At 33.9% G+C, this 72,089-nt stretch overlaps 4 protein-coding genes across 4 annotated transcripts; all 4 read right to left on the bottom strand.

Annotated features, from left to right (window-relative positions):
* Positions 1-21,664: 21,664 nt before the first annotated feature.
* Positions 21,665-33,703, bottom strand: LOC145324616 (uncharacterized). The gene is made up of 11 exons (XM_080167198.1): positions 33,585-33,703; positions 30,776-31,026; positions 30,231-30,460; positions 29,504-29,894; positions 29,306-29,370; positions 27,322-27,536; positions 26,611-26,727; positions 25,893-26,149; positions 25,438-25,619; positions 25,065-25,115; positions 21,665-22,104 (listed from the first exon to the last, which is right to left on the bottom strand). Exons 2-11 carry the CDS (start codon positions 31,000-31,002, stop codon positions 21,665-21,667), a joined length of 2,175 nt encoding a protein of 724 aa, XP_080023324.1. The 5' UTR covers positions 31,003-31,026; positions 33,585-33,703.
* Positions 33,704-37,054: 3,351 nt separating this feature from the next.
* On the bottom strand, positions 37,055-40,670 carry LOC145323971 (uncharacterized). Its single transcript, XM_080166597.1, has 4 exons — positions 40,589-40,670; positions 39,911-40,033; positions 38,373-38,571; positions 37,055-37,203 (listed from the first exon to the last, which is right to left on the bottom strand). The coding sequence occupies exons 1-4, from the start codon at positions 40,663-40,665 to the stop codon at positions 37,138-37,140; spliced, it is 465 nt and encodes a 154-aa protein (XP_080022723.1). The 5' UTR covers positions 40,666-40,670; the 3' UTR covers positions 37,055-37,137.
* A 17,243-nt stretch (positions 40,671-57,913) lies between these two features.
* LOC145323970 (uncharacterized) lies at positions 57,914-64,292 on the bottom strand. Its single transcript, XM_080166596.1, has 7 exons — positions 64,040-64,292; positions 63,636-63,844; positions 63,368-63,484; positions 62,097-62,353; positions 61,706-61,887; positions 61,324-61,374; positions 57,914-59,021 (listed from the first exon to the last, which is right to left on the bottom strand). Exons 1-7 carry the CDS (start codon positions 64,236-64,238, stop codon positions 58,603-58,605), a joined length of 1,434 nt encoding a protein of 477 aa, XP_080022722.1. The 5' UTR covers positions 64,239-64,292; the 3' UTR covers positions 57,914-58,602.
* A 229-nt stretch (positions 64,293-64,521) lies between these two features.
* On the bottom strand, positions 64,522-66,713 carry LOC145324373 (uncharacterized). Its single transcript, XM_080166977.1, has 6 exons — positions 66,553-66,713; positions 65,699-65,951; positions 65,483-65,545; positions 65,235-65,321; positions 64,903-64,968; positions 64,522-64,809 (listed from the first exon to the last, which is right to left on the bottom strand). The coding sequence occupies exons 1-6, from the start codon at positions 66,708-66,710 to the stop codon at positions 64,555-64,557; spliced, it is 882 nt and encodes a 293-aa protein (XP_080023103.1). The 5' UTR covers positions 66,711-66,713; the 3' UTR covers positions 64,522-64,554.
* Between the last annotated feature and the right edge of the window lie 5,376 nt (positions 66,714-72,089).

Below are 72,089 nucleotides of genomic sequence, written 5' to 3'. Positions count from 1 at the left end.
AGCTTTTTTTACATGTTTACATGACTTTTAAAAGTGTCATAAATATCTGCTGCCGTTTTCCCGCAGACCGCCGACTGCGGCGGTTGGCAGCTGCCAAGTACAGCTGTTGCTGCTGAGATAATAGGGGGGGCGTTGAACGCCCCCCCCCCCCCCCAACCGATTAAGGTGCAGTAAGGGGCCCGACCGTAAGGAATTAATTAAGTAAATAAGTCTGTTAGACCAAGGGTAGAAACTCAGCAGATAGACAGACAGACAGACAGGTAAGTTTGGCTGCTATATGAATCATTAAAACCCACCATAAAAAAGAAATTTACATTAGTTTCATTATTTCGATACTTAACGCCCCCCCTCCCCAACTCAAAGGGGTTTATTATTTCTTAAAACCAATAAGTGACTTCTCAGCATAATATAATTGAATATACTTTTTATTACATCAATTTATCCTAAATAGAATGAAAGTTATAATCATTTTATTGTCTACAAGCAATATGCTTTGAGTAAAAATCAACCTAATTGTCAGTAAAAACATCATATTTATGCAAATTTACACAGTAAATAGATTATAGAATTGTATTTTATTGTAATGAATAACTTAAGGGGGTTGTATGAATTATGAAAAACCTAAAAAAAACTAATTTGGTTAAATTAGTCCAAGTAATGATTGATTTAGTACAGCACGTATGAATATGTTGTCAATTTCCTATCAGATTCCCTGTGAACTCCAATAGAGCTAATTCATTTCAAAGCAATGGTTTATACAATTCGTGTTCGTCTGTCATACCTTATATCTTGTCACACTGACATGATAAGAAACAAGATCTTTCTTCATTTTAAAACATTTTAAAACTACTGTTTTAGTTTTATAAAATATCAACTGTTATTTCTTATTATTTTGTTAACTAACTTTAAAATACATTAGTTTATCAAAATTTAATAAAAAAAAGCCTAACATTAGTTTTATAAAAATGTCTTACACAAAATAGCCCACAAAATAAAAGCATATTGTATTCCTTATCCCTTTACATCCCTGGTAAACAACCAAATTAAGCTAAAATGTTTTTTTTTGTTATACATCAATAGTCTTGGCAAGGCCCATTGTAAGATTTAGCTTCTTCCACTTTAAACATAGCCCCCCCCCTCCATCCATTTCAAATTTAAATGTAATAATTATGAAACTCAGAGCTGGCTCTTTTGCGATTTGGGAACACTAAACTTCGCCTTTTTTTCATATATATATTGATCAATATCTAATCATCTATCTATCTATCTATCTATCTATCTATCTATCTATCTATCTATCTATCTATCTATCTATCTATCTATCTATCTATCTATCTATCTATCTATCTATCTATCTATCTATCTATGTATCTATCTATCTATCTATCTATCTATCTATCTATCTATCTATCTATCTATCTATCTATCTATCTATCTATCTATCTATCTATCTATCTATCTATCTATCTATCTATCTATCTATCTATCTATCTATCTATCTATCTATCTATCTATTTATCTATCTATCTATCTATCTATCTTAAGGTTGTTTAAAAAAAAACAATTGCTTCACTCTTTTCAATATAAACCCTACAGTTTCGGTCAAAAACTAACAAAAAAGACCCAATTCATGTCCAAGCAATGACAATGAGAAAACACTATTGAATTTTGATTTCTACTTACCTCTCCTGAGCACTACAGCTCGATTCCTAGTCCCTGTGGAGATTTTTTCCCCACATGGAGAGTGCATATTTTATTAAAAATTAAGACAGTTATATCTTTTTTTTAAGAAGAATAAACTGTCTAAAGTACTTGAAATCTTGTAGATAGACCCCAAAATGTTCTGAGTTTATGATGGGACCTTTCCATAGACGCCTTTACCAGATTTCTAACTCAATCCTAGCAAATTTGGCATCGAAAAGATAGACCCATAAAACATTGAGACATGACTGCTTTGTCTTAAAAAAAAGAACAAATCGTCTAAAGTACATAAAATATTATACATAGACCCCATAATGTTTAAATTTTTGATGGGGCATGTCAAGATCTTTCTATAGACACCTTAACCAGGTTTCTAACACAATCTTAGCCATTTTGGCATCAAAATGTTAAAATCTGTAAAACATCAAGAACTAGAGAGACCCGTCATTTCTCAATGTTTGATGGGTCCGTATTTTTTATGCCAAATTAGCTAGGATTGCCTCAGAAACCTGGTTAAGGTGTCTTTAGAAAGATCTTGACATGTCCCATCAAAAACTCTTAACATTTTGGGGCTTTACTACAAGATTTATAGTATTTAATACAATTTGTTAATTTTCAATCTCCATGTAAGGAAAAATTCTCCACAAGGGCGAGGACTCGATCTGTATTGCTCAGGAGAGGTGAGTAATAATCAAAATCAATAGTGTTTTCTAATTGTCATTACTTGGACATGATTTGGTTCATTTTGACCAAAACTGTAGGGTTTATATTGAAAAGAGTGAAGCGATTGGTTTTTTTAAAACACCCTTTATCTATCTATCTATCTATCAAGTTTCACTTCCACCTTTCCCTTTTTCAAAATATTTCTAAGAGGATAACGCCCATATTTTGACAGTTTACAATTGAATTAATGTTTGTTTGTTAATGGAACTATTTTTTTATGAAAGTTGTTATCCTTGTTAATTTATGAGTTACTAGTGCCCCCCCCCCCTAATGACCTATCTACAAAAAAACTTAAAAACCTTCCAAGGACCTATGAGAAGCTACACTGAAAAGGAGAACCATATCAGTTCAGTGGTTATTTAGTTCTTTGTGATACACACAGACAGCTAGACAGATAGATATCCTATTAATTTTTTTTAAAATATACGGATATAAATGCATTCACATTCACAACATAAACAAGTTCATAATGATAAGACTGACTAAATGGTGTTATCAACATTCTAGAAAACTAAAAGTGAACTTTGATACTAAACACAATATTACTCACTAAGCATTACACATTAACCCTTAACGGTCAGGTGGGGGGGGGGGGCGTTGAACGCCCCCCCCATCCGGTTTTTTCTTTCTCATTTTCTGTGTGTGAATGATAAAGAGCCCAAACTGCGTGACTTTTATGGGTATGACACATAACTGAGAGTTGGAATTTTTTGAATATCTCCATCCGGGCACAGGATGCCAGCAAACCTGGCAGGGTGATCCAGGTAAAGAGCAAAAAAGCATTTTATCTTATTAAAATACTAAAATATCCTCTAGTAGTACATTCTCATATGAAATACAGGTGTTAAAGACAATTTCAGGTTCCAGTTATGATCCTGCAGGTCCTGATCCTCCAGTTCTAAAGATTTGCCGCCGTTTTCCCGCCGACCGCCGACTGCGGCGGCTGGCAGCTGCTAAGTACAGCTGCGGCCGCTGAAATTTATGTTTTGATATTTCTAATATAAAATTTACATAAAGATAAACATTTTCTGTAAAAACATTGTTCTTCTAACTTTAAAAATAAGAAAATTACAGCTGTTTGAAATTTTTCAGTAAAAAACGACCTAAAAACAAAGGTTGTTAAATAAAGGGGTGAAGGAAGCGAAAATTGACTTTGACTCACTTAAGGTCGGAAATTCATTATCAAACAGGGGACTTGCACAAAAAATTTTAGCCCTCTAGCTCTAAATGGAACTAAGATAATAGGGGGGGGGGCGTTGAACGCCCCCTCCCCCCCCCAACTGATTAAGGTGCGATAAGAAACAAGGATGACAACATCCATAAAAGCTAAGCTCTACAACGGTAGGACAAACGGACATCAACACTTAGCAGAATATTAATGCATGAGACTAAACAAAATTGTAAGTAAATTTGTTGCAAAACAACTTAAATATATGGTTTTTTTGAAATACTTATATTTTTAGGACTTGATTATAGAGATGCGTCGCTTACAAAACTGTACCTTGTTGTAACAGAAATCAGTATTCCAAAAATCAGATGAATCAGTTAATTCTAAGATAAAAAAATTTGATGTCAAAAAAGTAAAAAAAAAGTACGGACTTTCTGGTAATAATTATAGAGTTGCTGGGCTTTCTAAGTCTTATCTAACTACTACAGGAATCACCATGCAAAGTTTGAAATCGATAGGACAATTCTAACATGCCTAAACTAATGAAAAGGGCTTTCCATTACATACAGATGTACGGACCGACCCTAATTATAGAAAAGCTTCGCTTTTAACAATAAGAGTTACTTATGTATCCTTATAATAAAGTAATAGGATGTCTCATTGTCTGTCTGCTTGTACCAAAAGATTTCGCCAACCGCTAAAACGATATGGTTCTCCTATACAGGGTAGGTTCTCATAAATGTTAGAAATATTTTTGGGGAGGGTACCACCAATCTCCTTAGAAAACCGTCTCTAGGAAAAAGATAACCCACTTCCAAAATTATTTATTTTTCAAAGCGAAAATTGAAAATGGGGGAATCCGACTCCCCTCCCCCTCCATTTTTTACTTTTTTTTTATATCTAAATTATCATTGAATTAGAATTCCCTTCTCTTCAAGTGCCCCTAAAGGCCTCTAGAAATAACCATTGAAAAAATAAAATTTGTAGGGGTAATTGTTGAAATTAATTTAGAGGTGTCTTAACTTTTTTTTATTTTTATTTAAAATAGCTAGTCGGTGTTTTTAGTAAGTAGTAGATGTAGAATTTTCCATTGAATTTAGATATGCAATCGTTTTTTTTGTAGACCTCTTATCTTAAAAGTAGTTAAATTTTTTTAAAAAATCAAGTCGGTTTTAAGGTAAGTACTAAAACGCAACAAAAAAAAAAAGAAAAGAAAATTGCCATTTGAACAAAAATAGTAAGATCTTTAATTTGACAACTTACTGTTGAGTAAGGGGGGGGGGGTTAATGCAACCATCTCGTAATCAATGATTAAATGGCAATTAGAATTCGAAATTTTTCATGAGTAATCCTTGGTAAGTCTCTTTCCCTAAATTGAACAAAAAGTTGGAAAAGTAACGGCTGGCGGCTCAGCCGTTAGGCTGTTTTTTTTTGCCTATTTTCAGGGCAAATTCATCATTAATTACGTAGGAATCAACTTTTTAAAACATATTTTTGGTTTAATTCATGTTTAATGATAAGGTTTTTGAGCGACAAAAAGTATTATGTGGAGATAGGTTTCGTGACTAATTTGCTCTTAAGATTGCCAAAAAAATGGCAAACGGCTGAGCCGCAAGCCGTTACTTTTCCAACTTTTTGTTCAATTTAGGGAAAGTAGACCTACCAAGTATACTCATACAAAATTTCAGATCGAAATTAGAATTCTAAGTGCCATTTATTCATTGATTACGAGATGGTTGCACTAACCCCCCCCCCCCCTCCTTATTGAATTATTTCTTTGTTATTTATAATAAGCCTCTCTCTTTTTGAGAAGTACCCAAACCCACAACCCCAATACACATTTATAACATTTTTATAGTAACAAAGCTACTCTATAATACCAAATATCCCTCCGTTTTTATGCCTGCACAAAAAAGTTCATTTACATTTTAGTAAGCTTTTGTTGGAAATTTTCTTAATCATACACCTAAAGAATTTAAATTTACAAAATCGTTTTTAAAATTACTATTAAACCCCTGTTATATAAATATTTAAAGCCCAAAATATGTAAAAATATGACTCGAAATGTAAACTTTGAATAAATTTGTTCTCTTTACATTTAGTATGTATGTTTGTGTGCGTACGCTCGCACCCTATCAAATTAACATTTCAATAATTGGATGTTTTGCCTAAAAGATAAAATTTTAAAAATAACTAAAACAAGCATTACAAAGCTTTACTTCTTTTAATCTTTCAACTAAGTAAATGAGTCTTGCAAAAAAATTAAAGAGTCAATATTTTGACACCTTTTTATTGAATAAAAGACAAAAAATAAACAATTAGAAATTTTAAAAAATCCTTAATTCCTCGCTTTCTATGTCAATTTTTAATATTTCTAAAAAGCGAAGCTTTTCTAAAATTAGGGTTGGTCTGTACGTCTGTTCGTATGTTACAGATAGCTTTTTTAAATAAATGGAAATTCAAACACGTGGATTTTAATTTTCTTTTTCTATATTATGTTATAAAATATTTCATTCTTACAATTTTTGGAACACTGATTTCTAGAACAACAAAGCACAACGTTATTAACAAAGCATCTCTATAATTAAATCGTAAAAATAGTATGTTAAATAGTTTAACCAACGAATAAGAAAACGTAATTTTAAAACTTAGGGGACTAGTGTAAAAAACAGCCTATTTCTACTCCCTCTCTGGATATTAGGACAATTCAAATATGCGCAAATTAACGAAAAGACCTAACCGTAACGGAGGAACTATACATAACTATAGAAAAGACCCTTTAAAAATATCAAACTGATTTAACTATGTGTGTTAAATTGAAGAATTCTCGAAATCGAATGAAATTATTTTTGATAATGAAAACAATATCATAAGTTATCACAGGAAGTTAAAATTTGTTGAAGCCAGGAATCTTAAGGGATTGGGTATAGTCCCGTTTGTGGCAACGCCACTTAAGGGGCGTTACTTTGTATTTTCACAGTAGCTTTTAATCATATTTCTAGCCCCTGCAGGGCTAATTGCCTATTCCTGCGTGGCAATCTCGTCTACCCTAATATAGCCTAACCTAAAATTAACTATCAAAAGCCATTGTGAAAATACATAGGTAATCTCTCATAGTTACATAGCATACTAAAGAAAATTCGCCCCTGGGAAGCAATGCAACTCCCCCCCCCCCCCCACCTCTAAATAAGGCTTTTTTACTTTACTTTATATTTTTTAAACTAAAGTTAAAATAGTTGGGCTCAACTCACACCTCTCCCCCCCCCCCCCACAATATTATGTGTGTAGCATTCATATCTTGAAAATATATATCACAATAGCAAAATTTAATAATGCTTGCTTAAATTTTCTGAATTAACAAGCTTTTATACAAGTTTTTCAAGAAAAGCTGCATATTTTTGCATTTGAAGTCAGAAAACTCGATAGAATTAGATTCAGAGACACAAATTCATACAACACTCCCCCCCCCTCTAAAGGGTTAAACAAGACTTTCAACAAAATCAAACATGCTAAAAATGCTAGTTCTCAATAACTAAGACATAAACACTAAAACATATGTGCAGAGAATCTTGGAATTGACTTATTATTTTAGAGATATTTTTTTGCAAAGTTAACTTAACTACTTTTTCTATCAACATAAAAATTAACAGGAAAAGTTATTTATTTACTAAGTATATTTGCAATTACTTTTATTTAATGAAATCTTCCAATTTTTAACATTTACAAAACAGCCTGCTTTATTGCATCAAGATCCATGACAGATCTATATAGGAAATAAATGTCTATATATGAGCTTAAGTTTTCCAAGCGATAAATGTTTAAAACTCATAGTGCTCCAATAATCCGTAATAAACTCTCATTGACCAGAACGATAAGACCCATTATTTTCCTGTATAAAGAAAAAATTCATTTTTTTATTTTATGTTGCTATTTGAATTATATTGAAGTACCAAATTTCTATCCATAAAACAGAAAATTTAAATTAATAATATAGTAAATAAAAGAAACTTAGTTTTAAAATAATTTGATACTAGCAGTACGTGCATAATGTGGTCAGATATTGAACTAAAATTTAACAATTAACTAAACATTTTAACTTTTTTGGACGATAATTTGAAATAAAAAAAATATTAAGACCCTAAGATAGTTAAAAGAAAGAAATTGTCAGGGAGAAGATAATTGAAGAATAGGGTTAATAGTCAGAATTCAGATAACCAAAAGAAAGTAAATGAATCATTGAATAAACCTAGCCAATAGCGAGATAATTATATCGAGCCCTACTCTAGTAGCATCATATTATAGACATCTTTTTGTTATTATTATTAGAATTATTGTTTTAATATTTGTAGAAAACTGGCTGTAATATGGTGCAATGTAGAGGGACAAAGTAGCCGTAAAATCAGCCATAAGACGTCATAAAAAAGGAGTGATTATCCTTCTCCTTTTTAGATGATTTCTATCCTACTTCTTCTCTTGTCTCCCACATTTTTAAAAGCGAAGCTTTTCTATAATTAGGGTCGGTCCGTACGTCCGTCCGAGATAGATCACTTTTATTCGTAAATTTAGGCATGTTAGAATTGTCCTTGCGATTTCAAACTTTGCATGATAATTTCTATAGTAGTTAGGTACGATTTAGAAAGCGTAGCAACTCTATAACCATTACCAGAATGTCCGTATGTTCATTTGAAACATGTTGATTTTTCTACTTATTTTACAACAAATTTTTATGTGATCTAATTATCCGTTTGATCTGATTTTTGGTATATTGATTCCTGAAACAACAAAGAACAATATTATAAGCAAAGCAACTCTATAATCAAGTCCTATAAATGTAAGTATGTCCATAAACATTATCTTGTATAATTATCAAATAAGATATAATAAGAACAGTAAGCAATCCAAATCATGACAGATCTAAAATATGTGATGGCCTAAATTTTGTACGTTTTTTTTTATTGTAATATTAGTTGAAATTTTTAAAATCAACTAGTCTATTTAAACATATGATTGAAAAAAAAAACTAGCTTAAAGACTAGTAGACACACACACATACATACACACACACATACAAACACACACACATGGCATGGTGAATATCAAACAACCCTGGTTTTTTTTTTAATTTTGAAATATGGGAGTTTTTTTTATTTGTTTATTTATTGTTTTATTTATATTTGTGTACCGCAGGGTTAGGGCATTAAGGCACTACAGCTGTATGGGCTAGGCATACATAAAAAATCTGCCCCTCATTCCTAATATTGAATTTATTTTAAAATTAGGAGGGGGTTGGGGGGGAGGGGGGGGGGTACAGCACTCGACTGACACTTTGGTAGGAAAAAAATCAGTTGCGGGTACATGTTAAATGTTGAAAAATGATGCTATGCAATGTCTATACATATTTAAATTGAAAATATTTGTCCTTTGAACCCCCCTGTTTAAATAATTCTTTAACTATGGAAAATTACTAGATAAACATATGTGTAACAAATAGAAAATATTTTTTTTTAAAGCGAAGCTTTTCTATAGTTAGGGTCATTACGTCCGTATGTCCATAACAGTTTGACTTTTTAAGTATGGGTATGACACATAACTGAGAGTTGGAATTATGTTGAATACCTCCATCCTGGCGGGCACAGGATGCCAGCAAACCTGGCAGGGCCATCCAGGTAAAGAGTAAAAATATTTTTTTTTGACTTAAACAAAGCATTTTATCTTACACAAAGCATTTTTATATCCTCTAATAGTACATCCCTATATGAAATACATGTATTCAAGTCAAATTCAGGTTCCAGGTCCTGATCCTGGGGGTTTGTTAGTACCTGTCACGAAAATATTTATAAACATTCCTAAGACTTATGAGAAGCTACACTGAAAAGTAGTATCATATTATTTCAGTGGTTAGTGAGATCTTCCAATACACACAGACATGAGCCACACTTTACACACACGCATGAATCTTAAATGTCGTCCTCTTAGGAATTTCAAAAGAAATATTCTAATTCTTTAAATTTGAAGTATTGTAGTGCATGCAATAAAGACAGACAAAGTGAGATATTTTTGATATTTAATAGTTTTTTGCTTATTCCTTCCCCATCAAAAACGAAGCCCCTAGATGCTAGGGGCACAGTCCCTAGTATGTACATAAAGACTTGTTTACATTTAAAAAATGATTATGGATATGATTCCATAGTATTATTAACAATATTATTAGGAATCATCTTTTAAAGATTAATTTGACTTACAGAATCTTTTAGAGATGCAACTTTATTGTAAACTATCTACTGAATATAGAGGCTAGAGTTTTGAAGGGGTAGGGATGGGCAGAAAAATAGCCTAACTAATCCATACCATAAATCATTTCATATTTTTAAAAATAGAATCTCCCAAACCAAGAAATGGACGTATCTCTTAAAAAGAGAACCCAATCAGTAAACAATAGTTTTGAAAACCTTAAGCTACAGACAAAAAAATTCTTACCACTTTAGATAATTTGCTTCACACTTGTTCTAGTCAATAGGGGAGGGAGAAAGAGGTTCAAAAAATAGCTTAAAACCATCTAATGACATTCCTTTACAAGTTTTAACAATTCAGACCTCTCTGAGATCTTTACCTTGAGACAAAAAAACGTCTTTATATTATAGGACTAGCAACTATGCCCCCTTTTTTCTAGTGTTGATTTCTCTTGAGAGGTTGGTGGTACCCACCCCAAAATAGCTATAAACATTCCCAGGACCTCTGAAAAGCTACATTGTAAAGGAGAAACATACACACAGACAGACATCCTATTACACCTTATTGATATTGGTGGCAGGAATTATAAATTTGATATCTATGGTCAATTTCAACATGTCTAATCAAAGCTATCCTAACCTCTAAACTCGCTTAATATTTGTAGTAAACCTATATTCCCTAAAAAATATTCGGCTAGAATACCCCAACTCTCCCCCCCCCCCATTCATTTGGAATTCATTTAGTTCTGAAAAAGAATTAATTATTACTTAAGACCTTTTTATGACAGACAAACCATCCTAATTTCTTTATGTATCTATCTTTATATAATTTGAACAAGAAGTATTTTGCTTTTTTTGTTTCATTAAAAAAACATTTATTACAAATATGCTGTACTTAAAAATTTCATACTTTAGATATTAAAGTTGTAAAATTTTCTAATTTTTTAAAATTTCTTCTATTTTTAATTCCAATAATAATTATTTCTCGTATCGTATTATAAATGGCTTTCCGCGGATATAGAATGTACAATTATAAGATTAAAACTAGTTTTTTTAGCCCCGTGGTGCCGAAGGCACCGGCTAAAATTATAATTAGATTATAATCTTAATTGTCCAAAAATAAAAAAATAAAAATACAAGATCAAAATTTTGAATATAACATTATATTGGGATTTAAAAATAAATATAATATACATAGTTTATTCAGTTACTAAGATTTTATAAAGAAGAAAGATCATAATAATAAAGTCAAAAGTTTTTTTTTTATGACAAGATTATATTACCAAAAAATCATAAAAATTATAATTTTACTCACACATGATTTACTAACTGTATCAATGCCTAACCTAAACTAACTTCCAAAAACTTTACCTTTCTGCCTAAAAATAAGTACATGTTTATGAATAACACAAATACAATATTACAACAATCAAAACATCTATAAAATATCTTAATCTAATATCTAACCTATCGACAATGTTATTAAACAAATTACTATTTCTGTATATCAAAATAATTAGTTGAAAATGTTTAGCACTTTTTGTATTGAACTTAACCCATAACAGTCGGGCCCCATGCCGCATCTTTATTGGTCGAGGGGGGGGGGGGGCTATTATTATAAAATTGACTTGAACACCTGTATTTAATATGAGGATGTACTACTAAGGGATATTTTATTATTTTTTCTAAGGTAAAGTGCTTTGTTAAATTTAAGTCACCAAAATATTTTTGATTTTTACCTGGATGACCCTGCCAGGATGGAGATATTAAAAAAAATATGGGTATGTGTCATACCCATATTTAAAAAGTTATGAGTTATAGCCCTCTATCATTCACACACTGTTAAGGTTTAATAAACACAGTCAAAGAAAACCCAAAGTTTTAAGTTTTGGCCCATCGAAAAAGATAACATTGTTACATAACTTTGATACAATTTAAATTTAAATCCACTATCCCACCAACTTCCTGGTAAATTTTATCAATTTTCTAAATATATAATAATAATAATTAAAATATAAAATTTTGACACGCGAAAAGTTTTTCATTATTTTTTTATTTGCTTTGCCATTATTTTATGGATACAACAACACTTATAGAGAGTGGTAGATTGGCTTTAAGAAAAGCAAAATTAATATTTTCTAATAGGACAAGGAACAGACGGACAAAATAATGTAAAATGTAAAATAAGGTACAATATTCTAAGCTAAGTATATATAATCATGTTATAAAAATGTAAGTATTTCCCCAAAAAGAAATATGTAGGTATGCAATATTGCAACTATACTTACATTTTTAGGACTTGATTATAAAGATGCTTTGCTTATAAATTTATACCTTAAAGTAATAGGAATATTTATTCCAAAAAATCATATCATAAATAATATACATAAACAATTTTTGTTAAAAAGGTTAAAAATCAAGATGTTTTAAATGAACGTACAGATCATCATGCATAGTTTGAAATCAATATGACAATTCTAACACGTCTAAATTAATGAATGAGCTATCCGTTACACGAAAAAAGCTAACCATTACGGACGGACGAACCGTCCCCTAATTAAAGAAAAGCTTCGCTTTTAAAAATATCTAAAAAGGAAATTGTAAAACATGGATGCAGCCGCTATTTGCATTATTGCAGATTTTTTTAAGTCTCAGATTTTCATAAAACTACAAATTGGTTAGCTCTTTACGTTAATTTAGACATGTTAGAATTGTCTAATCGATTTCAAACTTTACTCACAATTTTGTTTAGACTTAAAAATTTATGCTCTGCTTATTAAGTTCTGACACTCTACAAGTGTTAATGTTCGTTTGTCCTACCATTTCAGAGCTTCGCTTTTATGGATGTGTTATTTGCTGCAGTTGTTAATGCCTTTCATAGTACTATCTTAAATAATGAATAAATGTAGATATAGTAGATAAATGATAAAATAGGGATACAATTCTTCATTCTTTTCATCATATTATATCTTCCTTATATAACCTTATAATAAAGTAACATGATCTCTGTCTTTTTGTCAGTATGCCGAAGGATCTCGCTAACCACTGAACCGATATGATTCTCCTTTACAGGGTAGATTCTAATATTGCAAAACTGTATTGCAAAATCACCTTTTATTTGCTATATCACATTTTCTGCAGGGAAAGGACAATAATAGTAGAGCAAGAGGGGACAATGGGCTGTTTATTACACTATTTCCCAAAGTTTTATGAGATTGTTTTCTTATTCGTTGGCTAAACATTGGTAATTTTATGCTATATAACTTAAATGTACATAGATTTTTTGGGCCATTATTTATACCTTTAGATGCCTGCATTGATAGTAATATAAATTTAGTATTTATGAATCAAAAAGATCTATGAATATGTCGCTTCTAGTGTTTGTCGCACTTTAAAAATTATACTGTTTGTCGCGAAATTAAAAATTCTACTGTTTGTTGTAGTCTAGTGTTTGACGCATCTATTGTTTGTCTGTATAGCGTTTGACGCATCTACTGTTTGTCTGTCTAGCGTTTGTCGCATCTACTGTTTGACGTATCTAGGGTTTGACGTAGTACCGTGGGTATATTGACAGGTGAAAATTTGTCGTAAATTTAGCTTGCTAATATGAACCTCATTTATTGGTCAGTTCATTCATCCAATAGAAAGAAGAGGAGGGGGGAGGGGTTATTTCAGCCGGCTGCGAGCATCACTTTCATCAGAGTACATGAAAATCTGGTGCAACATCCAAGAAATAATATATCGATTGTAGTAATTTATAGTTGAGAGTTCAAAAGTTCCAACCACTATTTTTAAGCTACAGATGGGTTAATTTTGTGTCATTTTTGATATACATCAATTTATCCGCTCTTTTTCATAATATACATATAGTGCCTGTGCCCCTAGCATCTAGGGACTTTTAATTATTATTCAAAGATTTAAAAAAAAAGCCTAAAACCATCCCAAGACTTTATTTAAAATAGCCTAAAAACAACTCTTGATAAAGCTTCCTAAAATTGGAGAAATAAATGATTCAGTAGTCATCGAAATCTTAACCTTAAGACAAAATAATGTCATAGGATTTAGTCATGTAAAAGTCTTCCTTTGGATAATCATAATCATAATCATTTATTTTAAATATTATTTCATTTCATGAAATAAAAAAAATCTAAATAAAGAATGAAATGAAAACTTAGTAACAAGGATGATAACATTCATAAAAGCAAAGCTCAACAAACAACAAAACAAACATTACTTAATATGCATAAATGATATTTGGAAGTCTAAACTAAAATTCTTTATATCATATCTTGTAACCAATATGTACGTACTTACATTTTAAGTCTTGATGATCCTTATAGAGATGCTTTGCTTATAATAATATACATAGTTCTGCTAGGAATCAAAGATCAAGTAAAAAGGATATTTTTATTATAAACATACTAACAATCCGGTTAATGCTTTCTAAATTGTACCTAGCTGTCAAAGGAATCATCATTCAAAGTTTTTAATTCCACTAGGATAATTACATGCTTATAACAAAAAATCATAGCTATCAGTAACGGACGTATCGAACCTAAATGTAGATTAACTTCGCTTTTAAAAAGTAAACACAATAATAAAACTCAGGAATCTAAAGGGATAAGACAATGACCGATAAATTGATATAAATCCCCCACTCATGATATACAAAAATATCTCTTATGTAGATTACAATTGGCGGTTGCAACGTTTGGACACTCAACTTAATGAACCAACCAATCAAAATTCAATAAAATTCCCCAAGGTTGTTAAGCCAATGAATAAGAAAACGTCACTGTAAGACTTTGGGGACTAGTGTAATAAATAGCCCAATGTCACCTCCCTCAATGGATAAAACTAGTTCTTTTATTATGTAGGTTTTTTTATCAGCGAAGCTAAATTACAAGTTAAATAAGTATGTACGTCCGTCTGTCTAAGCAATCTGAATGAATCTAAGCAAACTATTAAAACTGTTTTCTGTCCAGGAAGGGAGGGAACATTGGGCTGTTAATTACACTAGTCCCCAAAGTTTTATAATAACATTTTCTCGTATTCATTCGAATCCGGTGGATAGGAACCGGTTCTCATCCATACGAAAAAACTATGTCTAGCATCGTATTATATCCAGCTTTCTACGAATATAGAAATGTACAATCATAAGATTAAAACCAGTTTTTTTAGCCGGTCTCGGGGCTAAAAAAACTAGTTTTAATCTCATATTTGTACTTTCTATATCCGCGATAAGCCGTTTATAATACGATGCGAGAAATAACTTTTCTTATTTGGCTTTACAACTTTCGGAACTTTTATTGAATTTTGATATGTAAAATCATCTGATCGATCTAATTTTTTTAATACTGTTTCCTATTACAATAAGGTACAATATTATGAGCGAAGCATCTCTATAATAAAGTATTAAAAATGTCAGTATGTCCTTAAACAGAATTCTGTTCTTAAGAAGTTTTGCAACAAATTTACGTATATAATTTTGTCAAACCTTATATTTTCATATTTTGTATATTCAGTTCTGACACTTAACAAAAGTTAATGTTCGTCTGTCATATCGTTTCAGAGCTTCGCTTTTATGGATGTTGTCATCCTTGTTTCTTTTAATATCTAAAATAATATATTGGGTTATCTAATTTGACTCTCCCCACCTCAAGTGCCCCTAGAGGCCTCTGGGTAGCGTATCCACTAGTTAGTAATAAAGAAACGTCTTGTGTTTATTCATATAACAATTTGGTACGATTTAGGAAGCGTAGCAACTCAATAATTGTTACCAGAAAGACCGTGCTTCTTTATGTAGCGGACATACCTATATTAAAAATGGCTGCGTTCCTTCTAATTATAATGTGCTTGTAAATATATGATTATAACTTTGTATATCTATTTAGGTTAACCATGATTTTAATTTTGTATATCTATTGTGTTATTGATTCCTCCCCCTAAAATATATAATGGTAAGGAATCCATTAATATCGTACTGAACCCACCCTAATTATGTAAATATTGCCTTTATTACAGGGTGCGCGACATAAAACCGAACTTTTTCTAATTTCTAAACAAATAAATTAAAGTTTATATTAAATTTTAAAAACTGGGAAGCAAACTAGGTATAAGACTTTTAGATTATTCAACAAAATCGCCGCAAGCCTCAATCACCGCCTCTACCCGCCCCTTGAACCGCCCAAGAGCTCTGGCCACCATGTCCCTGTCCAAGCTGGCGAAGTTCTCCTTAAAAGTGGCAATGAGGAAGGTCTTTCTTGGTATGGGTGCGACTATTAGTTCATGCTTCAATATCAACCAAGGCTCAATAGTATTACATTGGATTAAGATTAGGGCTGCTTTCAAGTACTCTTCGAATTGGAGGCTCACATTTGAGCCACACTTGAGCTAGAACGACGTCTATATCTTATTGGAAATGACATGAAGATTCAGCTAGGGTTATCAGCGCAACCCATAGTCTAAAATGAGTTCCAAGGTTCCATATGGGCCCCTGTAGTCGAGAATCGAGAAATTTTCACAATGTTTGATGTTTTTGACCTCTCAAATCTGCCACGTTTCACTTTGCCGAGGTACTACGGCAAAGCCAGCTGGTATATGAGCTCTAGTCTTTTCTAGTGTCTTCATTATGTATCTAATTGTAACTCTATCAAGTTTCATAAGTCTATCACACCTACAGATGGGCTGAGGTAAAAAATTATGTGACCCAAGTTGAGAATCTAGGGTAAACTACGGGCGCATTTCGTATCTGCCCTGTAAAAAAAGAAAAAGAGGTCATTGCCTAAGCTTTTTAAAGTAGGGTCAAACATCAAGATCAGTCAAGTAGTTTTTGCGCTATGGCCGTTTTAAAACGTCCAGTTTTATGTGCCGCACCCTGTATGTTGTAATCCCTTCCCCCAAATAAATAATGGGAAGGAACCTATTATCATCGCATTTAACCTATCCTAATTCTGTAGAAAACTGTTAAAACTGTGTATCAATAAACTTGTGAAATAACCGCTGTGTTACTTGGAATAGAAGCGAAGCTTCTCTACACTTGTAACTGAGTTACGGCCGTCCGTCATATCTGATGGTTGCGCCTATTATGGTAGACTTTGAAAATGTTTACAGAATATTTGCAACAAATTTGTTTAAACTTACAAACAATGTTTGCTTCTGACACTGTACAAAAGTTATTTTTCGTTTGCCCTGCCTTCAGATTTAAGAGCTTTGCCTTTATTAATGTTGTCATTCTTATTTTAAAAAAAAACTTTCTATCTTTTTATCTATCTATCTACTTATCTATATATCTATGAAAACACCTATATTATGATAAAAAGAATTATCCCTTTCTGTAGGTTAAAATTAATGGTGGAAAAAAATGGACACTGCTATTTTGTACCAACCTTTTAAAACTTAACCAATTAGGTACCCAAAGTTTTATGCAAATAAAAATAAAAATTATAAGATATAAACCCTGAGTATCTTAATACTATGTGATAAATAACTATTCTAAAACCTTATCTGCAAACTTGCAAAAAGTTTAATTTTAAAGACAAAATAAGTTATAGAGTGGCTATCATTGAAAATTACAGAATTTCTGTAATAATAAGTTGCCTTATTATATAATATTATATACATAATTTTTATAATCATTTTTGTACAATTTTTCAATGAAAATTGCTATTCTTATAACAGTTATTATAAAATTGTAGGTTAAAGTCTTAAGTCGAAGGATGACTTTTTTTTCATTGACACAGTAAAGCTTTATTTGACAAGGAGGGAACTGTTTATTGCACTAGTCCCCAAAGTTTTATATTAAAAACGTTTTCTTATTCGTTGGCTTAACATCTTTGGGGACTTAAGTGAATTTTGATTGGTTATTTAATTAAAACTAATTTAAATGTACAGAAGGGATATTTTTAAATCATTGGGAATGAACATCAATTTATCGGCCATTGTTTTATCCCTTTTGATCCCTGAACTTTTATCTCTTATTATTAGCAGAGAGTTATTGAATAGTTATTTCTCGCATCGTATTATAAACAGCTTTCCGCGGACATAAAATGTACAATTATAAGATTAAAACCAGTTTGTTTTACCCCAAGAGATGCCGAAGGCATGGGTTAAAAGAAGTGGTGTTAATCTTATGATACATTTTTATATTCGTGGAAAACTGAATATAATACGATGCTAGATATAGCTTTTTCGTATGGATAAGAACCGGTTCTAATTCACAATTTGATCACAATTGTCTTCCAATGTAAAAATTGTGCTGAATAAAATAAAATATTGAAAAGGATTTTTATTTTATAGTTTTAAGTAGCGAAGCTACTCCACTGTGGGCTAGAATTGAATCAAGACAAAAGTAAGTGCCGAGCCCTGAGACCTATGTATGGTGAAAATAGACATAAAACCATGATGATTCCAGGTAAAACCAAAATATTTCAGCGGGGGCTTTTTGAGAAAATTAGATTTGAAAATTTCAAGTTCAATTTTCACCCCCTAGGAGTTGCCGCACAATCAATACAAGAAAAGCAAATATTATTTATTTTAAATTTTTAACACCTTTGCTTTTATAAAGTTCTCCATAAAACCACTCCTGAAGGGAGTTAATAAATGGCCATTGTTATCACTTGCTTTGCAAAGGTCACGAAAATTCAGCCTAAAATAAATCATTATAGAGAGGTTTTAAGAAGGACTTCATAAAAGCAAAGTTGTTCAAAATTTAAAATAAATAATATTTGCTTTTCTTGTCTTGATTATGCGGCAACTCCTAGGGGGTGAAAATTGAACTTGAAATTTTCAAATCTAATTTTCTCAAAAAGCCCCCGCTGAAATATTTTGGTTTTACCTAGAATCATCATGGTTTTAAGTCTATTTTCTCCATGCATAGGTCTCAGGGCTCGGCACTTACTTTTGTCTTGATTCAATTATAGCCCACAGTGACTCTATAATTCGCTTTGTTCGTCTCTTTTAGATGGAAATTGTTGCTTTGTTGGTATTAAAGGTTTACGACAAATCTCTTGAGCGTTTTGTCGTATTTTTACAATAGCTTTTGATAGATTATTTTAGGTTAAGTTATGTTAGGTGATTGCCCCGCAGGGTTAGGCAATTGGTTCCGAAGGGCTAGAAATAGAAGAATAGCTGCTGTGAAAATACAATGAAACGCCCTCTAAGAGGCGTTGTCACAAAAGGGACTTTACCCCAAGCTTTTCCACTAATACGGTTATTTGGGATTGTAGGCGTACATCAATTTATCGTCCATTGTCTTATCCCTTAAGATCCACTTGTATGTTTTACACCTAATGTTTGATTGTATAGATTTTTTAAAGGGAAGCTTTTATACTACGTTGGTCTGTCCGTATTTATTTATATTTTAAAACCTTAGCTGGATCTTAAAATTTGTAGCCGTTGCCGTGGCCAGAGGTACAGCCACTAACCTAATACCGATCTTTAAATCAAATTGGCTACGCGTGGCCACGACTATATGCGATCTTTGAATCACAGCCACTTTTTGAATTTTCAGTAAAAATATGAAAAAAATAATTATGTAATACGTAAAAACTTCAAACGTTTAAAATCCATGTTTTACTGGCAGCACTGGCAGTGGCGACGGCTGCGGCTACGGCCACGGCAACGATCCAGCTCTTGTATGTGATGGATTCTATAAGCAATATTGGCAGTTTCTCGAATATTGCAAATGGACCACAAACTAACTTTAAAAAACGTGTCTTATGATGGTTGATTGAACGAGGAACATATTGAAAATTCCGTATGGTTAGGAACTCTAGCAGGGGCTAGAAGAATCATCATATTATGCATTTTTCAAGAATAGCATCTTGTAAACCAAAATGGAAATGTAAGTATGTCCAAGTACATATGAAACCTTCTAAAATAACTTGACAGAATTGTTCTATCAATTTAAACCTTTTTTTTTATATGTTCATTTGTTCTAAAAGACTTTTTTTTTGGAAAAACCTTAAGAATTAATTGTCTCGTATTCATTCGAATCCGGTTTTCTTATTCATTGGCTTAACGACTTTGGGGACTTTTTTTTTATGAATTTTGATTAATTAAGTTGAGTAATCAACCAGTAATTGTAATCTACCGAAATATTTTGTGTATCATCATTGGAGATGTACATCACTTTAGCCATTGTCTTATCCATTTAGACCCCAACAATCCGTTGGCTGTGAAGTAAGAGATAGTAAGATAAGAGGAAGGCAATGCCTTGGCCTATAAATTGCCATTCGTAGTTTGAACGTTCGTACAAAAATAGTGTAATTGAAAGATTGGTTTTAATGATAGCAAATCTACACTATACTTGTAAACAGCGTTGCGGAGCCGTCTGTGATGATGGCGGCCCAGCTCCGGCTCCGACCTAAAATCAAGAAAAACTAGACATTTTTTCTCACGTCTATTTTTGACTTTGAAGGTTTTTAAAGTTCAAATTTTGATAAAATTTGCACATAACAAAACAAAGTTACCAAATTATGATTTATAAAAAATCTCTTTATTTATCTAGTCCCGTTTTTTAACGAAAATTACGGCTCCAGCAAAATATGGCGGCTCCAGCTTGTAAATGTCCACCCGCCGTCCTTAAGACACGAAATGGGGGAAATATGATTTTCTCGGGTCCTAACTAAGATAGAAGGCTCAAATTTCTTGTCAACATTCCCATCATTATGAAGCAAAATTAACTGTAAAACATTTATGGCGATTTTAAAGACCTACTCTTTGAAACTACTTGTCCGTATTCTCATCCATGATTATGGATGTTGTCATCCTTGTTATATTCAATATATTCTATAAGCCATAAACAAAACTAAATCTAAAATTAAATTAAGAAAAATGTTTAATTTGAAGGACAAAATAAGTTATAGAGTAGCTATAATTGTATATTAAAGAAAAAAAGAAATAACAGCTTTTTTATAATATATTAAAATTGCATTAATATCAAATACAAATTATATAATCAAATAAAAATCATTAAAAATTAAAATAATCATTATAAAAACATCAATTAAATAAGCATTACTATAAATACAATATAAGGGGAATGGGGTCTCCAAATTAATTTTCAATTTTAAAAATAGCAATTAATTAAACTAATAAAGAATAAAATATATGGGAATTTAAAATGAAAATAAAAAATTAATTGAAAATCAGTTTTTTAGAAGGGGGGGGGGGGATTTGGGTGGGTTGGTTTTGGTTAAAGAACTTCTAAATATATATTTAATGCAAAACTTTTAGAAAATAATATAAAACAAAATAAATTTTGTTTCATATTATCCTAAATCTGATCTTAAATGGAAAAGGTATTTTTGTGAAAGTATTTATTATTTGATAATTATCAATTCATTTGAAAGCATTCATTTGTTCTAAAGATAAAATAAGTATTATTCCAGTATGGCTTTAAAACCGATTAATATCCGCTGGATTAGAACTGTTTCTCAGCCATACTGAAAAATCTTATAGCATTGTATTACAGACAACTTTACATGAATATTGAAATGAAAATCATAAAATTATTACCAGTTTTGTTAGCCCTGAGGAGGGCCCGAACTTATAAAACTGGTTTTAATTTTATAAATTATTATTTTAATATCCGCGGAAAACTGTCTATAATACAATGCGATAAATAACTATTTCTCAAATTAGATATATTTTGAAAGAAAATATTTAAGTGCCAACAAGAAGCCTCTAGGGGCGAAGCTGCTAATAACCAATATAGGAATAATTTTTGCAAAGTTTAAAATCAGAAGAGCTATTCTAACATACCTAAGTTACTGACCATAGCTTCCTAGTGAGGCTTTTGATAATAAATCAATAAATCAAATAATAATCAATTTACAAATCATTTTTTGTTCCACTCAAGTTTGTCAGGATTAAATGTATATTCAGTGAGTGTTCTCCAGTCTTTATCCTTACCATTTACCCAAATCTTTTCATCATACTCAATATTCCCAATAGCATGTTTGAATAAACGACATAACCTATCCTCCTCCCCATCATCTGCACTTTTGGCAAATGTACGCTTACCAAAGCGAGAACTTCCATCCATAAATATAGCTCTGAAACCTCCATCCTGAAGTTTGTTATCTTCATATCTATAAATTAACTCTACCTTTGTATCAATATCATATAATCTTGTGAACCCTGGTACTTGCTTTGTTTGATACACCTTGTGATCCTTCTTATAGTTGTATGACCCACCATATTGCAAATTGTTCCAGCATTCATCTTTAACAAAGTTCTCATCAGTTCTTGGTATGTCAGCAAAATCAGGGACATAACCTAGATTAATTTTGTTCATTAACTTTTATATAATTCATTTATTTTCATCAGTCAGTCACTTTAGTAAGTACTAGCGGCAACGCCCCTATAGGCCTCTAGGGGCACTTGAGGAGAGAGTCGTATTTAATAATTAAATTTCTTATTTTAGATTTTAAAGAAAAAGTAAAAAAAATTTTGGGGGGGTGCCCCCTCATTTTTGATATTAGTAATTAAAATTCAAAAAAACAAGGATGACAACATCAATAAAAGCGAAGCTCTGACACGATATGACAGACGAACATTAACTTTTGTTGAGTGTCAGAACTGAATATACAAAATATGAAAATATAAGATTTGACAAAATTATACGTAAATTTGTTGCAAAAGTTCTTGAATACAGAATTCTGTTTGAGGACATACTGACATTTTTAATACTTGATTATAGAGATGCTTCGCTCATAATATTGTACCTTATTATAATAGGAATCAGTAATCAAAAAATCAGATCAATTAGATGATTTTATCACATAAAAAATTGTTATTGAAAAAGTAAAAAAATCAACATGTTTAAAATGGACGTACGGACATTCTGGTAACGATTATAGAGTTGCTACGCTTTCTAAATCGTACCTAACTACTACAGGAATCACCATGCAAAGTTTGAAATCGATAGGACAATTCTAACATGCTTAAATTAACGAATAAAAGCTAACTATCTCGGACGCACGGACCAACCCTAATTATAGAAAAGCTTCGCTTTTAGAATTTTTTTTTGTAGGGGGATTTTTCATTTTTTTTTTGGGGGGGGGGGTTGGGGTGTCTCACCCCCAAGAAAATAGTTAGAAACCTTCCCGGGACTTAAGAGAAGCTAGCCTGTAAAGGAGAACCCGATCGGTTCAGCGGTTAGCGAGATTCTTCGGTACAAACACACAGACAGACACACAAATATTTACATTGCTGTTTTTAGAAGTGATGCTTTTCTATAATTAGGGACAGTCCGTACGTCGATCTGAGACGGATAGTTTTTTCAGTTAATTTAGGCATGTTAAAATTTTCCTATCAATTTCAAATTTTGCATGGGGATTTAGAAATTTAGAAAGTGTTGCAAGCAACTCTATAATCATTACCAGAATGTCTGTACGTTCATTTTAAACATGTTGATTTTTTACTTTTTTACAACAAATCTTTATGTGATCTGATTATCTGATAGTTCTGATTTTTAGTATAGTGATTCCTTGGACAAAACATACAATATTATAGGCAAAGCAACTCTATAATCAAGTTGTAAAAATGTAAGTATGTCCATAAACATTATCCTGTATCAAGAAGATTTTCAACAAATTTACTCACAATTTTGCTGTGACTCTTATTCATTCATATTCTGATTATTCAGTTCTGACACTATAAAAGTGTTAATTTCCGTTTGTCCTACTGTTTCAGAGCTTTGCTTTTATGGATGTTGTCATCCTTATTTTCTATTCAATATGCCCTTTCATAATTATTACACCTATAATATTGGATTTTACTCCGATCCGCACCCCCCCCCCCCCTCCATGTATATTTTACCCCTAAAAGTTGAATAAATGCTCATATCCAGATTTTTTGGGACGTATTTACGCTGATTTTTGAAATTATTCTAGGTTTTCTAAGAATCAGTCAGTTTTTATTTGTCTGTCTGATTTGTTGAGCTGCTTATCTATGGATGTTGTTATCCTTGTTTATTATTTTATTTGTAAGTATTCTTCAGAAGATTATTAATTTAAAAATGCCAATGTTATGGTCCAGCTTTTTAAGAGACACTGCTGAACTTAGATCAAAACAGACATAGACAAAAATGTTCTGATCTCAAGTTTTAATTTTCTTCTCTCAAAAGCTGCAAAATTAAAGGAAGCCTGCAAGAAATACCACGCTTTAACTGCTGAAAGACTGCCACAAGTAGACCCAATTCCCCAAATTTGAAGCCTTCAGCTTCTATAACAAAAAAGTTCTAGGCATTTTAAAATGACATTTTATGTACAATGAAAATTTTGAAAAATATTGAATGCTAATGTTAGAAATTTTGAAATTAAACTACGTGGCCTAGAAATAAAACTATAAGCTTATTTTTGTCATAGATTTAGGCAACCAGTAACTAATTATATTTTTACAATAAAAGTACCCATTTTTATAGTCAAAATCATTAAAAAAAATTAAGTTTAACTTGCGTTGTACCGAATGTACTGTAGCCAATCAGAAAGCTGAATCAGCTAAGCAACCAATCACAGCTGAGTTTCCCCATTTGTTTCCGCTATGTTTTTCGTTTAAAAATGCAATTTAAATCGAATTTTTTTCATGGATTTTGACTATGAGATGTGGTGTTTTTATTGTAAAAATGTAATCAGTTACCGGCAATGTAAGTTTCTGACAAAGATAAAGTCATTATTTTGTGTCTAGGCGACGTAATTTAATATTGTTTTTTCTTTTATAAGCATTGGAAATCTTTGAAAATTTTCATTGTACATAAAATGCTATTTTGAAATGCCTAGAACTTTTTTGTTATTGAATCTGAAGGCTTTAAATTTGGGGTATTGGGTCTACTTGTGGCAGTCTTTCAGCAGTTAAAGCGTGGTATTTCTTGCAGGCGTCCTTTAAGCCACAAATCTCAGATGTGTTTTGTATATATCTAAAGTGATTAGAAAATAAATTTCTTTATATACAAACTAGGGGCTACGCCCCTAGAAGGGGCACTTAAGGTAACAGGGGAAAAGTCATCCCATTTTAAATTTGAGTTTCAAAAGAGTAAAAAAATATTTTTTTTTTGGGGGGGGGAGAGGGAGGGGGGTGAAGACACCCTCCCCAAAAATAGTTTAAAACCTTCCCAGGACCTATAGGAAGCTTCACTGTAAAGGAGAACCTTACCGGTTCAGCGGTTAGCAAGATCCTTTGGGACAGACAAAAAACTCTTACTTTTTTTATAAAATAGGATGTCTAATGATACTTACATAGATGAGGTTTCCATTCAGGCTTGGCAGTCAAAGCAGCTTCAAAAAATCCTACAACATGGAATTTATTTCTTTTAGTTAAATACCTCTAAAGAAAGCCTGAAGCGAATGTAGCTTAAAATTAAAATTAAACCTTAATCTAAAGAGATAATTTTTTTAATTTAATGAGTTTCAAGCAATACACATCAAAATAGTCCTATACAGTCTGAAACAGTAAATTGCAAAATAGAAGAAATTTTTTCAAGAGAAACCAAAAAAAAAATCTGCCAAGAACAAGTACTTTTTAGCACTAATTGATATTCTAATCATTAACTCATTTTAAAAGCCTTACACATGATCTAAAAAGGATTAATAATCCTAAGATGATTCCTACCTGAAAGCACTGAATTACATACATCAGTTATTTTCCTCACACACAACTCTGTGGCTTCTATTTCTTCAATGGCCTCTTCAAAAGGATTAAGGCCAGGTAGCTCCTCCAGGAATTTCTCAGGAACAAATGCCAAATAGGTAAGGTGAAGGAGAGAGTACAATGATCTTGAATAGATTAGGAACCTGAAATGAAGATAAAACTTGCATTTTTTTTTTGATCATTCTTATTTATTTTTAAAATGCCTAAATTAATTTCATAAGTAATCATTTCATTAGTAATCTAATAAATCAGTAATTTAAGACGATGCAGAAATGACATGTGTGACGTCATAAAAAAATAGGACTAAACGGAAGGGCGAGAGGAGAAGTGGGAAAGAAAACCCATAAACAAGAGATGGGTTTTTATGACATCACACATTACACTTTCCACATCTTTGTAATTTAAGCTATTCTTACCTATGAGCGCAATACAGTGGTTCTAATGATTGCTCACATTTCTTGTGGAATATTTTTTTCAGAAACTCTCCAATCTTATATTCATCAAAATAATTTTTTTTGTCTTGAAAATCACCTATACCTCTGTGAAACATTGAAGCCCATAAAGGTAACATATCAGATTGTAAGAGCATTCCATCCACTTTATCTAGGATCCACTTGAAATTAGAGGAAGGCCATAGTTCATGTAACATTTCCAGAGTTGTTTGAAGTTCAAACTATAAAAGAACAATTCTTATTAATGTGTATATTATTTCTAGAAAATATTTTGCAATTAAAACTCACAAAATATTCAAGAGCATTTTCATCTGCCTCTAGCATGATTAAGTTAGTATAGCAGTCAAAGTCTTAATTGCTGGGTAAATTCCAAGGAAGATATTAAAAACATTGCACAATATGTGATACTCAAATGATGTAGAATAACAAGGTTAAATAACATTCAAACATCAACACTAAGTCTGGTTATCCTGTGAGTTGCCCCTGTTATATGACAAAGGCATTCTCCTTATCTCTCACTATTAGAGTCAAACACCAAACATAGTAGCAACAGGTACCATTTTTATAGTCTCTAGTATGATGCACTATAGACCAGATTCAAAGCCACCATCCCCCTGACTTCAATCAATCACACTACCATTTATGCAGTGATTAGTTAGGAATAAATATTTGTTGCCTATACCTTTGTTTTTACATATTTTGTCTTCAGCTCATTGAAGTCAACAGCTGCATCTGTAGCAAAAGAATCTCTATCCTCTTGCATTATCTCTAAGAAATCCTTTTTTTTCTTGTCTGAACCCTAAAAGAATATACTTACTTAGTTACAAAAATATTTCATAATACATGACATCATTCTTAAACACTTATAAATTAAGAAAGAACCATTTAAAAGCAATTAAAAATACTTCACCCTCCCCTTTTTTTTTTCCTCACATAAAAAATCACCTTTTATTTCCTCTTACATCATTAATTATTTGAAGAAAAAAACATGAATTATTTTATATACCAAGTTGACATGTAACATATAAAAGAATTATTATCACGGTGTTTAAAAGCAGCTTCGCCCCTAGCCTCCAAGGGCTTAGCCCCAAGAGGTAAAAAAAAATAAGTTGCTGTGGTGGTGCGACCATCAAAGTTAGAATTACCTGCTGGAAAACAAATTAGGTACCTATGTTAGTGCGACCACCAAAGTTTTAATTACCTGCCCAAAAAAAATCTTTTGTGGGGGATAGGGGTGAAGCTTAAAAAAACACCACTGGACCATTAGATATATTCCCTGAAGAGTAGAATCCAATCGGTTCAGTGGTTACCAAGATCTTAAAGGACAGATGGATGGACGGACAGACATCAAGCTACTTTGTATTATAGATGTTTAAAATTTACATCTTCTTACCTCAACTTTCTCTTTCAACAATATTAAACCTAATTGCTTATAGCATTGGCTAATAACTGAAAGTGGGCTTGGTCCAGAAGTGTTATCCAGGAACTGGAGCATACAACCACTCTCTTCCAGTCTCTGAGCCAACAAAGGTCTGTGCCCTGTCAACCATAGCTTTATTTTCTTGTCCTTATTATCCACTCCAGGCTTATCTTTTATCCGCTTGGCAACTGAAAGAATTATATTTAAAATTATAATATACCCTCGATTGCATCTGCTCGTTGCCAGGGTGATAGGTTCAAATCACGGGTGACAATGTATCATAACTAAAGATGTTAAAAATGTTTCCTACTGTTGCTGTGTCGGGTGTGCAACATAAATTGTAAGGGATGGGGGAATGCCTTTGCCCAAAAACCTTGGCGCAACTCACTACCATGCAACAGTTTGGACTTCTCAGACAAAGGTTGTGCTATCAAAGGGTTGTTTGTCTGATGGATGTTACTTAACCTAATATCCTTGGGTGTTAGAGTACTTAATCCCATTACAATGGATGATGCTCTATATTAAACATCCATAGCCCCAAAACTACTTGACTGATCAGAATGTTTAAACTCACTATAAAAAGCTTAGATAAGAACTTTTTGCCTATATAAATCTTTGGACGATGGAGGATGTGTACCACGAGCTGATCCCCATAGGTTCAACAAGGCAGATTCGAAATGCGCTGGTGGTTTAATCTTGATTCTCGGCAAGGGAACACTGGAGATACTGTTAGATAGATAAGTAAACCACAAGAAAAGATTAGAGCTCTCTATCTGAAATGGCTTGGCCGTAGTACTCCAGCAAAGCAGATTTAAAGATGTCAACAATGTCAAAAATCAAAAAAATTTCTCGGTTCTTTATTTCAGGGACCCATATACAGGGAACTTTAAACTCATTATAGACTATGGATTGTACTGACAACCCTAGCTGAATTGTCATGGAATTTCCCAAATAGTAGAAAAAATCATTCTAGCTTAACACTTCTCACTTACTCACGTTCCTAAGGAAATGTGGCCTCCCAGCAGCCTGATCTTAATTCAATGGACTTTTGGGCCTGGGGCTACTTTGAAGCATGCACCAATAGATGTGCCCATATCACAAAGACCTTCCTTATTGCCACTATCAAGGAGAACTTCGCCAGCTTGGACAGGTACATCTTGACCTGGGCCTACCAGCGGTTGAGGAGGCAGTAAATTTCATTTTGATATTCTTAACTGAAAACTGTTGAAAATCTGACTATTACACCAGATTTAGGAGAAAAGCAAGAAATAAAAAATAACAATGGAAATTTAAATTTTAATATCACTAAAACAATTTTAAATTCAAACTATGAACACCAAAGATATAAAAATGTGAAAAATGTAAAACTAGTCCAAAGCCTGCTAAAGAGCAGTCCGACCGCCATTAATGTTTTAGAGATAGTTGTTCTCCTATGTGATGGGAATGTTGTCAAAAAGTTTCATCTTTTATAGGAGCTGAGTAATTCCCATTTTTCCCATAGCATTATTGACTGATATTATTTTTGATTTACTTCCAGGCTTAAAAGGGAAAGCGCCCAATTTCTTTTATAAATTGGGATTAATTAAAGGGGTAGTTTCACAAAAGGCACATGAACTTAGTTTAGTGAACCGCATATTTTTTCATGGTTAATTGGTTAAACTACATTTATATAGCATATATTTGAAAGAATTACAATTTTCTACCACGTAGATTTTAAAATATCAAGACTTGAAAATTGTCTTTTTAAATTGCGTCGTATATCATAACAAGAGATTTTCAAGTCTTGATATTTTCAAAACTACGTGGTAGAAAATTGAAATTCTTTCAAATATATGCTATATAAATGTAGTTTAACCAATTAACCATGAAAAAATATGCGGTTCACTAAATTAAGTTCAAATGCATTTCGTGAAACATCCCCTTTTGTTTAAAACAGTAATTTAAATTTTTACTTTACCTTTAGGATGTATTATATAATATTCAGGAGTTTGTCCAAAATATTCAGTGAACCTCTTTTTCTCCCTTAAAAAAACTTTTCAGTAGGTATGATTTCGATTTTAGACTTTAAACAAGAATATTAGCCTAAATAATAAAAAAAATTATCACATAAATACATTAGAGTCAATTATCAATCAAGATCTATTGAAATACTCACTTTGAATCTTTCCAAACTAATTCTTTCTTCCATTGACTTACATTGCCATTTGAATAAATCTCCATTTCCTTACTGACTGCCTTAATGTACAGAATTAGAACATTTGTTGATGTTACTTTCCCTAAACATTCAGAGCCATTTTTGAACTTTGTCCTGAATCCTGTAGCTCGGTGAACAACTCCATCCTTCATAGCAACAATGGTCTTATAATCATCATTTGTAGATTTGCATTTTATGAATAATGGCCTTGGTGATTGCAAAGCTTCCTTGCCTTCATTGGAAAATAATTTGTATTTCTCATTTTCATCCATTGGCATCATAACTAAATAATTTTGACTGAAGTCTCCAACATAGTTATCATCAGATATGTCTTGAAATCTTGGAACAAAACCTAAAGTTAAAGAAAATAAAAGGCTCAAATAGAGAATAATATTTGATTATTTATGAAAATTTAATCACTTTATAATATAGTACTTTCTTTCCAATACATTTCTAATAAAGTAAGAAGATATTAATAGTTAAGTTTTGATAAAATCTCAATTAACAATGTGTTTTCTTTATTTATTAAACAAAACATCTAAGGTTGCTTTATTACATAGAAATTTAAATCTATCAGATTTATAGATTGGTGGGTGCCTAGATTAGTTGTAATACACATAAGTTAATTCTTATCACTTTATCATACCAAAAAAAAACCGTTTTAAATTTGTCATAAAAATTATCTTACCCAGGTTTTCTTTAGATTTCATCATTGCAATGAAACCACCTTCTGTAACACCAACAACACTGTCTGCTGCCTTTTCTATTTCTTCAAGATCTTTTTCACATTTTTCTAACTCTTTTGAAACATTTTCTAGTGGATTTAAATTGGGTGTTTTATCAAATATATGATCAGTGATATTTGTATAGTAAGTAGTAAGGATAAGCTTGTATAACTCTCTAGAATTCACAAGGAACCTGAAATTAGTATGAAGAATTTCAATGAATTTTGAATTAGATTTGATTTTAAACAAGAATCACAATACCCGAAGGAACATCAAAGACTTGGATATAGAGCAGATATTCATTGTTATAACAAATAAATGAAAACAATAATGTAAAAACGTTTTTTGCACAAAATATGTAGTGTTCTATTTAGATTGAATGACAGACATTGTTTCCCCCCATCTGTTTCTACCAAACAGACAAAAAAAGGACAGACTTTTGTTAATGATTAGTTACTTTCATACTAAACTGGAAAATCAGTATGGTAAAATGTATCCAAAATCTTACCCAAAAGCTTGAAACATGGGCTGCATGTTTTCAGAGCATTTATTCTTATAGACATAGCTTAGATAGGACTTCACTTTTTCTTCTTTGAAATCAGCTAGATATAAACTAAATCTGTTTTTATTCTGATAAAATTCATTGACCCATTCCACCAAATCCATGTTTGACATTAGATCAAATTGTTGATGAATATATTCACATCCTCTGAGATAATTCATATTTGCAACCATATCTAACAGAAGTTTAACACTCCCCTGAAAAAAAATATTAAGAGGTTTTTTCAGAAACTCTCGTCTCTTATTTCTAAAACTATAAGAGATATTAAGACACACTTAAAAGCACATAAATAGTTGTATAAAAATTATATTGAATTTATTTTATTGCCATGACAATGTGTTCCAGAAAAGTAAAAAAAAAATGAGAAAAATCATAGAGATTGTAAATTGTGATATTCTAATTATATTTTATTTAACCCATTAGTGCCGAGCGCCACTTTTATGGGCCGATCGAGCTGTAAGTTTCAGGGAAGCTTTATAATGGTCAAAACGGAATTCGTATTTTTTTGTTTTGCTCTAGTGGCGTGCACAGGAAAGTTGCAAAAAAACCCGGTTCGGCTTGGCCATAAATACCAACCAGGCATTAACACCCGTTTTTGGTGCTTTCCCCCAGTTTTAAAACCCGGTTGACCTGTATAAACCCGGTTATTTTGACCAAAAATCGAAAAATGTAATTTTTGAACGCCAAAAGTGAGATGAACAGTTTTTAGAACTTTGATACGATCCGTAATTGAAAACTACACAACCTCATGTAATCTAAAGAGCTACAAGTATAATACGAAGCGATTTATTTCAAATTTTGTGTTTAGCCGGCGATTTCGGGTAAAAAAACCCTGTTTTGTTGTTGTTGTCAAAAAAGATCTATTAGTGAAACAGGGTAATAAAAATTTCAGACTCAAAATGGAAATGCCGAACCGGGCCTATATAGGGCGTAAAAAAACGATAAAAAAATCATATAAAAAATAATAATCTAAATAAAACGAATTCACAAATAGATGTACTTGTCAATAAACTTTAGATTTAACGAAAAAAATCAGCGACTTTACTATAAAAACAAAAAAGTTAGATGGGGTATTTTGAATTTTCATGATTTTCAAACTTTGTTGATCTATACCGGCAAACGGAAGTAAGCAAAACTACCTGCTCCAGGGGGAAATGAAAGCCAGGGTAGTAGAGGGGGGATTCATACTGAGAATGATGCAATTATGAAGCCGAAAACCGGTTTTTTTTACATTTTCTGGCACCGGGTTTTAAAACCCGGTTCGGCACTTATGGGTTAAATAGCAATATGTAAGCATAAATTTTTAAAAGAAAATTGTGAAAAAATGTTAAAACAGTTATTTACCCTAAAGGCGTCAAGGGGGAGGGGGTTGTAGATGAAATAAAATTTAGAATATTAATTTCTTTAATCTTAAAGCTACAAAGAGGGTAGATATAGCACAATTCGTAGCACCGCCCTATAAACAATCATTATTTCTAGTTGTTCAAACTTATAGGTTGCCTAAAATATGAAAAACCTAAATAAATTTAGACGTTAATATCAGTGGCAAAATTGCCAAAATGTCCATTTAAATTCAATAAGACTTTCTAGGTACTTCTGGTGCAAGATTTAACTGTCAATAGCTTTAGTAAACTTATTTTCAATGTCACCAAATGTTTTGTGTAGCAAGGAAAAATCCCAACCCATAAGTTTTGGAATACCTATGCTCCTTATTTTATTTCAATAATGTGTCTAAATTTATTCGTAGGTGAAAATTAATTCTGTATAAAAGTTGATGTAATATATCATTCACCTGGGTTTTCACTCCTAACCTATTCTCCAGGACAGGGGGGAAGGGATAGGGGTTCTAATTGCCTGGAAATGTACTTGTTTATAGCTGATAACTAAATTATTGTGTTGCTATCCATTTATCCTGTTTATTTGTACCAATTGATAATATGTAGTTAGTTCTGTTTAAACCTTAATAATATACACTTAGTCCAATACAGTGATACAGTCCAATACATTATTTAGTTGCCCCAAGTCAAACTAACAAACCCTCCAATAAATGAACAAGGATGACAAGATCCATAAGTAGCAAAACTCAAAAATTATGAATGGATATTGGAAACAAACACAATAATGGCATATAATATACATTAACTTGAAAAAATAGGAAAATCATGAAACATTTAAAATCACAAGAACTAAAAATCTAGGAATCGATCTAGCACCGTAATTAAAAGACAAATCTTAATGAAACTAGATAGAAATAGGTAAAATATGTGCATATTCAATCCGTGATAATTTCAGCCGTCAATCCAGATAATCACAAAAACCTAAAAATCTAGGAATCAATCTAGCACCCCAATTTTTAGACAAATCTTAATAAACCTCAGTGAAAATATGTATAATGTAAAATTAATTAATCCCTGAAAATTCAGCCCTTTATCTTGAAAAGGAGTTGAGAAAATCACAAAACCTTCAAAATCTAGGAATCAAATCAATTTAGCATTCTTAATAACAGACAGATAGACAAAACAATAAATAGATTAGATGGGCATATGTCATACAAATCTTCACTTAAAATTTCTTCGGACTAACGGATGGACAAGGTGAATTACAGAGTAGCTTCCCTCCAATAAGTAAGGAAGGGGGGGGGGAATGTATTATTTCGTTTCTTAGTGTTTTACCTTGGTTTAAATGAAATATTTGATATCTATGTGTTGGGTCAGGGTAAGGGCCTCTATCAGTTCATTTTGTACAAAAGAAATACCTGCAAGTCTTTTATTTCTTTCTTGACTTCATTGAATTCACTTTTGGCACTTGAATCAAGCTCTTCCCAAGTTTGTCCAATTATATTGAGCAATTCATCCCTTTCTTGTTCAGACAGCAGTTCCTGTCAAGTTCACCAAATATTAATAAAATGATTAAGAAGCATTCTTTGTTTTTGAAAAGTATTTACTTCTGTTATGATTTAAATTGTCTAAATGTGAATAAACAGATAAAATCAATAATAATACTTATTAGTAGATGATTTTTTTCTGTCTTATCTTTTAAAGGGGGAAATTAAGTACATTACTTAAAAAAAACCCTTATTATGGATGAGTATATAAGTAAGCTATTTATAAAGGGTGTGCTAAAGGCTTCTAATAGCCAAAAGGAACATATTTATTATGCACAAGATTTAAACTGACTAAAGATGGCCTACATATAAACTGGAATAGTCATTAATCAATAATGCACAATTATCTGACAGTGCAAAGGAATGTGCAAAAAAGACTTATTTGTGCGTTTTTTCTTCAATGAAGCTTTCCCTGCGCATAATTTGATTTTGGCTATTCCAGATTATTTGTAGTCCTTTCTAAGCTGCTTAAACGGTGTGCAGGCATGATATGTATGTTCAGCCAGTTGGCAGCTAGCACCTTTATAATTCATAGATTTATGGAGATAATCGTCACCAGAAATACAGCATGACCCTCGAAAAAGTATTTTTAAGCATCTGCAGCCCATATATCTCAATGAATTATCAAAAAATGTATATGTCCTTGTTCTTTGTAGATTTCCACATAAGTAGATATAAAAATATTTTTTTTTACATCAATTAACAGCTGAGATTTTTAGAGCCAAAGTTTAGAAAAAGTGGCTGAGGAAAAAGTAACTTTTCAAGAAAAATGTTTTTTTTAAAGTGAAATGACGTGTTTTCCTCATAATTTCAATACTTTTTATAAAACTTATATGAAGATGTTTCCAAGAAATTTATTTCATGCTGAAAGCACTTTTTTCACTTGCTCTAAAAGGCATTTTTAGATTAGTGTAAATTGCAAAAACACTCTTACAGAAAGAAATCCTATAAAAAATAGTAGCAAATTGAAAGTTTACATAAACAGAAATCACAAACACTTTTTATTTTATCAAAATAAGTTAAAAAACCAAAAAGTTACAGCTACAAACTTTTATTAAACATTTAACAATTTAAATGATTTTTATGTGTCTTAGATTAATTTGATGAGTGGGCATGAATTTATTGGTAAAGGTGGCGCTAATCCTTCCGGTAATGAGCATAAATTGGGGAGGGGTTTATTTAAGGTCATATTAATAAGTGGGAGATATTATAAGATTTGAGGGAAAATGGTTATAAGAAAAATGTATTCAGTAAAATTTGAAAAGTAGTTTTTTATATGTAAAAGTAACGTTTTTTAATGCAATAAAAAATGTATCAATTGTAAACTTGCTCTTCTTTCTTGTTTGTTTTTTAACTGGTTGATAAAAAGTAATAAAAAACTAAGAAATATTTAGCAATATCCAGTTTCTCAAGCACTTTTTCCAAACTTTGGCTTTAAAAATCTCGGCTGTTAATTGATGTAAAAAAAATATTTTGATATCCTTTGATGTAGAAAATTATAGAGAACAAGTACATATGAATCTTTTAATATTTTATTGAGAAATATAGGCTGCAGATGCTTAAAAATACTTTTTCGAGGGTCATGCTGTATATTACCTTGAATTGCAGTTGACCAAAAAAATTTTATTTTGAGTTTTAAAGGGACATCTGATCATCAAACCCTAAATCATCTCATTCATAATATCTCATCATTTACAAAAAAAAATATTGCTGTGCGGATTATTTAATTGTGCTGATTATGGTTGCCTGCAAGAAATACACCAATCTTACTGCTGAAAGACTGCCACAAGTAGACTCAATACCCCATTTGTGCCACAAGAGAAATGATAGAAATATAGAGTTTAATAATGGTGCCTTGATAAAGTCATATTTTTTTTCTAAATAATAATTTTAATTAGATATTATCTAAATTACAATGTTATAATACATGAATGGGCAATTTGATAAAAAAACAGTAAAGAATTCGTTTTTACTTTAAATGAGAGTAAAAAATTCTTAGAAAAAGACGGTAAAATGATAAAAAATATTTCCCTTTTCCCCTCATATTAAGTCATAAATCCAAGACATTTTTGTAAATTTTGGCTGATTATTATAGCTAATTGCGCATCATTGTTAATCTTTAAAATTTCTTGGAAATTCTATATGTTCTACATCTAATAACTCATCCTGAGTTAGTGCAGAGCATGTGTAAATCCAGCTGGGTTATGGACCTCTGCAAGGGTTCTGCATATATGAAAACTTATCCCTTTTCATTTACATTTTATTTCTAAAATATGGGAGTGTGTTTTCAGTGCTTGATATGCACTTTATGGGAAAGCACCCTAAAACTAACCTTAGCTGTCCTTGCTTTTTAAAAAATATTCTTTTACATGAAGCAACTCTGTAATCAATGTCCAAAGCAAATGTCCACCTGAAGGAGGGGGGGGGGGGGGGGATCACTGTATATTCACAGGGTAAATATCAAAAGTTTAATATGAATATATTAATTTACACACAAGATAACTTTAAGTTCAACTTCTTTCTTTAGAATAATTGTTTCAGTAATTTGTTTTATATTTATTACCAATGTTACTGAGGACGAATTAACATTCTGCCTTAAAGGAAGCCTGCAAGAAATAAAATGCTTTAACTACAAAAAGACTGTCACAAGTATACCCAATACCCAAAATTTGGAGCCTCCAACTTCAATAACAAAAAAATTATTTGCATTTCAAAATGACATTTTAGGTATATGAAAATTTGAAAGTTTTTCATTGCTCATGATAGAAATTTCAATATCAAATAACGTCGCCTAGTCTCAAAATTATCATTGTCAGAAACTTTGGTTGCCAGTAACTGATTACATTATTACAATAAAAACATCACAATTTATAGTCAAAATCTCTGCAAAAATTTGGTTTAATTTGCGTTTAAAATTATAGCGGAAACAAATGAAACTTATACAAGCTCGACTGTGATTGGTTGTTGAGCTGATTTGGCCTTCTGATTGGATGGAAATACTACAGAACTCCTGGTACAACGGAACTTAAACTGAATTTTTTTTGATTATATTGGCTATGAATATGGGTGTTTTGATTGTAATAATCTAATCAGTTACAGGCAACCTAACTTTAAGCTTATAATTTTATTTCTAGGCAATGTAGTTTTATTTTGAAATTTTCTGTGTTTTAAAATTTTCATGTAACTAAAATGTCATTTGAAATATTTTTTTGTTATTGAAACTGGATGCTTCAAATTTGGGTTATTGGGTCTATGTGTGGCAGTCTTTCAACAGTTAAATTAGTGTATTTCTTGCAGGCTTCCTTTAATGTTTTCTTTGTTTTTTTAAATACCGCTCTCTCACTTGCTTTCATCCTTGTGAACATAATTGACAATATGTATATTAAGATATCAATTATTGTAAATGAATTGTTTTAAAACATATTTATGGTAAACTTTCCTTAGATTTTCTTTTGCCTCCTAAAAACTGTTTTGCTCTCTCTTTCAAATCCTGAATAAATCAAAGTAGTTATCCTCAAAGTGTCTTTCTTGTATTATTAAATTATTGAAAATACCAGTAGGTTATATTAGGTACAGGGTAGCTATTGCAGGTTTTAGGCCCAGGCATACAGAATTATGGTAGTATCAAACAAAATATTAAAAATCCATCCCTTATGTAATATTGTGATTGTATTCTCTCAAATTATTTTGAAAGGGGTCATGAATAAGGTGCAGCTAACATGCCAAATAAATCCAAAATAATATTTTGGTGACCGATAAAAAGGTCGTCCTTACTTCAAAGCATTGTCCCCCAAAATCACAAAATATGTATAGAAATATTTTTTTAAAGGAATTCCATTGTTGGTTCAGCTGGAAAGGGGTAGTGGCGCCGTTCTGAGGTCAAGAATTGATTTGAGGGAAAGTACCCAAAATTTAATCAGAGTTATAAAACATGATTGAATTGATTATAAATGTAAATTATTTAATTCATCAAGGGATAAAAGTTTTTCTCGTATTCATTCGAATCCGGTGGATAGGAACCGGTTCTCATCCATACGAAAAAACTATGTCTAGCATCGTTTTATATCCACCTTTCTACGAATATAGAAATGTACAATCATATGATTAAAACCAGTTTTTTTAGCCGGTGCCTTTGGCGGAAAGCCGTTTATAATACGATGCGAGAAATAACTATTCCAGTATCGCTACGAAACCGATTAATATCTGATGGATTACAACCGGTTCTCAGCCATACTGATAAATTATGTGTAGCATCTCATTATATCCAGTGTTCTATGAATATCTATAATACAAAGTAGAACGATGTCTCTCTGTCCGTCTGAAGCTTAAGATCTCAGTAACCGCTGAACCGATTGGGCTCTACTTTTCAGGGATTATACCTACTGGTCCTGTGATGATTTTAAGCTATTTTCTTGGGGGGTGGGACACCCCCCACCCCCCAAAAATCAAAAAATACCCCCCCCCCTTTTTTTATTGCAGAAGATTTCCTTGGTCCTTTTACAAATTTCACCTTCATTTTTTTATCACCTCTTGGGGCAAAGCTCCTAGAGGCTAGGGGCGAAGCCACTAGTATATAAAACTGTGTAATCACAAGATTAAATCTTATAATACGATATAATAAATAATTATTCTTTATGAGATTTTAAGTGAATTACTTACTTTTCTATTTTTTTTGGTTAGGTAAGCAGCAGTTTCTTTAAAAACCAAACTGGAAGCTTTTATTTGAGGAATTCCAGAAGCCTCAGCCACAATTTCTAAAATTCTGCTTGCACGGTCAGAACACTTTGCAGCACCTTCCTTTGTGAATAGTAATTGTGAAAAGTAATTGCGGACCTTGGAGAGTAGGGAGGTTTCAGGGCTGAAAACAAATTAAATAATAAGTTTATCAATTATGTATTCAAAAGCTAAGCTGTCTATAATTAGGGTCAGTCCGTATGCCAGTCAGTAAAAGATAGCTCTTATTGTTAAATTAGGCATGTTAGAAATGTCTATCATGATTACAGTAACAGTAAGGTATGATATAGGAAGGGTAGTAGGCTAGTAGCTCTATAATTGTTACAATAAAGATTATTAACTTATTTGAAAATTACCCTATTCATCTGATTTTAGAAATAATGATTCCTAGGACAACAAGGTATGATTTTATAAACAAAACTTTGTTTCTATGGATTTTGTCATTCTTGTTATGCCTAAGGAACAAATGTAGTGAAACTTTCAATGATTAAGATGAAGATTGATAACCAGTAATGCAATTTAAAACAAGGATGATAACATCCATAACAGTGAAGCTCTAAACGGTAGGACAAACAAACATTTAGACTTGTATAGTGTGTGAACTGAATAATCAGAATATAAATGTATATTAGTTGAAACAAAATTTTAAGTGAATTTGTTTTAAAAATGTTTAAATACAGGATATTGGTTTTAGGACATACTCACATTTTTTAGGACTATAGAGGTGCTTGGCTCATAGAATTATACTTTGTTGTCCTAAGAATCAGTATTCTAAAAATCAGAACAATTGAATTATCATATCACATAAAAGTTTGTTGTTAAAAAGTAAATAATTCAACATGTTTAAAATGGATGTAGGGACATTATTGTAACAATTAAAGAGGTTCTAAATAAATTGTACCCAACTACTACAGTAATCAACCCGTGACTGTGGCTCAACACGTAGCGCATCCGCTCGTTGTCGGGAAGGTGATAGGTTCGAATCTCGGCCCGACACCGCGTCATAACTAAAGACGTTAAAAATGGTTCCCACTGCTACTATGTCAGATGCACGACGTAAATAGTTTGAGTGGGGAGAATGCCTTGGCCCAAAACAGGCGCAACTCGCTACCATGCACAGTTGGGACTTCTCAAACAAAGGTCGTGCATCTCAGAGAGTTGGTTGTCTGATGGGTGAATGGACGCTTTACACCGCAATCATAAGTATTGTATGTATGTTTCAAGGTGCGTGGAAAGAGGTCTAGTTACCTAGTACCCGAAGCGACACCTAGCCCCCTAGAGTCTTAACTCTTTAACTACAGTAATCACCATGCAATGTTTGAAACAGATAGAATAATTCTAACTTGCATAAATTAGTGAAAAAAGCAATCCGTTCCAGATGGACGGACAGATGTACAGATGGATGTACAGGCCGACCCTAATTATAGAAAAGCATCACTTTTAATAAAATAGGAGAATGTTACTTTGAGTCAAAGTCCTGTGCTAGGAAACTAGGATCATTGGTTGTTTGGTCTATTCCAGCCACTGACAAAATAGTTCTAACACTTGCAGCCAGTTCTCCAGTCATGTCCTTGTTAGCTGATATCCTAGAGAATTACAAATTTTAAATGTAGCAGTAAGTAAGCAGAAAAAAATTCTTCTAGTGAACACACTAGCAGTTAGAAAATGTTATTTATGTAATTCAAATACTTATTAAACACATCTATCATTTAAATACACATTAAGCAAAAATGTTTAAATCATTATTAGATGTAACAAATTCTGTTGATTGAATTTTGGAACTGGCAAAGACAATTTTAAGTCAGCCTTTGTAAGTTTTGTAAATACAAGTAGTTAATAGCAAATATTATATCTATGTTGATTTACTTTTCAACATCAAATAGGAGAAAACTATTCTTTGTGAAATACAGAACCTCCCACCTCTAATTTTGAAATGATTTTAAAAATTAAAACACAAAGTAATGGATCGGTTAATTTTACTGTAGGTGATATTGAGACAGGTCAGACACAATGATAAAAATGAGATCAAAAAGTTTGTATAGTTGACAAAAGCCTTTTAAAAGTAGGCTGAGGCCCACTAGATGTTTGTTTTCATATGAATTTTTTTACAGGAAAATGGAAATTAAAAAAAAAGTATTAACCTTTCTATATTTTTTTCTTCATCAGCATCAACTGTTGTGTCTTCATCCAATTTGTTTTCATCCATATTTTCATCCATTTTCAATTCCTGAAATCATCATTTAAAATGCAATTTAATGATATGAAAACAATTGTAACCAATTTACTCACAGAAACTCTAAGAGTCTTTTTTTAATGGCTAAATTGTTTAGCAAATAAGTCCTATTTGGAGCTATAGCTCAATTTGTTTTCAACCAATATAATAACGTTTTCTTATTCATTTGCTTAACAACTTTGGGGACTAGTGTAATAAACAGCCCATTGTCCCCTCTCTCACTGCCTTTTTTCCTTCTCCTTGTGTGAAATGTACAATTACAAAATTTTCTGACTGTTAAATCTAAATTATGTGTGCAACCTATAGTGAATAGATTTTTTAATTCCATCATTTAAAATCCAGTGATGTTTTTAAAGGTGTATAAAAAATACTAAATTACATGCTGCACAAACAACTAACCCATTGATTGTTAAACATTTAAAAAGTAGCTTTGCTGATTTATATATTTATTTCACAGAGTATGAAAATAATTTCTGAGTTAATAGTTGATTGACTAAGGAAATGTTTAGAAGATCCAGTCTAAAATAGGTTCATGCGACATAAAGAAATCTGATAGGCTAAAAACATCAAAAAATCTTAAAATGAAAGCTTTTTTATAATTACGGTTGGTCCGTCTGTCCATCCTGAGCGGATAGCTTTTTTCGTTAATTTAGGCATGTTAGAATTGTCCTATCAATTTCAACCTTTGCATGGGGATTCCTTTAATAGTTAGGTACGATTTAGAAAGCGTAGCAACTCTATAATCATCACCAAAATGTCCGTAGTCCATTTTAAACATGTAGATTTTTTTACTTTTTGAACAACAAATTTTTATGTGATCTATTTATAAGATTGATCTTATTTTTGGTATACTGATTCCTGGGACAATATTATAAGCGAAGCAACTCTATAATCAAGTCCTAAAATGTAAGTATGTCCATAAACATTATCCTGTATCAAGCAGTTTTTCAACGAAATTACCTACAATTTTGCTTCGACTCTTATACATTTACATTCTGCTTATTCCGTTCTAATGTGGTATTCGGCAACCGTGAGCCATGCCTATGGCACCCCTGATCTGGGGTTCGGTGGAGGGTCAACGGCCCTCCCCCGAGTCCTGGGGAAGGGGTCTAGTGACCCCCTCCCTACGCTTAGAATTAATGATTGAATCTGTCATGTTTATTATGGTTAACTGTATTCTTAATTCTCCCCCACCCTTTTCAGGGATGGGGGATCATTATTGCCCAAACTGACCATTGTATATGTATTATTTATGCTTTTATGTTATGATTATTTATTCCTATCCATGTTATTATTGTTTGTTGTATATAGCTTCAGTATCTTTTAAACCTTCAATAAAGTGACAACTGAAATTAGATGTTGATCATTATCTAGTGAAAGCTAGAGAAGCGTAGCTTCTCTATAGTAAGGTGTCCACGTCTGTCACACTGCCGTAATCTAATTGAACTCCGGTGTCTGCCCTTTATCCTCGGCGGATACCACAACTTTGGTGACAGCTGTGTGAGATTACGGCGAACCACAAGTGTAGAGCAGACGCGCATCTGAGGCTAAGGTACTCCCAGCAGTGAATCTGGCAAAACTGACGCAAGCAACCTGAATTACCCACCCTGGACAGCAAAGTTTAACTCTGCATCCGGCAGTTGTGGAAGCGAGACAGCGAAATTCGACGAATAACCGCGAGCAGCGCTGATATCTAACGGAGAATTGAGCGCCAAAAGGGCTGAAACAGGCCTGCGGACCGGCTGAAACAAGCCAAATAAGTGTAAACGGCTGGAAATAGGCCAACTTTACTGCAAGAAATAGCAGGATCCGAACCAGTGGCGCTAGCAGGACGGGACATTCCCTGCCGCCATCAGCCGGATTTGGATCAGCGGCGCTAGCAGGACGGGACATTCCCTGCCGCCGATAGGCTGAAACATGCCACATAGCTGCAAGCTGCGAGCTAACATACGAGCGTAGTGCACCAGAACAGAGAAAAACTACGTCAACTCCGAGTATCCTGAGAAGCTACAACGCAGCCACCCATCTAGAAAACAGATATTATATCACATTTGCAGGGATTACCACCCTAGTGTGATGGCCAAACAATAGATTTATGAGCAAAGCTTGGCAAACAAATTGTTGTGTTGTGATAAATCTAAGAATAGAACAGGCTTGGATTATTGTGTATTGTGATAACAGCTAAAAATAGAACAGAGTTGGTAAACAAATCTGTTATGCAATTGTGATAAGGACAAAAATAGAAGCTAGATGTAATATAATAAAGACCCTGATATACAATCAAAACAATCTCAAGCCCACAGCACAACAACAATACACCCCTTATTCCAAGGGAAGGGGAGGGGCCCCTCTCCATTGAAGGCAAATACAATCAGGGTGATATAATAGATAAGCCTAGGATTAAGAAGAAAGGCCCTATTACACCAGCACACAGTTACCCCCCTCCCTCACAGGGGGAACGGACGGAGTTACCCCCGTCCCCTCACGCGCTTCCCCCTTCCTACCCACACTAGACTAAGTCCGTCTGTAGTGTGGGGCTAGCGATCGGACACACAGAGCGCCATTCACGGGTAGCGCAACAGAGTGCGGAAAATATCATAAATCCAACGGACGAAGCGGACCAATGAGAGAGCGAGTTGAGGGGTGAGAGCGCGTTTTCCCCATGTGCGCGGATTTGACGGCGCGGACGCGCGTTACAAGGACAGGAGATTCCACGCACACACACACACACACACACACACTCACACCGGAGCGGAGCTACTCCATAGCATTTAACAGGGGTATTTTAGCAAATAAAGAATTGCAAGTTTCTTTCCTTCTAGCTCTAGTGTGATAAAGGAAAACCCAATCAGTTCCTGACAGCAGTTCAGACCCTCAACATCTATCTACCTCTACCAGCCTACCCGACAACCTCAACACCTAACTAGTGATAAGTACAGCTAAGTTATATCTTTGCAACTAAACTCCCAACCTAGTGATACAAACAGTGTTGGCTGTTAGGCTAGGAAGCCTCAAGTGACAAACCATTCATTTTAGTACTGTATAACTTTGTGCCCGCCGTTTCACCGTTGACCCAATGGACCAGCATCAAGCCCCAGGAGGTGACCAAGCCCCAGGATGGCTCCAGGATGACCCTCAGCCGGCCCCAGCCGAGTACCGCAAGCTGATGCTGAGCAATCTGCCGGAGTTTAGAGGGCCGCCCAAGCAATCCTGGTCGGCACATATCCGCAGACTTGAGATGTCATGGGCGGCTTACTGCGTGCCACCTCATGATTCCCTCAACCGCCGCAACGCCCTACTACTGTCATTGGTAGGGCAAGCGGCGGAAATGGCGTCCCATCTGTTTGGCGAGGCAGGCCAAGCCTTGACCTACGAACAGGTCAAGACCGAGTGTGAATTGCTATTTCGCCCTGCTTTTGAATCCCAAACGCTTAAACAAGCGTTTAGGGATTACAAGCAACACTCGACAGAACCTATACAAGCGTACATATCAACTAAGTGCGCCTTGTATAGGGACGCCTACAACCATGAGGATCTTGAGTTGTTGGTGGACGAATTAAATCGTGGAATTCGTAACGCCAATGTAAAACGCCTCATGATGAACCATGAAATTACGAGTGTACCTGAGTACACTCGTAAGGCCATGTTCACCGTGACCATGGTTACTAAGCAGCTGAAGGAAGGTGTGTGCTTAGTGGACTTGACCGACGGGCTGACTGGATCTGCCTGCATCCAGTTGCCCCAATATGACGAGTCGGAGCCAATGGAGATTGGCTCCTTGGCTCCGGGCCTCCACCAGATGGGGAAGGTCGCTCCAGATGACAAGGTTCCAGGCCGCTGCTACCGCTGCCAGGGGAGAGGCCACCGAGCTCGAGACTGCCCAACGCCTGTGGAAGTTAGCCTAGAGGAGAGACGCACCCAGCCACGCCGTGACCGTTCTGCCAAGTGTGAGCGTTGCCACTATGACGGTCACACGGCGGCCGATTGTAGAGCTGACTGGGCCCAGGTAGCCAGCCGCAGGCGCACCGCCGACAAGGGTGCCCCTCCAGGGAAGCCCAGCAGAGTGGCCCATATGGAAGGGAGCGCGCCCCCAGCACCACCACAGCAAGCAGCCGCCCCCAGAGCTGCGGACCGAGCCGATGGGATGCCGCAGTTCGGGACTGTCCCAGCTAGGATCAACGTACTGGGCGGCGCGGCTGAACCCAACCGGGTTGGCCTAGGCTTCAGTCTTAACCATCTGGGGCCAGAGCTGATACAGCCCAACAACATAGCCGAGCCAGAGGTGCTGAGGCCCCAGCCTTTCAGCCTCAACATGATGGAACCTGCCCGACTGAGCCTACCCAGCAAGAGTGGAGGGGCGCTGCCCAGCGTCCCTGAGACAGTGTATGGGGAGGTCCTGGCAGCCGCCGAACGAGAGAGGCAGGAGGTGCTAGCCAGCACCTCTGCATCGATGTATGGGACGCCACCCGGCGTCGCCACCTGGGATGATGGGGGGGTGCTATCCAGCGCCTCCCACCTGGTGCCTGGGGCGACAACCGTTGCCGCCACCGAGATACCTGGATCCTGGAACGAGCCAGCCTCCAACCTGATGTCTGGGGCGACAACCGTCGCCGCCACCGAGAGACCTGAGTCCTGGAACGAGCCAGCGGTCCCAGAGGAAGGGGTGACACCCGTCACCCCCAGTCAGCACGCGCCACCAGCCTGCAGGGAGAGCCCAGCTACATGCCAGCCAGCGCCACCAGCCTGCAGGGAGAGCCCAGCTACATGCCATCCAGAGCCCCCTGCCAGCCAAGGGAACCCAGCTGCTCAACATCAGGATAAGTTGAATTTGTTAAATGTGTTGTATCCAAAATATTGTAAACACCCAGCCTTGCCTGTGCCCCCTGCACCTGAGGCTGGGGAGATTGAAATTTGGGAAAATAAGGACTTGCCTGTGCCACATGCACCTGAGTTCCTAGGGCAGGGGAGGGCAGTGAGTAAGGGCGAGCCTGTGCCACATGCACTTCAGCCCCATGCCCCTGGGCATGCTTTGGACAAGGGAAGGTCTGTCAGTCTGTCATTGGGGAGGGTATCGGGGTGCCTCGGCCGCATACAGATAACGCTCAATGGAAACTTGTATCTAGCCAGGAGCAGCCCAGCCGTGTCCAGTCCCAAGAAGCAGCCGTGACCAGAGCTGAAGATCCCCAGCCGCGTGTACGAGGAAGATGGTTGCCTGGAAGCCTCTCCCATTGGTGGATGGTCCTGTGGGGCCTCCTGCTGGCAGCCGTGTGGCCTACAACCAGCTACGTCCTGGTGGGGTGGGACTGTGCCAACCCCACCCATGTCACGTCTTACAATAAAGAAAAGATGTGTAACACGGAGCCCCTACACCAAGAGGTGCCCCTGGGCCATGAAGTACACGTCCTGCAGCAAGTCAAGGTGAGGGAAACCACTGGGTACAGTTGTCAGCTCACCGTGTCCCAGTGGACATTCAGGTGTGGGGTATGGGGTCACCTCAAGGTGACCTCGGTCCCCACCCTCATGAGGCCAACCAAGATAGACCCAGAAGCGTGCCGAGACCTGGCCAGGAACCGAGTCTACACGTTGCCAGGCAAGACCCAGCCACTGACGTTCCAGCTGAACCACCCCCTGTTCTTCACCATCGACATGGTGGGCGCCCTCGTCAACAGCCCCGAGGGGGTGGGTTGTGAGGGGGAGGACGTCCACTTTGAGGGCCAGCTCTACCGCAACGAATTAGTGCTCCAGGAGCGACGGCTGCTGGTCAAGGAGGAGACCTATGTGGTGGAGGATGGACGGGTGGAGTCCCAGTCTGACCACTTGACCCTAGAGTGTCCCCATTCTGAGCTGTCCTGCATCACTGGAGAAGCAACCTACGTGTGGGACCACCTGGGGAGAGATTGCCCCTTGAGGCTGATCCGCAGCCTCCAGCCCAGCCTGGTGATGGATGCATATCTGGTTGACCATCAGGCTCAGTTTTTCATCAACATGACCAACCCCACCTCGATTGTGAACTGCGACTTCGAGGCCCATGCCACAAACCATCCAGCGCTGTTCGTGGCAGCTGACCCAGCCGCGGCTGCGCTGCCCAGAGTGTCGGCCAGGGATGTTGACGTTCCCCTTCAAGCACAGATACATGCAGGTTATATTGGGTTTACCCTGGAAACGCGCATGAAAAGCACCGCAGCAGAAGAAGTGGCGGCCAACTGCTGGAAGCTCCAGCAACTAGACCCGGCCCACCCGGTGCGTGTCCAGGGGAGCACGTTCTCGGTACTGAGGGGAGACATCCTGCTGCAGCTGACCTGCCAACGTCACAAGTACGTTGTCCGCGAACACAAGGAGTGTTGGGACAAAGTGCCAGTAGAGCCCACAGGTTTTGTAGACGCTGTGACACGGGTATACAGTGAACACGCCACCAAGATTCCCTGCTCCTCCACCTACCCCCTGACTGTGCACGCAGAGGAAGGCTGGATAGAGTTAACCCCCGCTCCCAAGAAGAGGCCACCCCCGCTGGATACGCCTAAGCAGTTGTTGACAGAACCCTTAGATGACTTCAGTTCAGGTGGCTTGTATTCGCAGGCTGAGTTGAACGACTGGCAACAACTGCTGGCGTTCCCAGCATACAAGAGTGCCATGCTGACCGGCCTATCCTATGGCTCCTGCGTTCAGCAAGGCAGCTGTTCGGCCACAGGAGACCATGGGATAGTGTCCTACAACATTGACCGACTGGCGGAGGAAGGAGAGGCAGCCCTGGATGTCTGGGCTGGATTTAGACAAGCCATCCACGAGTGGGGAGATGGCGCAGCCATACTGTGTTTGCTGTTGTTGATCCTCAAACTGCTGGGGGACCTAACCATCATCTCCCTGGCAGCCGCACAAGGAGGAGTCCGAGCAGCCCTGAATGCGATATCACAAGTGTTCCTGTACCATCCAGCTTTATATAGGAAAGCGCTGGCTAGAGCCAGGCTCAACCATGCCAAGTCCCGGGACTTTTCAGTGGACTGGGATGCCATTCCCATCGGCAGGGAAGCAGCAGAGGAAATGGTGTCTATGAAATCCACTGACAGCGGGCATGACCGCCCAGGTAGGCCAGGACCGCCCTCTGGCAGACCCCGCGGCCCCTCAGGAGGACAGGCCGCTGCTCAGACGATCAACCTGACAGCCAGTGCCCCAGCCGCTGCCAACAACAACCAGCAGGCCCCACTGCTAACTGTTCCAGCAACAACTGTGCCACCAGCAAACCTGATACCTGCCGGCGCTGACCAACGTGTCCAACCCAAGCCAGCCTCTGCCTTCTATCCCACATTGGGAGCCCACCAACCCTAAGAAGATACTCACCACTAGGATTCCATTGAATCATTATCGTTTGTATATATTTTAGCCCTAAGGAGCGGGCCGAAGGCCTCAACCACTGTCGGAAGTCTGGTAGGGAAACCCCCTCCCAGCCTTCCGAGGGGAGAGTTGTGGTATTCGGCAACCGTGAGCCATGCCTATGGCACCCCTGATCTGGGGTTCGGTGGAGGGTCAACGGCCCTCCCCCGAGTCCTGGGGAAGGGGTCTAGTGACCCCCTCCCTACGCTTAGAATTAATGATTGAATCTGTCATGTTTATTATGGTTAACTGTATTCTTAATTCTCCCCCACCCTTTTCAGGGATGGGGGATCATTATTGCCCAAACTGACCATTGTATATGTATTATTTATGCTTTTATGTTATGATTATTTATTCCTATCCATGTTATTATTGTTTGTTGTATATAGCTTCAGTATCTTTTAAACCTTCAATAAAGTGACAACTGAAATTAGATGTTGATCATTATCTAGTGAAAGCTAGAGAAGCGTAGCTTCTCTATAGTAAGGTGTCCACGTCTGTCACACTGCCGTAATCTAATTGAACTCCGGTGTCTGCCCTTTATCCTCGGCGGATACCACACTAACACTATACTGACAAGTGTTAATGTCAGTTTGTCCAACCGTTTTAGAGCTTCGTTTTTATGGATGTTGTCATCCTTGTTAAAAACTAATATTCCCAAAGTTTAAAACCAAAATAATGATTTTGGCTTCGCTTAAAGCTACTTATTTATGAAAAAATTTACTTCAAATGGCAATTTTGCTTAAGTAAATTACTCAAAAAACATGTTAGACTAACATTTGGAACAATAGAGTAGCTTTGTTTTAAAAATAGAATTCAGGTTATTTTTAAGGATGAAAATCTTGATAATAAAGTAACCGGATGGATGTCTGTCTGTTTGTACCAAAGGATCTCACTAACCACTGAACTGATATGGATCTCCTTTACAGAGTAATTTCTCATAGGGAGGGTTCTTATCTTTTTTGTGAGAGGGAAACAAAAAGAAATCGCCCATTTAAAAAGATTACCCCCCCCCTCCAAAGAGAACAAATTTAAACTAAAATCAAAAATGGGGAGTGGTCGACCACCCCCTCAAAAAATCTCCCCTCGCCTAAAACAAAATTTGATTTAACTTTTCTTTTTTAAATCTAAAATAAAAAAAATGGGTCATGAATTCAACTCCCCCCTTTTCAAGTACACCAAAAGACCTCATGTTGCGTAGCCGCTAGAAAGGTTTTCTTTTGTCTTTAGCAAAGGATCTCGCTAACCGCTGAACCGATATTGTTCTACTTTACAGTGAAGCTTCTTATAACTATTTGGGGAGAGTGTATCTCTACCATCACATTAAAAAAATGAATCTAACCCCCAAGAACTAAAATTAAAAATGGGGGGGGGGAAGCAAATTCCTCCCCCCTTAAGTAACCCTAGAGGCTTTTGGGGGGCGTAGCTTCTAGTAAAAGTTTTATTTGATAAACCAGATTGAATGTTTGACGTCACAGAATTTGTGGTTCTATGTACATACATATTATAGTGTTTTACTGCTGCATGCCATGAGAAATAAATGTTCACCATACTATGCATAATCATATGCTAGCTGATATACATACATATTTATACAGATAGAATTAGGAATAAAAAAATCAAGCACATCAGCTAACAAAAATAATGACAAAACATATAATGAGGGTTGATTAATAAGTGCTTTCCCATTATAAATAGACTGATAGACAATACATATTATGGAGCAAATGTGTATTTGTAAGCAAACTTTTTACCAAAAAAGCCTCTTACATATCTATAATACATGTCTGTCCGTCCCTTAAGATCTCAGTAACCACTGGACCGATCGGATTCTACTCTTTAGGGAATATACCTTCTGGTCCTGTGGTGGTTTTAGGCTATTTTCTTGGGAGGTGAGACATGCCCAACCCCCCCAAAAATATAAAAAAAAATTCCCCATCAATTTTTTTAGATGATGCAGATGATACCAACTATTTGGTGCTGCACCAAATGTACTACATATTTTTAAATTACCTCTTGGGGCAAAGCCCCTACAGGCTAGGGGCGAAGCCGCTAGTATCTTAAATAGCAAAAGACAAAAATACACATTTTCTCTGAAGAAACTTGATAAACAAAATTAAGAACTTTACAGACAGACTGATGGACCAAGTGAGATTTATGAGTAGGTCCTTATTAAATAGGAAAATCTATATTTATAGATCAGTCGTGTCTTTATAAAAGGAAAATTAATTGATTATCAGAGCATTACAGATAAACTATTGGTCCAGTAAATTTTATAATGGATGCCCATTTTTAGTATATAGTAGCAAAAAAATAAGATTAAATTTAATTTTCAATATTAAAAGCAATTTCCACGCCTATTTTTTAGGTATAAAAAACTACACTTGACACAAAATCACAACACAAACTAAACTAAGCTACAAACCAAGGTATTAACTGTCTAGCCTGCGCAACGCGCGTCTACATTCACTACAAGTCAATAATTAAAGATTTCACCAAATAACAATAGAGTCGAACTTGCGTTAAATATTAACTCTACTGTGACTGAAAAGCAAAAAAACCATGTAAAACTTTTTTCTGTAATTTACCAAAAAATTTTGGTGGTTGAGTGGACTTTTATAGAAGTGGGGCTTTTCTATAATTAGAGTCGTTCCGTGTGTCTGAATGTCTGGAACAGATAGCTATTTTTGGTAATTTAGGCATGGAAGAATTGTTCTATTGTTTTTAAACTTTACTTTAAGGTTCAATTTAGAAAGCATACCAACTCTATTATCGTTACCAGAATGTCCTTACATCCATTTTAAACATGTTGATTTTTAGCTTTTTTAACAACAAATTTTTATGTGATATAATCTGATTGATCTGATTTTTGGAATACTGATTCCTTGGACAAAAAAGTACAATGTTATACGCCATCTCTATAATCAAGTCCTAAAATTGTAGGTATGTTTTTTAAACATTACCCTTTGTTTAAGCAGTTTTTCAACAAATTTACTTATAATTTTGTTTCAACTGTTATTTAGTTATATTCTGATAATTCAGTTCTGACACGTTAACGTTCATTTGTCTGTAAAGCTTCACTGTAACAGAGAACCATATTAGTTCAGCGGATATCGAGAGGGGCTTAAAATCCTTTTACATATAAACAATAAACATCCAAGAGAAAGAAGAACAAGGATGACTACATCCATAAAAGCGAAGCTCTGAAACTTTAGGACAAACGGACATTAACACTTGTATAGTGTCAGAACTGAATAATCATAATATTAATGTATAAGAGTCAAAGTATATTTGTTGAAAAACTGCTTGATACAGGATAATGTTTATAGACATACTTACATTTTTAGAAGTTGATTATAAAGTTGCTTCGCTTATAATATTGTACTTTATTGTCCCAGGAATCAGTATACCAAAAAATCAGATAATTAGATCACATAAAAATATGTTGTTAAAAAAATTAATATGTTTAAAATGGAGGCACGGACATTCTGGTAATGCTTATAGAGTTGCTACGCTTTCTAAATCGTATCAACTACTACAGGAATCACCAAGCAAAGTTTGAAATCGATAGGACAATTCTAACATGCCTAAATTAACAAAAAAAAGCTGTTCCGGACGTACGATGGGACGGACCGACCCATATTATAGAAAAGATTCGCATTTAACAACAAAGTAGATTATAAAGCAAATGCTAATAATTAAAAGAAATTGGCTGAAATAATTTCAGAAGCGAATTTTATACTGCAAAAAAGGCTACCTAGCTACAAACCTTAACTTAAGTTTAAATGTAAATAGACAAAACATTATAAAACATCAATTATCCAAAAGAACTAAGGCAAATTGGCTGGCAGAAGAAAAGGATCTTTGCCACTTGGGGCAGGTAATTGTCTGAATTATACATCTATACATTTATTAATCAGACTAAAAACACAAAATATATGTGGAAATATGTGAAAATCAAAATATAGTTACTTGCCACCTATAAATACAATAATAGTTATTTCTCGCATTATATTATAAACAGCTTGCCGCGGATATAAAATGTACAATTATAAGATTAAAACCAGAATTTTTAGCCCAGAGATGCTGAAGGCACGGGCTAAACAAACTTTTCTGTATGGATGAGAACTGGTTCAAATCCAGCGGATATCAATCGGTTTCGAATGAATACGAGGAAATAGTTACCCCCTAGCCCCTGCTGGAATATAGATAATATAGAAATTAAGATAATTTGCTGATAGCTTGATCTTAAGTAAAAAAAAGGAAGTCTGTTTGTGCATCTAAACAGAGAAGATTGTATGGGAATAGTCCCTTTCGTGGCAACTCCCCTTAAGGAGCGATTCGTGGTATTTTTAAAATGGCTTTTTAGAATCGCCCCTTAAGGTGCGTTGCCACAAAAGGGACTATACCCGATTGTATTTTCAGGGATTAATCTACTGGTCATGTGGCTACTTTGGGGGGGGGGGGGGGGGGAGGTGACACCACTCACCGAAAAATCATCCTCCCATTCCTAAAAATATAAGAAATTTTGCGCTGCTACAGGCTGACGCTAGGACACCCAACCCAAAACTCAACTTCGCAATGATTGATAAAAATAAATACCAATTTATAAAAAAAACTAAGACGAAGAAAGTCGCTAAATGTGACGTCATAAAAATGAGGGATATCCATTTCATATTTAGGGGTTTACTTTCCCGCTCCTCTTCTCCTCATCCCTCATTTTTATGACGTCAGTATATTTTTGAGCGACTTTCTTCATCTTCAAAAAAATGTTGGGGTAACCCCCACAAGTAGAGGTGAAGCCCCTCAAGGCTACGGACGAAGCTACTAGTTTAATTAGAGTGAAATCTTGTAAAAAAAATTGTTGTGTATATTCCTATACTTGTTAGCAGAATCATAAATTATAAATTCAAAATGAGCAGGGTCAATTTTCATTGTGATTTTTAAAAGCGAAGCTTTTCTATAATTAGGGTCGGTCTGTCACAGAAGGATAGCTTTTTTCGTTAATTTAGGCATGTTAGAATTGTCCTACCAATTTCAAACTTTGCATGGTTATTCCTTTAGTAGTTAGGTACAATTTAGAAAGCCTAGCAACTCTATAATATTTACCAGAATGTCCGTACGTCCATTTTTAAAATATTGATTTTTTTCACTCATTTTTTATCGAATTTTATATGATCTAATTATCCGATTGTTCTGATTTTTGTTATACCAATTCCTGAGACAACAAAGTACAATATTATAAGCGAAGCAACTCTATAATCAAGTCCTAAAAATGTATGTATGTTCTTAAGCATTATCCTGCATCAAGCAATTTTTCAACAAGTTTACTCTTATACATTTATAATCTGATTATTTAATTCTGACACTCTACAAGTGTTAATACCCCTTTGTCCTACCGTTTCAGAGCTTCTCTTTAATGATGTTGTCATCCTTGTTTTTATAAAATTTGTGGTTAGTGTATGGCCAGCTTTGCTACTTCTGAACAGAATTGTCCAGTATGGTTTCAAAACCGATTAATATCCAGTGGATTAGAACCAGTTCTCAGCAATACTGAAAAATTATGTATAGCAGTGTATTATATCCAGTTTTTTACGAACATAAAAATGTTTAATCATAATATTAAAACAAGTTCTTTTCAATGTTAGCCCGTGCTTTCGGCATCTCGGTGTTAAAAAAATTGTTTTAATATAAAAATTGTACATTTCTATAACCGCGAAAAGCTGTTTATAATACTATGTACTATGCAATTAATAACTAGTCTTTGATTTCACTTTTTAAAAAACAACATAAACACTTATAGGCAAAAATAAAATAATATCCATGTAACAACACAAAAAAGACTAAACTCTGAAATATGTAAGTTGTGCGTCTAAACGTAGCCTAAGGCAAAACCATTATATACCCCCAGGGATATAAAGGGATAAGACAATGACCGATAAATTGATGTACATCCCTATTGATGATACACAATATTACCTCTTTTGTAGATTAAAATTAGTGGTTGAAACATTTGAACACTTGAACATTTGAACTTAATCAATCAACTAATAAAAATTTACTAAAGTTCCAAAAGTTGTTAAGCCAATGAATAAGAAAATGCTATTTTAGGACTTTGGGGACTAGTGTAATAATCAGCCCAATGTTCCCTCCCTCCTTGATATACCCGGGTCCTATGTGAAAATGTTTTGTTGTAACTGTTATGTTATACCCTTATATTGAAGTGTTACAAATAGCTATTATACATTGGCGGAACCAGTATTAAAATTTGAGGGTAAGAAAATATGGCATAGTATTATAAACAGCTTACCGCGGATATTAGTTTCATTAGCCCATGCATTCTGCGTCTCAGGGCAAAGAAACTGCTTTAAATCTTATAATTATATTTATTATATTGTATTATTATTTATATTAGTAGAAAACTAGAGATATAATACGATGCAATACATAGTTTTCCTGTATGGAGGAGAACCGGTTCTAATCCACCGGATATTAATCGGTTTCGAAGCGATATGGGAAAAGCACGTTTTATGGTTGGTTGAGCGAACTTTCACATTATGTAGTAATTCAGTTGCTTATAAAACTCATTTTCCAGGGTTCTAAAGGGATGAGACAATCAACTTTAAATTAATTTCACTTCCTCCCCCCCCCCCTATTATGATAAACAAAATTATCTATATAGATTAGAATTACTGTCAGAAAATGTTTGGACACTTTCACATCGTCTTATCCCTTAAGATCCCTGAGTTCTCCTTGGAAAATATTACAGGGATCTAAAGGGATAAGCCAATGGCCGATAAATTGATGTACATTACCAAGGATGATACACAATTTACCCCTTTTGTAGATTACAATTAGTGGTTGAAATATGTAAACACAAATGAACCAACCAATCAGAATTTAATATATATTTTCAAAAGTTATTAAGCCAACGAATAAGAAAAAACTTTGTGGACTAGTGTAATAAACAGCCCAATATCCCCTTCTCCCTGGAAATGTTCTGAACCAAAATTTCCAGATTTTTCTACGTACTAAACATTCCTAAAGTCATGGATAGAAAGAATGGTAACAAGGATGACAACATCCATAAAAGCGAAGCACTAAAATGGTATGACAAAGGGACATTAACACTTGTATAGTTTCAGAACGGAATAATCAGAATATAAATGTATAAGAGTCGAAGCTAAATTGTAAGTAAATTTGTTGAAAAACTGCTTGATACAGGATAATATTTATGGACATACTTACATTTTTTGGACTTGATTATAGAGTTGCTTTGCTTATCTTAGGAATCAACATAATAAAAATCAGATCAATCAGATGATTAGATCACATAAATTTTTTTTGTTAAAAAGTAAAGAAAATCAACATTTTTAAAATGGCCGTACGGACATTCTTGTAATGATTATAGAGTTGCTACGCTTTCTAAATCGTACCAAACTACTAAAGGAATCACCATGCAAAGTTTGTTAATCAATAGGATAATTCTAACATGCCTAAATTAACAAAAAAAGCAATTTATCTGTGACGGACGTACAGTCGGACGGACAGAGGTATGGACGGACGTACAAACCGACCCTAATTATAGAAAAGCTTCGCTTTTAAAAATATCAAAGTTTACACAAATGATATAGTTATTTATAACATTGTTTTATAGACATTTTTTCGCAGATATTCCAATGGAAAATTAATAGGATTAAAACCAGTTTTGTTAGCCTCGAGAGGCAGAAGGCTTTAGCTAACAAAACACTTATCAATCTTATGATTTTTATATTGATATTCTGGGAAGGTTTGTAACTATTTTGGGTTAGGGTATTCCCTACCAAGAACAAAAAAATTACCCTCCCTCCTCCCATAAAAATGGGTTATAGCATTCAACCCCTCCCCCTCCTCAAGTGAACCTAGGAGCCTCTAGGGGGCGTAATCGCTGGTTTTAAATAAAAGTTTTCTTTTTCAATAAGATATATCTACAAAAAGATACTTTAGTTTCAATATTTTTATTTTTATTAATTTACTCATTCTTTTGTGTCTGTCTGGGTTAGCTACAGATAGTATATGTACATATAGCATACGTTGGTTCTTAATGCCTCACCAAAGCTCGCAGGCCAAAGTTACAAAAAACGATGATAGATAAGAAAATGCCGTTTCTCCAATCCATAAGCAATGTTTGAAGGACGAAGCAAATTTCATATCTAAATTTTCTCGGAAAAATAATATTTGATTTACAAATTTTCTCTGTAAGATAAAAGCGTTGCATGCTAGATTTTTTAATTAGCTAGGATATAAAGATGCATTTTTCTTTAAACCATGATAACTAATATCTGATGCGTCACCATTGCGTATGACTGCGTACGAGAAACGGCATTGTCTTAGCCATCATCCAAAAACACGGGAGTGCCAAAGAAGAAAACTGCGGAGTTGTTCAGGGAGGTAGGGGACATTGGAATGTTTATTAATTATACTAGTCCCCAAAGTTTATAATAATGTTTTCTTATTCTTTAGCTTAAAGATTTTTGGGGCTACAAAGTAGAATGATGTCCGCCCGCCCGTCCGTCTGAAGCTTAAGCTTAAGCACCACAAACCTCCCCATAATGAAAATTACCCTCCCCCCAAAATTAAAAAAAAATTAAAAAAAAATTATCTATCTATCTATCTATCTATCTATCTATCTATCTATCTATCTATCTATCTATCTATCTATCTATCTATCTATATATCTATCTATCTATCTATCTATCTATCTATCTATCTATCTATCTATCTATCTATCTATCTATCTATCTATCTATCTATCTATCTATCTATCTATCTATCTATCTATCTATCTATCTATCTATCTATAAATTGTTACTTTGCTGGTATTTAAGATAGACAGCTTAATTTTTGACATAAATAAATCTTGATTGGGTTTTTATCCTTTACTATAAAGTAGTAAGGTTTTTTTTGTTTGTAGCGTTTGATCTCGCTAACCGCTGCTGTACCAATATTGCTGTTCTTAAAGGATTGTACTGCTTAGGATGGTGTTAGGTTATTCTCCTGACCTCATTCCCTAGAGACGAAGCAACTAGTATTTTATAAGCCACTAGCAGCTTTAACCCTTCATCTAGGGGCTTTTTCCTAAGAGGTAATTAAAAAAATTATGTACGTGTGCCTATCATGGGAAATATTACATCTTCTATTACCTACCCAGCTGAAAAAATTGTGAATGGGTCGCCAATTTTCGGTCCTACCAAGCTGAAAAAATTGCGAATGGGTTACCAATTTTCGCAAGTAAATAGCGGATTCGCAAAACAAATGCAAAAAAAATTGGGGGCGGAGGTGGATTTTTTTGTTTTGTGGGGGGCTTGGGGTGTCCCACCTCAAAGAAAATAGCCTAAAACCAACACAGGACCACTAGGTATATTCCCTGAATCAATGGTTACCAAGATCTTAAGGGACAGACAGACGGACGGACAGACAGACAGACAGATATCATTCTATTCGTATTATAGATAAACAAAACAAAATCTAAAATTAAATTAAGAAAAATATTTAATTTGAAGGACAAAATAAGTTATAGAGTGGCTGTAATTGTATGTTACAGAAAAATATAAATCTGAATTTTTTATATATAATATATTAAAATTACATTAAAGCAAATACAATATTATATAATCAAATAAAAATCATTAAAAATTAAAATAATCATTATAAAAACATCAATTAAATAAGCATTACTATAAATACAATATAAGGGGAATGGGGTCTCCAAATTAATTTGCAATTTTGAAAATAGAAATAAAACTAATAAAGAATAAGATATATGGGAATTTAAAATGAAAATAAAAAATAATTGAAAATCAGTTTTTTTAAAAGGGGGGGGGGGATTTGGGTGGGTTGGTTTTGGTTAAAGAATCGACTACTTCTAAATATACATTTAATACAAAAATTTTAGAAAATAATATAATACAAAATTAATTTTGTTTTATATTATTTTCTAAATCTAATCTTAAATGGAAAAGGTATTTTTGTAAATGTATTTATTATTTGATAATTATCAATTCATTTGAAAGCATTCATTTGTTCTAAAGATAAAGTAAGTATTATTCCAGTATGGCTTTAAAACCGATTAATATCCGCTGGATTAGAACCGTTTCTAAGCCATACTGAAAAATCCTGTATAGCATTGTATTACAGACAACTTTACATGAATATTGAAATGAAAATCATAAAATTATTACCAGTTTTGTTAGCCCTGAGGAGGGCCCGAACTTATAAAACTGGTTTTAATTTTATAGATTATCATTTTAATATCCGCACAAAACTGTCTATAATACAATGCGATAAATAACTATTTCTCAAATTAGATATTTTGAAAGAAAATATTCAAGTGCCTCTAGGTACGAATCTGCTAATAACCAATATAGAAATCATTTTTGCAAAGTTTAAAATCAGAAGAGCTATTCTAACATACCTAAGTTAACGATCATAGCTACCTATAATGGAAGGTTAATATAGAAACGCTTAGGTCAGTGAGGCTTTTGATAATGAATGAATAAATCAAATAATAATCAATTACAAATCAACTTTGTTCCACTCAAGTTTGTCAGGATTAAATTTATATCTAGTGAGGTATCTCCATTCATTATCCTGACCAAGTACCCAAATCTTTTCCTGATACTCAATATCCCCACCAGCATATTTGTGTAAACGATATTCGATATAAAATTTACGTTGCCCTATGCAACTATCTCCATTATTAAATATCAATCTGTAACCTCCATCCTGGACTTTGTTATCTTTAAATATATAAATTTGCTCTCGCTTTGTATCAGTATCATATAACCGTACAAACCCTGGTACTTGCTCTGTTTGATACACCTTGACATTCTTCTTAAAGTTGTATGACCCACCATATACCAAAGTTGCCCAGCATTCATCTTTAACAAAGTTCTCATCTGTTCTTGGTATGTCAGCAAAATCAGAGACATAACCTAGATTAATTTTGTTCATTAGCTTTTATATATGTTATTTATATTCATCAGTCAGTCACTTTAGTAAGTACTAGCGGCAACGCCCCTATAGGCCTCTAGGGGCACTTGAGGAGAGAGTCGTATTTAATAATTAAATTTCTTATTTTAGATTTTAAAGAAAAAGTAAAAAAATTTTTGGGGGGTGCCCCCTCATTTTTGATATTAGTTATTAAAATTCAAAAAAAACAAGGATGACAACATCCATAAAAGCGAAGCTCTGACACGATATGACAGACGAACATTAACTTTTGTTGAGTGTCAGAACTGAATATACAAAATATGAAAATATAAGATTTGACAAAATTATACGTAAATTTGTTGCAAAAGTTCTTGAATACAGAATTCTGTTTGAGGACATACTGACATTTTTAATACTTGATTATAGAGATGCTTCGCTCATAATATTGTACCTTATTATAATAGGAATCAGTAATCAAAAAATCAGATCAATCAGATGATTTTATCACATAAAAAATTGTTATTGAAAAAGTAAAAAAATCAACATGTTTAAAATGGACGTACGGACATTCTGGTAACGATTATAGAGTTGCTACGCTTTCTAAATCGTACCTAACTACTACAGGAATCACCATGCAAAGTTTGAAATCGATAGGACAATTCTAACATGCTTAAATTAACGAATAAAAGCTAACTATCTCGGACGCACGGACCGACCCTAATTATAGAAAAGCTTCGCTATTAAAATTTTTTTTTTGTAGGGGGATTTTTCATTTTTTTGGGGGGGGTTGGGTTGGGGTGTCTCACCCCCAAGAAAATAGTTAGAAACCTTCCCGGGACTTAAGAGAAGCTAGCCTGTAAAGGAGAACCCGATCGGTTCAGCGGTTAGCGAGATTCTTCGGTACAAACACACAGACAGACACACAAATATTTACATTGCTGTTTTTAGAAGTGAAGCTTTTCTATAATTGGGGACAGTCAGTACGTCGATCTGAGACGGATAGTTTTTTCAGTTAATTAAGGCATGTTAAAATTTTCCTATCAATTTCAAATTTTGCATGGTGATTTAGAAATTTAGAAAGTGTAGCAAGCAACTCTATAATCATTACCAGAATGTCTGTACGTTCATTTTAAACATGTTGATTTTTTACTTTTTACAACAAATCTTTATGTGATCTGATTATCTGCTAGTTCTGATTTTTAGTATAGTGATTCCTTGGACAAAACATACAATATTATAGGCAAAGCAACTCTATAATCAAGTTGTAAAAATGTAAGCATGTATAAACATAATCCTGTATCAAGAAGATTTTCAACAAATTTACTCACAATTTTGCTGTGACTCTTATTCATTCATATTCTGATTATTCAGTTCTGACACTATAAAAGTGTTAATTTCCGTTTGTCCCACTGTTTCAGAGCTTTGCTTTTATGGATGTTGTCATCCTTATTTTCTATTCAATATGCCCTTTCATAATTATCACACCTATAATATTGGATTTTACTCCGCCCCGCACCCCCCCCCCCCTCCATGTATATTTTACCCCTAAAAGTTGAATAAATGCTCATATCCAGATTTTTTGGGACGTATTTACGCTGATTTTTGAAATTATTCTAGGTTTTCTAAGAATCAGTCAGTTTTTATTTGTCTGTCTGATTTGTTGAGCTGCGTATCTATGGATGTTGTTATCCTTGTTTGTTATTTTATTCGTAAGTATTCAAGAAACACTGAAGGCATAATTTGTTTTTCTGGTCGTTTTTCTTAGAGGTGTGGTAATTTATGTCTTCAGCAGATGAATAATTAAAAAATTCCAATGTTATGGTCCAGCTGTTTATTAGATATTGCTGAAGAACTTAGATCATAACAGATATAGACAAAAATATACTAGTTTTAATTTTTTTCTCTCAAAAAGCTGCGAAATTAAGCCACATATCTGTGATGTTTTTGATAACAGGACATTTTTGGTCAATCTGTATATCTCTAAAGGTGATTAGAAAATGAATTTCTTTATATACAAACTAGCGGCTACGCCCCCTAGAAGCCTATAGGGGCACTTAAGGTAAGAGGGGGAAATTAATCCCATTTTAAACTTGAGTTTCAAAAGAGTAAAAAATATTTTTTTTTTTGGGGGGGGGAGGAGAGGGATGAAGACACCCACCCCAAAAATAGTTTAAAACCTTCCCAGGACCCATAGGAAGCTTCACTGTAAAGGAGAACCTTACAGGTTCAGCGGTTAGCAAGATCCTTTGGGACAGACAAAAAACGCTTACTACTTTATAAAATAGGATGTCTAATGAAACTTACAAAGTTGAAGTTTCCATTCAGGCTTGGCAGTCAAAGCAGCTTCAAAAAATCCTACAACATGGAATTTATTTCTTTTAGTTAAATACCTCTAAAGAAAGCCTGAATCGAATGTAGCTTAAAATTAAAATTAAACCTTAATTTAAAGAGATAATTATTTTTAATTTAATGAGTTTCAAGCAATACACATCAAAATAGTCCTATACAGTCTGAAACAGTAAATTGCAAAATAGAAGAAATTTTTTCAAGAGAAACCAAAAAAAATCTGCCAAGAACAAGTACTTTTTAGCACTAATTGATATTCACTGATATTCTAATCACTAACTCATTTTAAAAGCCTTACACATGATCTAAAAAGGATTAATAATCCTAAGATGATTCCTACCTGAGAGTAATGAATTGCAAACATCAGTGAATTTCCTCACACACAACTCTGTGGCTTCTATTTCTTCAATGGCCTCTTCAACAGGATTAAAGCCAGGTAGCTCCTCCAGGAGTTTCTTAGGGACATGTGCCAGGTAGGTCAGCTTCAGGAGACAGTAGATTGCTCTCACATAGATCAGGAACCTTAAAAATTGAACTTGATATTAAAGACTGATATAACTTTGAGTAATATCATTCTTTGGTATATAAAATATCCAACTTATTTTCCCAGTTTTTTATTGTACTTATTCTATTCCAAAATACTGTTTTATTCTAATCTTAATTAAGTTTATTATTTATTATTAGTTTTATTCTAATCTGTATTCATGGAAATTTGTATTTACTAATCTTACCTGTGAGCATGATCCAGTGGTTCTAATGAGTTGTCACATTTCTTGCTGTAAACGTTTCTCAGGAATTCTTTAATCTGATATTCTTTGAAATCAGAATTTTTGTCCTCGAAGTCTGATAGACCACGATGGAACTTGGAAGCCCATAAAGGTAACTTATCAGATTGTGATATTAATCCCTCTGCTTTGTCCAAGATCCACTTGAAGTTTGAAAATGGCCAAAGTTGTTGGAACAATCTCAGCGTTGTATTCAGAGCAGACTAGAAATAGAAAAATCATCAATAATACAAAGTAGTATGATGTCTATCTGTCTGAAGCTTAAGATCTCAGTAACCACTGAACCGATTGGGCTCTACTCTTCAGGGAGTATACGTATTGCTTCTGGGATGGGTTTAAGGTATTTTCTTGGGGGTGGGACACCCCAACAACCGGAGTGGATACAAAACCGCGACAATAACAAAACTGAGACATTACAAAACCGCGACAATAACAAAACCGCGACATTACAAAACCGCGACATTACAAAACCACGAATGTAACAAAACCGCGACATTACAAAAGACCAACATTCAAAAAGTCTTAATGCTAGAAGGTCATGGCCGCAGCACTCGGCCCCCTGGCCTGCCTAACCGCGGGCGCTCAGGCCCCATTGCCTATAACCTAACCTAACCTTACCTAAATATTGTAAAAAAAATATTAAAAATTTGAAAAAAATCTACCAACTACATTTTGTAAAATCCACGAAATTCTAAACTATAAATAAATTAATGTACATTAAACATTAATACATAGGTTAGGTTAGGTTATAGGTAAAGGGGCCGAGCGCCCGCGGCTAGGCAGGCCAAGGGGCCGAGCTTTGCGGCCATGACCTTCTAGCATTAAGACTTTTTATAGTTATATTTTTGTAACCGTCGCGGTTTTGTAATGTCAAAATTTTGTAATTTTCGCGGTTTTGTTATTGTCGCAGTTTTGTAATGTTGCGGTTTTGTAACTGTCGCGATTTTGTATCCACTCCCAACAACCTCCCCATGTAAAAAAATGAAAAATATACCCCCTTCCAAAAAAAAAAAATTTCCCCCCCCTCCAAAAAATTTTGTTTTACTTTTACTTTTTAAATCTAAGATATGAAATATTAGGTTGATCAAACCTCTTGGGGTGAAGCCCCTAGAGGCTAGGGGCGAAGCAGCTAGTATAAGTTACAGTGTACAGCATTTCAAAACAAATACTTATTTGTTAATTTTAAAATCACAGCATAAATTATAAATAATCCATACCTGTATTTTGTCTTGTTTTGCTTTGAGCCTGTCGAAGCTAGCAGCTGCCTCAGCAGTGAAGGAAACTCTATCCTCTTGCATAAACTCCAGGAAATCCTTAGATTTATTTTCTGATCCCTTAAAAGAATATGAAAATTATAAATTTCAAAACCAAATAACAAAGAATATCCTTCTAGTTGGGAGCTAATTTAGAATTGTAAATTCCTTTGTAACTTTTAAATATCATATGTATAAAAAATTAATAGTTTTAAATACTGTATTTACTGACCTTAAGTCTATCTTTCAATAAAACAACACCAAATTGCCTATAGCATTGGTTAAGGACAGATAAAGGGTTTGGTCCAGGAGTGGTGTCCAAAAAATTGAGCATAGGAATACTTTCTTCTATTCCCTTGGCCAAGGAGGAATACTGTGCACCAAACCATATTCTCATTCTTTTGTCTTTCTCATTCAGACCTGGAAATTCCCTTTCAAGTACTGAAAATAAAAATCATTTTATTAATTTGTAAAGCATTCATGATAGCAATCCAAATAAACATTGTAAACAAAATAAGCTATAATATTAACAATTTTATCTGGGCATGATTTATTTAAAAAGTCTGATGTATATAATCTTATTGTGCTTATAAAATAATGCAAAGTATAACAAAGATAAACTTGAATTGCATTTACCTCTTAGAAAAGTTGAATCATCAGGAAAAGAACTAGAGATGTAAAAATAAGGAAATGAAGCTGTAACAACTTCCTTTAAAATTTGAACATCTCTAATGAAATCTTCTAGTTCTTCAAAGATGAGATTTTCTAATTCTGTGATATCTTTGTTATAGTCCTCATGATTTTGATAGTAAGTTATCCTCATTTCTAAGTACATGATCCTTGTTGTTAGAATAAGAGAATGAAGTTCTCTAAACTTGTCAGTGCACTGATTTTTATATTTTAGTTAAATAATGGTAAAAAGAAAATTAAGATGTCTTTTTTTACCTAAACTGTTTGGAACCTTCTCATATGTATTATTTATATGTCTAGCACCTGCCCGTAGTCCCAACTTCATCTAACTACTTATATAAATACAAGCAATTTAACCCAGGAATAAATTTAACCCCTTTATTTACATGTTATTTAATGAAATCTTATTAAGTAGGCAATTCCTAATATACCTTAAAGAATCATTTGCAAACAAGATCTTATCAAATATCTACTTGAAATTTATAATAATTAACTAATGAACATTCCTTGTTTTTGTTGTAATACTCAAAGATTGCTTTCAGATTGCTAATTTCAAAATCACTGGAATATTTTTCAACTTGAAAAAAATCTAATCCTTTTGCCCACAGTTTCTTATTTTTTTTCTCCATCATCTTTTTGAAATGAAATTGAATGCTCTTTAATCCTTTCTTATGGGTTATTTCTTTGAGAATTTCTAGAATTCCATCTGTTTTACCCTAAATTTGAAAGAATTTAGTATTTTTTAACATTTTCAGTTGCCAGTAAAGATAAAAAATCTAACTTGGCTATAAAATGAAAATAAAACAAACCTCTATAGAGGTGAGCTTAGTACTAATATCACCTTCCAGTAGTTCTAGAAAATTGTTTGTCTTGTCCTAAATAATAGACCAATTAGTTCTAGAATATGCTCAATCTTGTTTAGAAGGAACAGTTTTTATCTGATCTAACATATCAAACATATATTATATAGTTAATTGCAAATTAAATATGTCAAAATAACCAAAGAGAAATCAGCATTTTAATTTATAATTATTAATAGTTTTTGATTCTAAATTATAAGTTTCAAAATGGAATAAAAATTAAAAGAAAATCTGGCTAAAATTTGTATTTAGTTTTATATATCTAATAACTTAATGCAAACCTCTATGAAGGAGAGCTTGGACCTGATATCAACCCTCAAGTAATCCAAAATTTCTTCAGTGTTTTCAAGAACCTGGTCAGTTTTGACCTAAATTTGAACAAAAGAATAAGCCAGCATGTAAAACAATACACATTAAAGAGTAATAGTTTGTGTAACCTCTCTTAATGATCAATATACTTGGCCTTAATCTCATCCACTTTTTAATAACTTTAATTTTTAAAATCAAAATGAATTATAAACATACTTACATCTAATTTTGTAATTCCATCCAGTATTTCTTCAGTGTTTTCAAGAACCTGGTCAGTTTTAACCTAAATATGAACAAAAGAATAAGCCTTAATGTGAAACAAAACATATTAAAACATATCAAACCTCCCATAATGATCAATATACTTGGCGTCATTTTCATCCATTTATTAATAACTTTAATTTTTAATATGAATATGAAATATAAACATACTTACATCTAATTTTGTAATTCCATCTCCAACAGCTTCAACAGTATCGTTCATAGATTTAAGTTTTTTGTTAACTTTTTGGAGGTCCTTTGACTGACTGTCAACAGTATCTTTCATAGATGCCAATTTTGTGTTAACACTATGTAGCTCCTTTTTCCTTCTGTCTTCTGCCGTATCCTGATCTAAAATGGCTGAAGTACCAGCCAAACATACTCCCAATATTGTCAGTGGAAAGAAGCCAGAAACTCCTCCAACAATTCTGAAATATGTTTTGTTATTAATATCATAGTCAATTCTTGTATAAATGTATTTTTTTCTATCTATGTTTCTTTGAGAGTGTGCTGTGTACTAAAGAATCTCACAACCCACTGAACAAATATGTAGTTTCTTCAAGGTCTTGGTTAGGTTTTTACATATTTTTGAGTCCCAAGAAACATTGTTCCTAAAAGAAATTTCCCCCACAAATTTTTCTTAAAACTAATTCCCCAACCCTTCTAAAAATATAAAATATCTTCTTTTTGAAAATTATGTAAAATTTAGTGTAAATTTCAAAAAAAAAAAATTATTGAGTGCATAATAATTAAATTTAAATTTTTTTTTTCATTCTCAATTTTACATTCTCAAATTTAACTAAATCTTATGGAAATATAAAAGATTTAGTGGCTGCACCTTTAGCAGTTAGGGGAGAGAAAGCAGTAAAATAACTCAAAATCTAAATTTTAAATAGAATAGCCTAAAACCAACCAAGTAAAATGAGAGGCATCCCTTTCATAGAAAAGATTTTCAGTTTAGTGTTTTGATAAATCTTAATGGACAAATAATTGAAAGTGCTTAATTAAAAATTAAAAATATCAACTTACGTGCAAATTTTGGCAGCAACCCCAAGACCTTGAGCTAACTGTGGTCGTTTTGAATTGATGGAATCAATGCAACGTCCAACTCTGGAGGACACACCAGTCAACTCTTTTGCAGTGTCAAAAATATCTTTGGCTAGCTTCAATCCTTCCTCCTCATCCATTTTCACTCTAAAAGATATATCATAATTATGTGTAACCTTACACTATGGTAAAAAACCAAACCCATCTATTCACAGTTGGATTTGAATATCAGCTGAAAGTGCTTCTTACATAATATGCTGCTATGTCAGAAGTGCAACTTAAAATAATAAAAGTAGGGTTGGGGGGGTGGGGTGACTTTGCTCAAAACAGACAAAGGATGTGCAATCAAATGGTTGGGGGTCTACACTGACTGGCCATTGGAGCTACTGGACAGGTCAGGCTCTACAGAGGTATTAATCAAGTATAACAATTTCATTAAACTTATCATCAAAATTTATATGATTTTTCAATTTGCAAAGTAAACCCAAATTCAAAACCAGTATTGAGTATTTTCTTCTTTTTAACAAATTTTTGAAATATTTTCTTAATGTATTCTTTCCTCCTCCCTCCAGTCATTAGAGGGATGGAGGAAAGCATTGTGGTTGTGTTTTTAAGAACCCAGACTTGCAAGTCTAAATAAACATCCCTGAGGAACTACAAATTTAAGCATTACAGAATAAATGTTTTTTTTTAATGCAACCATCTCGTAATCAAAGATTAAATGGCACTTAGAATTAGAATTTCGATCTGAAATTTTTCATGAGTAATCCTTGGTAGGTCTATTTACCCTAAATCGAACAAAAAGTTGGAAAAGTAACCGCTGGCCAGGGATAAGGGATGGGAAACGTAGAAAAATATTATTTCAGGCCTATTTCAAGCCTAGGCCTATTTCTAGCCTAATAAACCAGTTTTGGGATAGCGCAGTGGTTCGTATAAAATGCTAATGAAAAAGCTGTGTGTGTGTGTGTAGATAAAGTATAGAATCAATTTCAGGTAGCTAGTTTAAAACAAAAAACATAACTTTTTATAAACCTATATATTAATGGCTTTTGTTAAAATGAAGTTTTTTCTCTCCCAAAATTTTTTATCTTTTACTTTGGTAATTTGAACTGTCAGAAAGCTATCGTTGGGTTTCCCTCAGACAGATTTTAGTTTGTATTATTTGCATTTTTATTAATAAGTAAAAATTTTATTTAAAAATTTCATTGCTAATTAAAATTCAAAATAAATAAATAAATATGCACTTGGGTAACATTCTATCAAGTTCTTTGGATACTATACTGGATATAATGTAATGATATATCTGTACTGTGTTGTATTGTACAAAAATTAGGGTGAAGGTGTTGTATCAACTCCGTACTAAATTTTTAAAATTCTAAATACAACATCTAATTTATAAACTACCAAATGAAAATTCGTAGCTACCTTCTTTCCAAAAAAATAATCCCGTTATTTTTGTTTTTTCTATGTGGCCCTTTTTTAATGTTAACTCTAAGCAGATTTTATAATTAAACTAATGTGATCTAACACCATTTATATTTATTTTTTCGTAGCAGACGAAATCATTATTTTTTCTTTAATTGTCTGCTTCTAAAATTTCCGCCATCACAGAACACTATTGGTTTAGAGCGGTAGCCAATATGAGCCGTCCGCCAGTAAGGTCATTAAATTAGGCAAATGGTAAAAGTTGCATGATCCCTTTCAAAACCAGGCCGAGACCTAATTTATGGCCAGGTTTCCTATCCCTTATCCCTGCCGCTGGCGGCTCAGCTGTTTAGCTCTTTTTTTTGCCTATTTTCAGGGCAAATTCATCATTAATAACATAGGAATCTACTTTTAAAAACATATTTTTGGTTTTATTCTTGTTAAAGGACGCCTGCAAGAAATAACACGCTTTAACTGCTGAAAGACTGCCACAAGAAGACCCAATACCCTAAATTATAAGCCTTCAGCTTCAATAACAAAAAAGTTCTAGGCATTTCAAAATAGCATTTTATGTACAATGGAATTTTTGAAAGATTTCCAATGCTCATAAAAGAAAAAACAATATTAAATTACGTTGCCTAGACATAAAATTATAACCTCATCTTTGTCAGAAACTTAGATTGCCTGTAACTGATTACATTTTTACAATAAAAACACCACATTTCATAGTCAAAATCTATGAAAAAAATTCGATTTAAATTGCATTTTTAAACGAAAATCATAGCGGAAACAAAGGGGTAAACTAATACAAGCTTAGCTGTGATTGGTTGTTAAGCTGATTAAGCCTTCTGATTGGCTACAGTACATTCGGTACAATGCAAGTGAAACTTAATTTTTTTTAATGATTTTGACTATAAAAATGGGTATTTTTATTGTAAAAATATAATTAGTTACTAGAAACCTAAATTTATGACAAAAATAAGCTTATAATTTTGTTTCTAGGCCACGTAGTTTAATTTTAAAGTTTTCAACATGAGCATTGCAATTCTTTCAAAATTTCCATTGTACATAAAATGTCATTTTAAAATGCCTAGAACTTTTTTGTTATAGAAGCTGAAGGCTTCAAATTTGGGGTATTTGGTCTACTTGTGGCAGTCTTTCAGCAGTTAAAGCGTGGTATTTCTTGCATGCTTCCTTTAAATGATAGCAATAACCATTTTTAAAATTTCTAGTACCAACAGTTACCGGCTAGAACCGTTTGATAAGGTTTTTGAGCCACAAAAGTTATTATGTAGAGATAGGTTTTGTGACTAATTTGCTCATAAGATAGCCAAAAAATGGCAAAATGGCTGAGCCGCCAGCCGTTAATTTCCAACTTTTTGTTCAATTTAGGGAAAATAGACCTACCAAGGATTATTCATGCAAAATTTAAGATTGGAATTCGAATTCTAAGTGCCACTTAATCATTGATTACAAGATGGTTGCATTAACCCCCCCCCCCTTGATTATTGAAAAAAATAGTCATTAAACAGATGAGTTTTAAGTGTTTTTGCATACTTATTTTTTAAAAGCGAAGCTTTTCTATAATTAGGGTCTGTCCGTCCGTCCGTAACGGATAGCTTTTGTCGTTAATTTAGGCATGTTAGAATTGTCCTATCGATTTTAAACTTTGCATTGAGATTCCTTTAGTAGTTAGGTACGATTTAGAAAGCGTAGCAACTCTATAATCATTAGCAAAATTTCCGTACGTCCATTTTAAACATGTTGATTTTTTTACTTTTTTAACAACAAATTTTTATGTAATCTAATCATCCGATTGATCTGATTTTTGGTATATTGATCCCTGGGACAACAAAGTATAATGTTATAAGCGAAGCAACTCTATAATCAAGTCCTAAATATGTAAGTATGTTCATAAACATTATCCTGTATAAAGCAGTTTTTCAACAAATTTACTTACAATTTTGCTTTGACTCTTATAATTTATATTCTGATTATTCACTTTTGACACTCTACAAGTGTTAATGATCGTTTGTCCTTCAATTTCAGAGATTCGCTTTTAGGAAGTTTTCTTCATTGTTACACTATGTCAAAGATTTTCTATACTTATGGTTGTCTGTATGTCCGTAACGGATAGCTCATCTATTTAAAACATTATGATGTTTGAATTTTGAAGTAACGACTCCTAAGACTGCGTGGTACAATGTTATACGAGAAGCTTCTCTATAATAAAGTCCTTAAAAATGTAAGTATGTCCTTATGTATCATTATCTTTTACTTATAAATTTATATTCTGCTTATTAAGTTCTGACACTCTACAAGACTTTATGCTCGTTTTGCCCTCGTCTGATTTTTTAGCTTTGCGATCTATGGATGTCGAATAGAGATAATCCAGAGAAAAGCTCTCTAAATCAGGAAAAAAGTGGCGGAACAAACCGGTCACAATATTGGTTACAATGTGTACAAATTTTAGTAAAAAGGGCAGTTTTTTTTTAAGCGAGGCTTTTCTTTAAACAGGGTTGGTCTTTTAATCCGTTCTTCTGTAACGGTCAGCTCATTTCGTTAATTAAAACAAGTTAAAATTGTCCTATAGCTTCCAAACTTTGCATGGTGATTCCTGTAGTAGTTAGGTACGATTTATAAATGGTAGCAACTCAATAATCGTTACCAGAATGTCCGTACGTCCTTTTTAACATGTTGATTTTCAATATTTTTAACAAAATGTTTTTAATTTGATAAAATTATCCGATTGTTCTGATTCCTAGGAGAACAATGTACAATGCTATAAGCGGAGCATCTCTGTAACCAAGTACTAAAAATGTAGTCCGTAAACAGCATCCTGTATTCAATCAGTTTTTGAACAAATTTTGTTTCAAATTTAAATTCTGATTATTCAGTTCTGTCACTCTACAAGTGTGAATGTTCGTTTGTCCTTCATTTCAGAGCTTTGCTTTTATGGATGTTGTCATCCTTGTTGAAATATATTTTGGTGAACATCTTTGGTCTAAATGACATAAAGTATATTAATTTAAATTAAAATATTAAAAAATTTGTAAAAATACAAAGGCAGAAACTGTTACTTTAAAACTGAATGTTGATTTATGTAATCTAAATAGAATAATTTTGTTTGAAGAGAAAAAATCTCAGAAGGGGAGGGGATATCAATATGTATTATAATATTAAAAAAATTTTGTAAAAAAAATATTTTATTTTCAACTAAAATATCTTTAGAAATTATATTCTACTTTTACAATTGTTCATCAATTTGTTAGTATTAAATTTAAATGTTTGAATTAGACCACCTACCCAACAACTGAACTTTAAAAGCATTAACATTTCTTTTTATTTGTGGAAGATAAGAAAAATTTATATTCCTTAGAATGCATGGCGTGCACAGTTTTTTTTTCATGGGGGGTGTTAAGATGTTTGAGATTTAGTGGGAGTCATAAAAGGGATGGTTAACAGAATAAGCTCCTTCTATCTATAGTAGTACTAATCTAAAATAGTTGTATTATAACCATTACCTAGATCTATAATAAATTTCACTGTAAGTAAAGGAGAACTATGTAGATATGGCATTTTGCGAGATCTTAAACTACAGTCAGTACCAGAACAGATTTTAAACATATAGGTTAAAAAACAAATAAAAATCAACATGTCTCATTTTGTTATTTCTTTAGAATTAACGATTTAATAATTATATTAAAGTAACAGGATGCTGTCTGTATGTCTGTACCGAAGGATCTCGCTAACCGCTCAACCGATCAGGCTCTCCTTAACAGGGTAGCTTCTAATAGGTCCCAGGAAGGTTTATATCTATTTTTGGGGAGGGTACCACCACCCTCCCAAGAGAAATCATGAAAAATCAAAACATTGGTAGGTATTTAAGAGACTTGAAAAAAAAACATTTAAAGTGCCACTAGAGGCCTCTAGGGGTGTAGCTGCTAGTACTTACATAAAATACATACATTTTTGTCATTGGTCACATTTTTCAGGTTAAAAAAAAGCAAATTGACATTTAATAATTTGTTAAATAAAGGTAAATAAAACTATAATAAGGGGTTATGGGGGGGGGGGGATAATGCAACCATCTC

This window comes from Acartia tonsa, chromosome 7 (assembly GCF_053477335.1).
Source record: "Acartia tonsa isolate MP-2025a chromosome 7, ASM5347733v1, whole genome shotgun sequence".
Classification (NCBI taxonomy): domain Eukaryota; kingdom Metazoa; phylum Arthropoda; class Copepoda; order Calanoida; family Acartiidae; genus Acartia; species Acartia tonsa.
The sequence above is the reverse complement of the archived record's forward strand: the minus strand, read 5'-3'. Positions and strand labels throughout refer to the sequence as shown.

Bases quoted from the DNA above. Each gene is read 5' to 3' on its own strand.
- LOC145324616 (XM_080167198.1), bottom strand. From the start codon at position 31,002: ATGGTTGCAAATATGAATTATCTCAGAGGATGTGAATATATTCATCAA. The intron at 27,537-29,305 runs GTAAAGTAAAAA...TAATTCTTTCAG, and splicing joins TTATATAATACATCCTAAAG to TTGCCAAGCGGATAAAAGAT. The intron at 26,728-27,321 runs GTAAGAAGATGT...ATATTCTTTTAG, and splicing joins TGTTGAAAGAGAAAGTTGAG to GGTTCAGACAAGAAAAAAAA.
- LOC145323971 (XM_080166597.1), bottom strand. From the start codon at position 40,665: ATGGATGAAAATATGGATGAAAACAAATTGGATGAAGACACAACAGTT. The intron at 38,572-39,910 runs GTAACATTCTCC...ATTTGTTTTCAG, and splicing joins GCACAGGACTTTGACTCAAA to CCCTGAAACCTCCCTACTCT. The intron at 37,204-38,372 runs GTAAGTAATTCA...TGATTTATTCAG, and splicing joins TAACCAAAAAAAATAGAAAA to GATTTGAAAGAGAGAGCAAA.
- LOC145323970 (XM_080166596.1), bottom strand. From the start codon at position 64,238: ATGTACTTAGAAATGAGGATAACTTACTATCAAAATCATGAGGACTAT. The intron at 61,888-62,096 runs GTAAGATTAGTA...TCAATTTTTAAG, and splicing joins CCACTGGATCATGCTCACAG to GTTCCTGATCTATGTGAGAG. The intron at 59,022-61,323 runs GTAAGTTTCATT...AAATTAATCTAG, and splicing joins TGAATGGAAACTTCAACTTT to GTTATGTCTCTGATTTTGCT.
- LOC145324373 (XM_080166977.1), bottom strand. From the start codon at position 66,710: ATGGATGAGGAGGAAGGATTGAAGCTAGCCAAAGATATTTTTGACACT. The intron at 65,322-65,482 runs GTAAGTATGTTT...GTTCAAATTTAG, and splicing joins ATGGAATTACAAAATTAGAT to GTCAAAACTGACCAGGTTCT. The intron at 64,969-65,234 runs GTTTGCATTAAG...TCTATTATTTAG, and splicing joins CCAAGCTCTCCTTCATAGAG to GACAAGACAAACAATTTTCT.